This window comes from Leptodactylus fuscus, chromosome 7, assembly GCF_031893055.1.
Source record: "Leptodactylus fuscus isolate aLepFus1 chromosome 7, aLepFus1.hap2, whole genome shotgun sequence".
NCBI lineage: Eukaryota > Metazoa > Chordata > Amphibia > Anura > Leptodactylidae > Leptodactylus > Leptodactylus fuscus.
In genome coordinates this window covers 49,196,023-49,259,764 of record NC_134271.1, presented here as the reverse complement: position 1 = coordinate 49,259,764, position 63,742 = coordinate 49,196,023, and the positions used below count along the sequence as shown (strand labels likewise).

Below are 63,742 nucleotides of genomic sequence, written 5' to 3'. Positions count from 1 at the left end.
CGGCCCTGGCAACACCACTCCTATTCAGGCAATAGGAACAGCACTGCAATTTCCCAGAACTACCACTATACAATGTTATGGCACTGCAGTGCCAGTCCTATTACTTGAATAGTAGTGGTACTGCATCCTGTCCAGCTATAAGCACCCGGAGGCTGCTAGAATAATCTGACCCGACAGATCATATATCCTGTGCATAGGTCATCAGCATCAAAAATCAGTTTGCATGTGAAAAATCCTTTAAATTAGTTACAAAAAAATTGCCTGGGCACATGCGCAGTAGCATGCGGCTTCTACTACGGCTACTGCGCAGGCGCCCAGGCCATTTTTTTATATCAGTGTCCGCTCGCGAGCGCCGGAGGAGGACGGGACCGGAGGACATCGGAGGAAGAAGAGGCGTGGATGAAGAAGACGGCGCACCCTGAATGCCCACCCAGCGTGCACGATGCATAAGTAGATCACATTCTTTTTTAGGGTATTATTTTAAAACGGGAAGGGGGGGGGTAGTTTAATATAACTTTTACGGTGCCTGAATAGCCTTTTTAAAGGCTATTCACTAGAGATGAGCGAACACTAAAATGTTCGAGGTTCGAAATTCGAATCGAACAGCCGCTCACTGTTCGTGTGTTCGAACGGGTTTCGAACCCCATTATAGTCTATGGGGAACATATACTCGTTAAGGGGGAAACCCAAATCCGTGTCTGGAGGGTCACCAAGTCCACTATGACACCACAGGGAATGATGCCAACACCTCTGGAATGACACTGGGACAGCAGGGGAAGCATGTCTGGGGGCATCTAACACACCAAAGACCCTCTATTACCCCAACATCACAGCCTAACAACTACACACTTTACACACTCAATACCACCTCTCTGACAGTAGGAAAACACCTTGAAACGTGTATTTGGCACTTGCAGTGAGGAGAGCTTGTCACCAGCAGTGAATTTGGCCCTTGTAGTAAGTTGAGGTTGGCACCAACATTTGTTTTGAAAATCAGGGTGGATTGAGCCTCTAACCAGCAGAGTTTGGGCAAATTCATGGTGGAGGGAGCCTCTAAAAACCCCAGTTTGGACCAATTCATGGTGGAGGGAGCCTCTAAAAACCCCAGTTTGGACCAATTCATGGTGGAGGGAGCCTCTAAAAAACCCAGTTTGGACCAATTCATGGTGGAGGGAGCCTCTAAACAGCCCAGTTTGGACCAATTCATGGTGGAGAGAGCCTCTAAACAGCCCAGTTTGGGCAAATTCATGGTGGAGGGAGCCTCTAACCAGCCCAGTTTGGGCAAATTCATGGTGGAGGGAGCCTCTAAAAACCCCCGTTTGGACCAATTCATGGTGGAGGGAGCCTCTAAACAGCCCAGTTTGGGCAAATTCATGGTGGAGGGAGCCTCTAACCAGCCCAGTTTGGACCAATTCATGGTGGAGGGAGCCTCTAAAAACCCCAGTTTGGACCAATTCATGGTGGAGGGAGCCTCTAAAAACCCCAGTTTGGACCAATTCATGGTGGAGGGAGCCTCTAAAAACCCCAGTTTGGACCAATTCATGCTGGAGGGAGCCTCTAAACAGCCCAGTTTGGGCAAATTCATGGTGGAGGGAGCCTCTAAAAACCCCAGTTTGGACCAATTCATGGTGGAGGGAGCCTCTAAAAACCCCAATTTGGACCAATTCATGGTGGAGGGAGCCTCTAAACAGCCCAGTTTGGGCAAATTCATGGTGGAGGGAGCCTCTAAAAACCCCAGTTTGGACCAATTCATGGTGGAGGGAGCCTCTAAAAACCCCAGTTTGGACCAATTCATGGTGGAGGGAGCCTCTAAAAAACCCAGTTTGGACCAATTCATGGTGGAGGGAGCCTCTAAACAGCCCAGTTTGGGCAAATTCATGGTGGAGGGAGCCTCTAAAAACCCCAGTTTGGACCAATTCATGGTGGAGGGAGCCTCTAAAAACCCCAGTTTGGACCAATTCATGGTGGAGGGAGCCTCTAAAAACCCCAGTTTGGACCAATTCATGGTGGAGGGAGCCTCTAAAAAACCCAGTTTGGACCAATTCATGGTGGAGGGAGCCTCTAACCAGCCCAGTTTGGACCAATTCATGGTGGAGGGAGCCTCTAAAAACCCCAGTTTGGACCAATTCATGGTGGAGGGAGCCTCTAAAACCCCCAGTTTGGACCAATTCATGCTGGAGGGAGCCTCTAAACAGCCCAGTTTGGGTAAATTCATGGTGGAGGGAGCCTCTAAAAACCCCAGTTTGGACCAATTCATGGTGGAGGGAGCCTCTAAAAACCCCAATTTGGACCAATTCATGGTGGAGGGAGCCTCTAAACAGCCCAGTTTGGGCAAATTCATGGTGGAGGGAGCCTCTAAAAACCCCAGTTTGGACCAATTCATGGTGGAGGGAGCCTCTAAAAACCCCAGTTTGGACCAATTCATGGTGGAGGGAGCCTCTAAAACCCCCAGTTTGGACCAATTCATGCTGGAGGGAGCCTCTAAACAGCCCAGTTTGGGTAAATTCATGGTGGAGGGAGCCTCTAAAAACCCCAGTTTGGACCAATTCATGGTGGAGGGAGCCTCTAAAAACCCCAATTTGGACCAATTCATGGTGGAGGGAGCCTCTAAACAGCCCAGTTTGGGCAAATTCATGGTGGAGGGAGCCTCTAAAAACCCCAGTTTGGACCAATTCATGGTGGAGGGAGCCTCTAAAAACCCCAGTTTGGACCAATTCATGGTGGAGGGAGCCTCTAAAAAACCCAGTTTGGACCAATTCATGGTGGAGGGAGCCTCTAAACAGCCCAGTTTGGGCAAATTCATGGTGGAGGGAGCCTCTAAAAACCCCAGTTTGGACCAATTCATGGTGGAGGGAGCCTCTAAAAACCCCAGTTTGGACCAATTCATGCTGGAGGGAGCCTCTAAACAGCCCAGTTTGGGCAAATTCATGGTGGAGGGAGCCTCTAAAACCCCCAGTTTGGACCAATTCATGGTGGAGGGAGCCTCTAAAAACCCCAATTTGGACCAATTCATGGTGGAGGGAGCCTCTAAACAGCCCAGTTTGGGCAAATTCATGGTGGAGGGAGCCTCTAAAAACCCCAGTTTGGACCAATTCATGGTGGAGGGAGCCTCTAAAAACCCCAGTTTGGACCAATTCATGGTGGAGGGAGCCTCTAAAAAACCCAGTTTGGACCAATTCATGGTGGAGGGAGCCTCTAAACAGCCCAGTTTGGGCAAATTCATGGTGGAGGGAGCCTCTAAAAACCCCAGTTTGGACCAATTCATGGTGGAGGGAGCCTCTAAAAACCCCAGTTTGGACCAATTCATGGTGGAGGGAGCCTCTAAACAGCCCAGTTTGGACCAATTCATGGTGGAGGGAGCCTCTAAAAACCCCAATTTGGACCAATTCATGGTGGAGGGAGCCTCTAACCAGCCCAGTTTGGACCAATTCATGGTGGAGGGAGCCTCTAACCAGCCCAGTTTGGGCAAATTCATGGTGGAGGGAGCCTCTAAAAACCCCAATTTGGACCAATTCATGGTGGAGGGAGCCTCTAAACAGCCCAGTTTTGGCAAATTCATGGTGGAGGGAGCCTCTAAAAACCCCAGTTTGGACCAATTCATGGTGGAGGGAGCCTCTAACCAGCCCAGTTTGGGCAAATTCATGGTGGAGGGAGCCTCTAACCAGCAGAGTTGTGGGAAAGCAGGGTGGAGGGAGCCTCTAACCAGCAGAGTTGGTGGAAATCAGGGTGGAGGGAGCCTCTAACCAGCAGAGTTGGGGGAAATCATGTTGGAGGGAGCCTAGTATTAGCAGAATTGTGCAACGCTTATGGTGGATGAGTATGAGGATGCGGAGGAATTGGAGAGGTTGAGTACAGACATGGAGTTTCATGTTGGGGTGCTTTACACAGGTGGGCACAAAAATGAAGGCTCTATCCAGTGGTGGTTCATTTTTATCAAAGTGAGCCGGTCGGCACTCTCAGCTGACAGACGGGTGCGCTTGTCAGTGATGATGCCACCGGCTGCACTGAACACCCTCTCAGATAGGACGCTGGCGGCAGGACAGGACAGCACCTCCAAGGCATATAGGGCAAGTTCAAGCCACAGGTCCAACTTCGACACCCAATACGTGTAGGGCGCAGAGGGGTCGGAGAGGACAGGGCTGTGGTCGGAAAGGTATTCCCGCAACATGCGCCTATACTTCTCACGCCTGGTGACACTAGGACCCTCTGTGGCGGCACTTTGGCGAGGGGGTGCCATCAAGGTGTCCCAGACCTTAGACAGTGTGCCCCTCGTTTGTGTGGACCGGTGAGAACTTGGTCGCCTACTGGAGGAACTGTCCTCCCTGCCGCCAACGTCACATGCTGGAAACATCTCCATCATATTCTGCACCAATTGCCTGTGGCAAGCATTGATGCGATTGGCCCTCCCCTCTACCGGAATAAAAGACGAGATGTTGTTTTTATACCGGGGTCAAGGATAGCAAAGATCCAGTACTGGTTGTCCTCCATGATTTTGACAATACGCTTGTCGGTTGTAAAGCACCCCAACATGAACTCAGCCATGTCTGCCACAGTGTTAGTTGGCATGACTCCTCTGGCCCCACCGGAAAGTTCAATCTCCATTTCCTCCTCATCCTCCATGTCTACCCATCCGCGCTGCAACAATGGGACGATTCGAAGTTGCCCGGAAGCCTCCTGTATCACCATCACATCATCGGACAACTCTTCTTCCTCCTCCTCCTCCTCCTCCTCCATTAAACGCGATGAAGCGGACAGATGTGTGGACCTACTCTCCAGCTGTGACGGATCGGATGCTATCCCTGACTCCTCTGTGTGATCTGAGTTATCCCTGATGTCAATCAGGGATTCTCTCAGAACACACAAGAGCGGGATTGTAAGGCTCACCATCGCATCCTCAGAGCTCACCCTCCTTGTGGACTCCTCAAACACCCGTAGGATGTCACAAAGGTCTCTCATCCATGGCCACTCATGGATGAGAAACTGAGGCAGCTGACTTTGTGGCACCCTAGGGTTTTGTAGCTGGTATTCCATCAAAGGTCTCTGCTGCTCAACCACTCTATTCAACATCTGAAACGTTGAGTTCCAGCGTGTGGGGACGTCGCACAAAAGCCGGTGTTGTGGCACATGCAGGCGTTGCTGGAGAGATTTTAAGCTAGCAGCGGCTACTGTCGACTTGCGAAAGTGGGCGCACATGCGCCGCACTTTCACCAGTAGCTCTGGAACATTGGGGTAGCTCTTTAGGAAACGTTGCACCACTAGGTTGAAGACGTGGGCCAGGCATGGAACATGTTGGAGTCCGGCAAGCTCCAGAGCTGCTACCAGGTTCCGGCCGTTATCACAAACGACCATGCCTGGGCCCAGGTGCAGCGGCTCAAACCATATTGCCGTCTCATCGAGGAGGGCATCCCTCACCTCGGAGGCAGTGTGCTGTCTGTCCCCCAAGCTGATCAGCTTCAGCACAGCCTGCTGACGTCTACCAACGCCAGTGCTGCAACGTTTCCAACTCGTAGCTGGGGTCAATCTAACAGCGGAGGAGGAGGCGGTGGCGGAGGAGGAGGCGGTGGCGTAGGAGGAGGCGGTAGAGGAGGAGGAGGAGGAGGGGGGTGTTCTTCTCGTGTCCCTGCCAGGAATGTTAGGCGGGGAGACGAGGTACACCGGGCCAGTTTGGGAAGCAGTCCCAGCCTCAACTACATTCACCCAGTGTGCCGTCAGTGAAATGTAGCGTCCCTGTCCGCATGCACTTGTCCACGCGTCGGTGGTCAAGTGGACCTTTGTGCAAAGCGCGGAACTAAGGGCCCGCCTGATGTTGAGTGACACGTGCTGGTGCAAGGTGGGGACGGCACACCGGGAGAAGTAGTGACGGCTAGGGACGGCATAGCGAGGTGCCGCAGTTGCCATCAGGTCCAGGAAGGCGGGAGTTTCAACAAGCCGGAACGCCAACATCTCCTGGGCCAGCAGTTTAGCGATGTTGGCGTTCAAGGCTTGCGCGTGTGGGTGGTTAGCAGTGTATTTCTGCCGCCGCTCCAATGTCTGAGAGATGGTGGGTTGTTGTAAAGAAGCGCCTGATGGTGCCTTTGATGGTGCAGGAGAAGGAGATAAGACAGGAACAGGGGAGGATGAGGGAGAAGTCAACAAAGTGGCGGAGGCAGATGAAGTGGTGTCCTGGCTCGTCCTCTGGAGTGCATCGCCAGCACAGTCAGCAGTGGCAGTGGCAGAGGCAGAGGCAGTGGCAGAGGCAGTGGCAGTGGCGTGAACGGCAGGCGGCCTTTGTCCTGCCGTTGCTGCCTGCCACTGATTCCAGTGCTTGGATTCCAAATGACGGCGCATTGAAGTGGTGGACAGGTTGCTCTTCTCAGAGCCCCTAATCAATTTCGAGAGGCAAATTGTGCAGACAACACTATATCTGTCCTCGGCGCATTCCTTGAAAAAACTCCACACCTTCGAGAAACGTGCCCTCGAGGTGGGAGTTTTTCGGGGCTGGGTACGAACTGGAACATCTTGGGAGATTCCGGGTGTGGCCTGGCTTCGCCTAAGCTGCTGACCTCTGCCTCTGCCTCTAGCTACCCTTTTTGGTGCTGCACTTGCCTCAACATCCACACTACTTTCCCCGCTTGACATCCCCCCTGTCCAGGTCGGGTCAGTGTCCTCATCATCCACCACTTCCTCTTCCAACTCCTGTCTCATCTCCTCCTCCCGCACAATGCGCCGGTCAACTGGATGCCCTGACGGCAACTGCGTCACATCATCGTCGATGAGGGTGGGTTGCTGGTCATCCACCACCAAATCGAACGGAGATAGAGGAGACTCTAGTGTTTGAGCATCTGGACACAGATGCTCCTCTGTTAGGTTCGTGGAATCGTGACGTGGAGAGGCAGGTTGAGGGACAATGAAAGGAGCGGAGAACAGCTCTGGGGAGCAGGGACAGTTGGGGTTATTGTTCTGTGAAGCTTGGGAATTTTGGGAGGAAGGAGGACAAGACTGTTGGGTAATAGGAGGAGAGGAGGCAGAGTCTGACTGGCTGCTGGACAATGTGCTGTAAGCGTTCTCTGACAGCCATTGCAAGACCTGTTCCTGGTTCTCGGGCCTACTAAGGTTTGTACCCTGCAGTTTAGTTAATGTGGCAAGCAACCCTGGCACTGTGGAGTGGCGCAATGCTTGCTGCCCCACAGGAGTAGGCATGGGACGCCCTGTGGCTTCACTGCTACCTTGCTCCCCAGAACCATTCCCCCGACCTCGCCCACGGCCTCGTCCACGTCCCTTTCCGGGAGCCTTGCGCATTTTGAATTCCCAGTTAGAAATTGGCACTATATACCAGTAGCAAAAATTGTGGGTGCACGTAACCCCAATATATTCTTTGAATTCCCAGTCAGACAATGGCACTATATACCAGTAGCAAGAAATGAGGGTATTTATAACCCCAATATATTCTTTGAATTACCAGTCAGAAACTGGCACTATATGGCAGTAGCAAGAAATGAGGGTATTTATAACCCCAATATATTCTTTGAATTCCCAGTCAGACAATGGCACTGTATACCAGTAGTAAAAATTGTGGGTGCACGTAACCCCAATATATTCTTTGAATTACCAGTCAGAAACTGGCACTATATGGCAGTAGCAAGAAATGAGGGTATTTGTAACCCCAATATATTCTTTGAATTCCCAGTCAGAAACTGGCACTGTATACCAGTAGTAAAAATTGTGGGTGCACGTAACCCCAATATATTCTTTGAATTCCGAGTCAGACAATGGCACTATATACCAGTAGCAAGAAATGAGGGTATTTATAACCCCAATATATTCTTTGAATTCCCAGTCAGAAACTGGCACTATATGGCAGTAGCAAGAAATGAGGGTATTTATAACCCCAATATATTCTTTGAATTCCCAGTCAGACAATGGCACTGTATACCAGTAGTAAAAATTGTGGGTGCACGTAACCCCAATATATTCTTTGAATTCCCAGTCAGAAACTGGCACTGTATACCAGTAGTAAAAATTGTGGGTGCACGTAACCCCAATATATTCTTTGAATTACCAGTCAGAAACTGGCACTATATGGCAGTAGCAAGAAATGAGGGTATTTGTAACCCCAATATATTCTTTGAATTCCCAGTCAGAAACTGGCACTGTATACCAGTAGTAAAAATTGTGGGTGCACGTAACCCCAATATATTCTTTGAATTCCCAGTCAGACAATAGAACTATATACCAGTAGCAAGAAATGAGGGTATTTATAACCCCAATATATTCTTTGAATTACCAGTCAGAAACTGGCACTATATGGCAGTAGCAAGAAATGAGGGTATTTGTAACCCCAATATATTCTTTGAATTCCCAGTCAGAAACTGGCACTGTATACCAGTAGTAAAAATTGTGGGTGCACGTAACCCCAATATATTCTTTGAATTACCAGTCAGAAACTGGCACTATATGGCAGTAGCAAGAAATGAGGGTATTTGTAACCCCAATATATTCTTTGAATTCCCAGTCAGAAACTGGCACTGTATACCAGTAGTAAAAATTGTGGGTGCACGTAACCCCAATATATTCTTTGAATTCCCAGTCAGACAATGGCACTATATACCAGTAGCAAGAAATGAGGGTATTTATAACCCCAATATATTCTTTGAATTCCCAGTCAGACAATGGCACTGTATACCAGTAGTAAAAATTGTGGGTGCACGTAACCCCAATATATTCTTTGAATTCCCAGTCAGAAACTGGCACTATATGGCAGTAGCAAGAAATGAGGGTATTTATAACCCCAATATATTCTTTGAATTCCCAGTCAGACAATGGCACTGTATACCAGTAGTAAAAATTGTGGGTGCACGTAACCCCAATATATTCTTTGAATTACCAGTCAGAAACTGGCACTATATGGCAGTAGCAAGAAATGAGGGTATTTGTAACCCCAATATATTCTTTGAATTCCCAGTCAGAAACTGGCACTGTATACCAGTAGTAAAAATTGTGGGTGCACGTAACCCCAATATATTCTTTGAATTCCCAGTCAGACAATGGCACTATATACCAGTAGCAAGAAATGAGGGTATTTATAACCCCAATATATTCTTTGAATTCCCAGTCAGAAACTGGCACTATATGGCAGTAGCAAGAAATGAGGGTATTTATAACCCCAATATATTCTTTGAATTCCCAGTCAGACAATGGCACTGTATACCAGTAGTAAAAATTGTGGGTGCACGTAACCCCAATATATTCTTTGAATTACCAGTCAGAAACTGGCACTATATGGCAGTAGCAAGAAATGAGGGTATTTGTAACCCCAATATATTCTTTGAATTCCCAGTCAGAAACTGGCACTATATGGCAGTAGCAAGAAATGAGGGTATTTATAACCCCAATATATTCTTTGAATTCCCAGTCAGACAATGGCACTGTATACCAGTAGTAAAAATTGTGGGTGCACGTAACCCCAATATATTCTTTGAATTACCAGTCAGAAACTGGCACTATATGGCAGTAGCAAGAAATGAGGGTATTTGTAACCCCAATATATTCTTTGAATTCCCAGTCAGAAACTGGCACTGTATACCAGTAGTAAAAATTGTGGGTGCACGTAACCCCAATATATTCTTTGAATTCCCAGTCAGACAATGGCACTATATACCAGTAGCAAGAAATGAGGGTATTTATAACCCCAATATATTCTTTGAATTACCAGTCAGAAACTGGCACTATATGGCAGTAGCAAGAAATGAGGGTATTTGTAACCCCAATATATTCTTTGAATTCCCAGTCAGAAACTGGCACTGTATACCAGTAGTAAAAATTGTGGGTGCACGTAACCCCAATATATTCTTTGAATTCCCAGTCAGACAATGGCACTATATACCAGTAGCAAGAAATGAGGGTATTTATAACCCCAATATATTCTTTGAATTCCCAGTCAGAAACTGGCACTATATGGCAGTAGCAAGAAATGAGGGTATTTATAACCCCAATATATTCTTTGAATTCCCAGTCAGACAATGGCACTGTATACCAGTAGTAAAAATTGTGGGTGCACGTAACCCCAATATATTCTTTGAATTACCAGTCAGAAACTGGCACTATATGGCAGTAGCAAGAAATGAGGGTATTTGTAACCCCAATATATTCTTTGAATTCCCAGTCAGAAACTGGCACTATATGGCAGTAGCAAGAAATGAGGGTATTTATAACCCCAATATATTCTTTGAATTCCCAGTCAGACAATGGCACTGTATACCAGTAGTAAAAATTGTGGGTGCACGTAACCCCAATATATTCTTTGAATTACCAGTCAGAAACTGGCACTATATGGCAGTAGCAAGAAATGAGGGTATTTGTAACCCCAATATATTCTTTGAATTCCCAGTCAGAAACTGGCACTGTATACCAGTAGTAAAAATTGTGGGTGCACGTAACCCCAATATATTCTTTGAATTCCCAGTCAGACAATGGCACTATATACCAGTAGCAAGAAATGAGGGTATTTATAACCCCAATATATTCTTTGAATTACCAGTCAGAAACTGGCACTATATGGCAGTAGCAAGAAATGAGGGTATTTGTAACCCCAATATATTCTTTGAATTCCCAGTCAGAAACTGGCACTGTATACCAGTAGTAAAAATTGTGGGTGCACGTAACCCCAATATATTCTTTGAATTACCAGTCAGAAACTGGCACTATATGGCAGTAGCAAGAAATGAGGGTATTTGTAACCCCAATATATTCTTTGAATTCCCAGTCAGAAACTGGCACTGTATACCAGTAGTAAAAATTGTGGGTGCACGTAACCCCAATATATTCTTTGAATTCCCAGTCAGACAATGGCACTATATACCAGTAGCAAGAAATGAGGGTATTTATAACCCCAATATATTCTTTGAATTCCCAGTCAGACAATGGCACTGTATACCAGTAGTAAAAATTGTGGGTGCACGTAACCCCAATATATTCTTTGAATTCCCAGTCAGAAACTGGCACTATATGGCAGTAGCAAGAAATGAGGGTATTTATAACCCCAATATATTCTTTGAATTCCCAGTCAGACAATGGCACTGTATACCAGTAGTAAAAATTGTGGGTGCACGTAACCCCAATATATTCTTTGAATTACCAGTCAGAAACTGGCACTATATGGCAGTAGCAAGAAATGAGGGTATTTGTAACCCCAATATATTCTTTGAATTCCCAGTCAGAAACTGGCACTGTATACCAGTAGTAAAAATTGTGGGTGCACGTAACCCCAATATATTCTTTGAATTCCCAGTCAGACAATGGCACTATATACCAGTAGCAAGAAATGAGGGTATTTATAACCCCAATATATTCTTTGAATTACCAGTCAGAAACTGGCACTATATGGCAGTAGCAAGAAATGAGGGTATTTATAACCCCAATATATTCTTTGAATTCCCAGTCAGAAACTGGCACTGTATACCAGTAGTAAAAATTGTGGGTGCACGTAACCCCAATATATTCTTTGAATTCCCAGTCAGACAATGGCACTATATGGCAGTAGCAAAAATAGTGGGTGTATATAGCCCCAATTCTATTGCTAGGGGACTTGCAGGGTATTTCTGGGGTGAAGGTGGGGGGGCACACCGTTGGAACGGGTATCGGGGGTATATATCGGGTATACGGGAATACACTGACAGTGTATTCCATTCAGGATCCTGGGAAAGCTGGGTTGCGGCGATTGAGCCCGTCAGTGCCACGTTACACTGACAAGCTTCTCCCTGGAATTTAGCTCTTACAAGAGCTGTTGTGGTTGTCTTCTCCTTCCTATCCTAGCCTGTCCCTGCCTACCCAGAATCTAAGCCCTAGCTAGCTGGACGGAAACCTCCGTCCTCGGTGAATTGCAAGCTCAGAATGACGCGAACCTGGGCGGCGCTGTTCTTTTAAATTAGAGGTCACATGTTTTCGGCAGCCAATGGGTTTTGCCTACTTTTCTCAACGTCACCGGTGTCGTAGTTCCTGTCCCACCTACCCTGCGCTGTTATTGGAGCAAAAAAGGCGCCAGGGAAGGTGGGAGGGGAATCGAGTAATGGCGCACTTTACCACGCGGTGTTCGATTCGATTCGAACATGCCGAACAGCCTAATATCCGATCGAACATGAGTTCGATAGAACACTGTTCGCTCATCTCTACTATTCACGCATATGTGGGGCTCTATCAGCATGATTTTGCTGATAGAGCCCCTTTAATTCTAGCCTTTTACATGAGAAAATGATTCCTCTCATGGTACACATCTAGAAGTTTTTAGAATTCTACATCTTTGATTGCAATATGAAGAAGAAGAACAGGAAACAGGATTTAAAGAAAGAACAAGGACATTAAGGAGTTGCCTGGGTTTTTTGTGGGAATTTTCTGTGTTTAGTGTTTCTTTTAACATAACTGAAAATGTGCAGATATTTGTGTATCATCACAAAGGAAATGTCAGAGCGTTTTGGAAAGTATGCATGAAGAGTGTTGACATTCTACCATGTCTAAAGAATTTTTTATGTGACTTTTCCTTCTGTAAAAATGACAGATGACAATAAATGACAGGTATGATAAGATTTTGCTTGATAAAAGACAATTAGAGATGAGCGAGTAGTGAAATATTTGAGATTCAATATTCATTTCGAGTTGAGCCTCAATATTCGACTACTCGATCGAATATCGAATCCCATTACAGTCTATGGGAAAAAAATGCTCATTTCAGGGGAAACCACTATTCAACTAAAGGAGAGTCACCAAGTCCACGAGTAGCAGGAGGAGAGTGTTTAGGAGGAGCGCTGTGCAGTTAAAGCACACGGATCCCATACACTATAATAGGTCCGTGCGCTTTAACTGCACAGCGCTTGCAGTTGCGCTGATATTCCGTTGGGGGGGTCCTCCTGCAGACTCCTTCCGGATGGAAGGCAAGCATTAAAGGGGCTCTATCAGCAAAATCATGCTGATAGAGCCCCACATATGCGTGAATAGCCTTTAAAGAGGCTATTCAGGCACCGTAAATGTTATATTAAACTACCCCCCTGTTTTAAAATAATACCCTAAAAAAGAATGTGATCTACTTCGTGCACGCTGGGCGGGCATTCAGGGTGTGCCGTCTTCTTCATCCACGCCTCTTCTTCCTCCGATGCGCATGCGCTCAGGCCATTTTTTTTTATCAATGTCAGTTCGCGAGCGCTGGAGGAGGACGGGACCCGAGGACATCGGAGGAAGAGGAGGCGTGGATGAAGAAGAAGACACTCCCTGAATGCCCGCCCAGTGTGCATGATGCGTAAGTAGATCACATTCTTTTTTAGGGTTTTATTTTAAAATGGGGGGGTAGTTTAATATAACATTTACGGTGAACTTACCCTTTAATGTGAACTTACTCGTCCTGCAGAACCAGCATTGATTGGCCGAATGCTATACAGTGTATAGCATTCGGCCAATCAATGCTGGTTCTGCAACAGGCTCTTCTTTGGTAGTCGGGAGAGCTGGCAGCTTTTGGTTATGCGGGAGCTGATTTTTTCAAATAGGAATGCATTGACCAGCGTTGATTGGCCAAATGCTATATAGTGTACAGCATTCGGCCAATCAACGCTGGTTTTGCTGGAGGATCGTCTGTGACAAGGCGGAGTCTAAGATCGGACCACAGCAGTCCTCATTGTGGTCCGATCTTAGACTCCGCTTCATCACAGACGAGCCTCCAGCAGAACCAGCATTGATTGGCCGAATGCTGTACACTGTATAGCATTTGGCCAATCAACGCTGGTCAATGCATTCCTATGAGAAAAAGTAAGCTCCCGCATAACTGAAAGCTGCCAGCTCTCCCGACTAGCAAAGAAGAGCCTGCTGCAGAACCAGCGTTGATTTGCCGAATGCTATACACTGTATAGCATTCGGCCAACCGAATGCTATACACTGTATAGCATTCAGCCAATCAATGCTGGTTCTGAATCAAATCTTTACTGCGAATAGGAGTAGTATTCGAATGAGTACGAGTATTTCTAATACCGTAGTATTCTATCGAACACCTACTCAATCGAATACTACTCGCTCATCTCTAAAGACAATGAAATGTTTTCACAGCATATCTACAGATTTAAGAGGGGACTTTTTGAAGTTTACTCTTTATCCTCTATACAGTAGTTCCATCACAGGCCATACATTAAACTTCAGCACACTGCATACAGTCTGTACTTGCCCTACATATAGTCCATCGTATTTTTATTTTCTTATGTCCGTTCCAGGCCCCTGTACTTTGGACAGAACATCAGTTTTATTTATAGCATAAAAAGGCAATGGCAAAATTGTTCTTTTTCTATTCCTTCTCAGAAAGAGTTAATACAAATTGAAGTAATAAAAATACACCATCAAGCACTGCCACTCATGCAGTTACAGTGATGGGACAAAAAAAAAAAGGCTATAGGGCATAGTATGTGATGACAGAAAAACGTAAGAAATGTTTTGGTCATTAAGGCATAAAACAGGCCGGTCACGAAAGGGTTGAACACCATTAATTCATATTATTTATACCAATGTAATGTTGGAAAATTCATAAACTATAAGTTCCTTATTTAATAAAGTCTTAAATCTTCTACAGAATGGGACTTATACCAAAGGAAAAAATTGCTAAAAATACACTATTCTCTCAACCTTGGTTTGTTTAAGCTGTTATGCCTTTACACCTGGATGTTCATGTCGATACCCTCTGCAGCATTCATGAATGATTTTACCTACTGAAGAAAGAATAAAGCACAGGTGGAGCGCTATACAGCAAAATCATAGACAAAAGAACTCAATGTCTACAGTATATGAATCTGACAGAAAAACTGGGTATGCCTCTTTATGAATTCAATAGTGTCTGTGGCTCTCCTGTAATTGACCCATTTGTGTTTAGCAACAAAGCATCTTTTTTGGCCCTAATTTCAAATGGGTCAATCACAGGAGAGCTGCTGCTATTAAATAGTGGCAGTGGCTCTTCTGTGAGAGCATCTATTTACCGCAACCATTTTAATTTGTCTGAAATGAATAACAAATTGGTTTCGTTAAAATCCAAACAATTTGGAAATTTGGTAGAATCCAGTTTGTTAAGAATTGGTTCATCTATTTCTACCCATGAGACCTGTTTGAATGTGCTTGTCAGCACTGGACTGCCTGTTCTACTCTAGGGGTACTGGAAACCCAACACACAAGTGGGAAGTATGAAGTTGTATGGACAATGTGTATTTGTGGTAAACATCTGTGAAGAAGAAGTCCTTTCTCTAATTTGCTTAGCATAAATGTAGTGTGCAAAAGCTAGGGTGAAATGCTGGAAATCTCTTTCCACAGCCTCACTATCCTGCCAGAAGGTGATCCAGGGAACCATCCATATTCTGTCTGCTCAGCAGAAGTTTGCCAATGGAAAAAGGGAAGCTAGTCAAGCCTGCTTCCATGATTATTCTCCAACCAGGGTCTGAGACTGCTGGCGGCCGGCCGGCGTCACAGGTGCTTCCATTCATTTCTATGGGTGCGTGCTGTTCGGATCGGCTGATCCGAACAGTGTTTGCTCATCTCTAGTGCCAACACTTACAGCCATGACTGTACACTTTGCATGGAGGGTGTTTCTGCACTTCAGTAGATATTCAGTAGATATAGTGAAACAAACACTGTGTGTACGTCATATCATGCGATGTCTGTCCACTCAGTGGGACTTTTCTTTAACTCAATTTTATACACATGCTTCAGTAAAGACAATACAAACATCATTGTGTCTGTGTATACAGTAGTTATAAGGAAAAATTTCTGTCAAATGAGTTTTTACAATGACCAACAAGAATTTTCCCACAAGGAAGTGAAACAGGTAACATTACACAAAAAAATATCAGCAACATGCACTGAAACGAAATAGGAGTGGTGGCATAGATAAACATAATGGTAAATGTGAGCGTAAACCAACAAATGTCTACAGATATGAAGAGGCCTTAAAAATACATACAAGAAAAGTCCTCAAACTGGTTATACCATCCATTCATCAGCTATTGTACTACACAGGTAGGATTTGTAAACTTCCTACATATGATGAAAATACATTTTTTGTACAAATGTTCTATGTTTCACACTCCATTTTTATTGTTACGATGGGCCGGGACCTCCGCTGTGCTGCACGGAGGCTCCGGGCCCGCTCTGTGTCCAGTGCCGAAATGGCGCGCCTGGTCCAGGGTCGGAGCTTCCACTTGAGCTGTCACCAAACAAGAAGCTGTCACCAAACAAGAGGAAGATGAGACTCCACGGACTGTAAGGGCCCCTTCACATGGCTGATACGCTGGCTGCTTTAGAACGTGTAAACATTCCGAAGCAGCGGCGTCTAAAGCAGATCGCATTGTTTTCTATGGGAGCTGGCATACGCGCGCTCGCCATAGAAATGAATGGGCTGCTTTTTCCATTCATTTCTATGGGGAGCGCACGTATGCCGGCTCCCATAGAAAACAATGGGAACTGCTTTAGATGCCGCTGCTTCGGAACGTTTACACGTTCTAAAGCAGCCAGCGTATCAGCCATGTAAAGGGGCCCTTATATTTATCTCAATACACCCGTCCCACCCCACCCCACCTCCCCATATAGCGGTCACCAACGAAGAGGAAGATGAGACTCCATGGACTGTTATACCCCAAACCACCCCCCCACCCCCCCATACCCACCACTCACCCACCCGAATCCAACTCCCCCCCACTTTACTAGCTTTGGCAATGCCAAATATCTATTCGGACCTGCCAATAAAGCTTTTTTGATTTGATTTGATTTGAGTCTGCAGAAGTTCCCGTTTCCCTCTAGTGACAGGACCAGTACTTTCGGGGTCAGGGAGGCCGGAGGCTATTTAGGCCTCATTCTGGCCCTGACCTGCCGCTGGTTATTCGTTTTTAGTGGCATCAGCTCCCTAGTGACTTTTCCCTGCCTTTTGTCTCCTGTCCCTGGTATTCCTAATCGCCTCTGTACGTGTATGACCCCGGCTTGCTTTACAGACATCTCCTTCTAGATCTCATGATTTTGCATCTTCCTGACCTCCTGTGCATGACCTTTGTTTTTCTCCTGACCTCCCCTATCTGGATTTTGTTTTGGCTACTCCACAAACCTCTGCTACCTCTTGTGTCACCCCCTCTACCTAATAGATTTTAAGCTCTTGCGAGCAGGGCCCTCAGTCCCATTGTGTGAAAGGACTTTCTTTGTAATGTATCTTTCTGTCTGTATTTGAACCCTACAAATTGTACAGTGCTGTGTAATATGTTGGCGCCATATAAATAATATTTATTATTATTATTATTATAAACCTCCCGTGAATGACCCAGCGCTCTTGACTATGCATCTGCCTCTTCCTTCTGCTACCATGTGACTTCCTGTGAACCGACTCGGCTTGATTGACTACGCTTTGGCTTCTTCTGGAACCTGCTTTGACCTCTGGATTACCAACTTGCCCTGTACGTCTTCTCTCCGTGCTGATCTGATCTCCTGAACTACATTCACTGAGGTTAGTGTCTGGGTTTTTCTGGGTCCTCTTTACTTGGGGTTCGCTGGGTGTGCGGCGCTCTCTGGGCAGCTGCGGTTCTGAGTCCCGGATTTTACCATGTACAACTCCACCATCAGGAGCTCTGGTGAAGAACTCTAGGGCCTTGTTCCGTTCCGTTAGGAGAGCGTAGTACACTCAGGACTGTTTTTGCCTCGGGGCCTGGGGATTCTAGTTGCCCAAGACTTACAGTGATTATTGTTGCATCAGGTTCCTAATGTTTATGTTTTGTTCTTTTGACTCAGAGTACTGAGAGGATCACCGATATAAACTGAACATTTTCCATGCTTACATTCTATGCTTTTTCATCTGACTAAAAACATGAAAGCTGATGGAAGGAGCCTTCCTCTTTTTAACATTGTCTCAGGAGGCTGAGGGCCTTTGGAGTCTAGGGGGCACTTCTTAGGGCTTTTTCAACTCTGTGGTAGCATCAACCATATTCTTTGGTGTGGCCGGCTGGGGGAGCAGTATATCAACCAGGGACAGAAATAGACTTGACAGGCTGATTAGAAGGGCCAGCTCTGTCCTGGGGAGCCCCTTGGACCCGGTAAGGTGGTGGGTGACAGAAGGATACTGTCCATGGTGAGCTCCATGCTGGAGAATAACTCCCATCCCATGTATGAGACCGTGACAGCACTGGGCAGTACTGTCAGTTACCGACTGCTTCACCCCAAATGTGAGAAGGACTCCACAATGAGAATTAAATGATTCTGAGTCTTTTTTTTTCTTTTTAGTTGCTATGACTCCTAATATTTTCTATCTGCTATGAGCTTGTATGTGTTATTTCTTGTAATATATTACTGTATTATCATGCTGCTGTAAAACACTGAATTTCCCCTAGGTGGGACTATTTAAGGATTATCTTATTTTATCTTATCGCTTAAAGCTGAAACATGAGCCTAGTCTAAGCCAATATGATCTTACATTACTTTGTGGATTCAAACAATAGGAAAATGCATTTGATGCAGTTCCCTAGTATACAGTATCAACATCAAAGTGGTTTTCCCTCCTCAGCAATTTATCCTTTAGCCACAGCATAGGGGATGAATTGCAGATTAGCGGAGGACTGATAGGGTCCCCTTCCCAGTCTAAATGGAGATAGGAGATACCTAGTTGAGGTGGGAAAAGCATAGTGGCAGCTGACCTTCTTGCAACTTATCCAGTGTTTGGTGGAATGGGATTCCTTTGGAAAGGGAAGGGAATGATTCTAAGCCTCAAATACGATGACAGAAAAACACGTGCATGTCTACTTTTTATTTCTATTTTATTTACTATTTATTACATACAAAAGAGATTTATAAACAATTGTTGTTAAAACCCTTAGCCCGCCCCCTACCCAAACAGTAGAGAAGAAGAATAAATTAGATAAGACAGAGACAGAAGAAACAATTAGTAAAGAACTAGACAAACCTTCGTTAACCATCTTACAAAAACTAACACTAAGCCATTCAATGATACCAGAGACCAGTACACTGAAATATTGAAAGCTATTGCTTAGCTATAATGCGAGAATACAGTAGGTATGCTTAAATTGATGTTATTTTGTTAAAGATGCATTAAGCAGTTTATATACAATATACAATTTACTATATAATGGACAGATCACTGAATAGGCAGATGCTAAATATAACTGTCCTTGTACTATGTTATTGTAACTAAATAATTGAAATTCTAAAATGTAGGACATCTAACATTGTAAATAGTATAGTTACCCACATTATACCATCATTCGGGTGACTACTGGTACCTCCATAGACACTTCTGTATCTTACCTGTGCCATCTGAATAGTTACATGATTAATGATGGAATGGATAACTACTGTATTCACATATCAGATGGGTAATGTGTTAAAAACTTTTTGAAATTAGTAAAAGTTATATTTTAGAGTCTGCCTTTTCAGTGATTATACTGAACATAACAGAATTAGCATTTTTTTTCCTCCATGGTTCTTGATTTTTTGATGATCCCTCAATACAACAGCTTATCATATTAAAGGAAAATGTTATTGAATGAGAACACTCATGTCCAAATTATAGTATTTTTGCCCCCCATTCAAAGTTTTTTTTCAAAGAGGGCCAATAAGTATTGGGAGACGGTGTCATTGCAATCTTGTCCCCTTTGTAAGAGAGAACAGAGATCTTCCCATATCTTTACATCTATATTAATAGTGAAATTGGTCTATATACTTATCTACTAATATGGGTCCTGGTTTTAACAGCACTAAAATCTTGGCTTTCTGCATTGATTGAAAACACATCTACTTTTATTTGCAGTGTAAACTTATACACTCAAGGCGTATGATATTATCCATAAGGTCTTCTTGGTTACTTGTGAATCAACTCATAGGAAATGGACCCTTGTGATTGACTTCTAATAGGATTGTCTTATTTGGAAACTTTGGGTCTCATTATCACATTAACGCCTGGGCCTATAGACTATCTCTGGTGGGAATGTCTGAGACTGACAGCAACATCAACAAACCTATGTCCTTACCCTCAGGGCAAGCATGAAAACTTTGATTTCCCTTCGACTGGGCAAGTTTGCTAATCCTATTAATATTTGTGAGTTTGGATGTTTGTGGGTTTGTGTGTTTGGATGTTTGGATGTTTGTTCCTCAATCACGCAAAACTCGCTCAACCGATTTGGCTGAAATTTTCCACAAACATAGTTACTACACTCGACTGAGTAATAGGCTACTTTTCGTCACAATAGCGCACATACGTTTTTCCCAGGACCCCCACAAAACCCAAACTCACATCACTATCTCTGCAATCTCACACACTTTGGACCATAGCAAGCCACAAAATTCATATTACCCTCTACAGCAGAGGTCAGCAACCCCTGGCACACGTGCAAGAGTGGCACTCCTGCCATATTTCACTGGCACGCCAGCAGCACAGGACCTGCAAGAGTTAAATGAAGTCCGAGTCTCTTCAGTGCTCTGCTAGAGCTGAGGCATAAGAACACTCCCCTTTGAGAGGGGTGCAGGAAACCCAGGAGGTGGAGCTTAATCGCTCAGGTCTCTGCCTGCTATAGTGGTCTGCATCCTGCAAACATTCCCCGAGGAGGAGAGGAAGCTGCTAGCAAAGTGAAACTGAAAAACACACAGGTACATAGGATTACTGTTCTCATTAATGTCAGGAATTTGGGGTTATTAGTTTAGTGTTAGTAACTCCATGTGCCTCACATTAATAGGAATAAACCCCATCATGTCCCTCATATTAACCCCTGTGTGCCCCATGTAAAGGTTACTAATATGTGAGACATATGGAGGTACTAATAAAGGACCTCAATAATGAAGATACTTAATTATTACCTCCAAGTCTCTCACATATCAGTAACTCTTACACAAGGGTTAATGTGAGGGACATGATGGGGTTAATTGCTATTAATAAGAGGCACATGGAGTTACTAAACTGTCATGCACAGGGCCAGACGTTATGTGGCTTGCTCAAGAGTATCCTGTGCCCAAAATGTACGTGTACTGGCAGAAAATAACACATCATACAATGTCGTATATCCAAGTATATTCACTTGAAATACCTCTGTCCCAAAGACACTATGTGCAGTATATAACAACACCGTATAGCAGCTGAAATACAAATTACATTCATCACAAAAGTCTCATGTGCTCTCAGAATTACAGAAAAAACAAGATACAAAGTTACATTTCATATCCCATACCTTATACACAGTACGAAAACCTTACCCGCGCCTGTTTACCCACTTCTACAATCACCGCAGACGAAGTCGCGGGTACCAGCTAGTGGCATACATAATTCTGATATGTAATCAACTGTACACATATGTTACAAACTAGAGGTACACTTTAAGGCTAAATTATGTAGGTAATAATTGTTGGTGGCAGATACTGTTTTTGGGTCTATATTCTACGTATGTGTATACCAGATAGTAATCACTACAGCAAATAGAATTACAAAGATAAAGAGGTATATTATAAGGACAAGGCGGTCCACTACAATGGCTGCAGCATGCCATTCTGTCTTCAAATCCTCCATTTTTATAGACTCAACAATTCCCTTGTGGATCTTCCCGACCTCATTCAGCAGCATCTTCAACAACTTTACTTCCAAATTGTTAGTCTTGGTTTTTTGCAGCTTCCTTTTATTATCCGCTCTTTTTTCTTCTAGCGTCTTCATATTAACATCTAAGAACAAATACGAAGGCTCTTGGAATCCATACAGTAATTTATTATTGCTCCCATTCTCCACATTTAACTACTTACATGTTTCTGATTTTTGGAGGTTGATCCCATATTTCATAAAAGACCTTCCTTTAACACAGAGGACACGGGCCAGGTACCCCAAGATCCAGGACTTTATCCAGGATGGTACCGTTTCTTGAGATTCAGATATCATCAACATGTAGGAGATAGTAACACATCCCAGTATACTGATCACCATAACAGCCATACACACACAGCAGAATATGCCTGGTAAAAAAGAAAAAGAGGAAATGCAATAATTTTACTCAAATGTAGATAAATGTTCTACTATTAAATGTTTTAAGTATTTTCCCATCCATGGACAGACTACATGGAAATAAAGGTTCCATGATCAATAACTGAGAATACAAGGGATTCTTATCCTGAGCTAACAATCCACCAGCTTTAGTAACCACTAGAGATGAGTGAGTACTGTTCGGATCAGCCGAATAGCTCCATAGAAATGAATGGATGCACCTGGTACTTCCGCTTTGACGGCAGCCGGCCGCTTAACCCCCCGCGTAACGGCTACGTCCATTCATTTCTATGCGAGCGTGCTGTTCGGATCGGCTGATCCGAACAGTACTCGCTCATCTCTAGTAACCACATACTAACCTTTCATAGACTGGTATGGACAACAAGGAAACTTTTATTATGAAGTCCATAGTGCCTTCAGTCCTAGAGACAAATATAGTAGGGTCCAGTAAATTCCTACAGACAATGGGGCAGATTTACAAATGAAAATGCACGAGAATTCTTTTGCAATATGTGCCAAAAAACTGGTGTACATGCATTAAATCTCATTTATTAAGTGCTTTAGAAGCGTTCCTACATATTTAGAAATCTCTGCAATCTAAACTTCTATAACACTCTGTGATGTTTTGATCAAATGTGGCCTTCAATAGTCAAAATGACATATTGGGAGAACAAGTGGAGACTGACGCAGTGTGAAACAACAGCTGGCCTTATTAATGTTAAGCACATCATACTACCTGTCTTTAATGCAATGATAATGATGACCAGATCTTCTGCCAGCAATGTCATCCTATATCATTACTAGGAGAAAGAGCAAAAAGAAATGGCCTATTTTTGAAACTACTGTTTAAGCACCTGAAATGTAAGCCTCAACAAATGACCTGGGTGGCCCTGGATAATTTGTGTAACCATACCCTAAGTTTACCAAGTTCATGGAGGGGTGGACAATGGCCCACTTTGAATCCAAAACACATACATATTCCTATTCTTGACAAAGTATTAAAAAGAAGCATACCTAAAACTGGAGGCTCTTGAGAGTTTGGGAGCATGGTGTTCAGAATTAGAAGGAGCACAGAGAAGCCTAATACAATGGTTATTTTGAAACTAAGTCTTTCCCCAGACTCCATCTGTATAAACATACTGATAATATCCAATAAGACCATAAAGCATGCTGGAACAATAAGTGTAATGACGTAGACTAAAGGTTCTCTCTTAATAGTTATCTAAAAAACAAAAAGGAAAATTCAAAATTAGTAAGGGACAGAGCTAAGTTGTCTTTCATCCATGACAATAATTCAATGTCTTGCCCTTTCCCCACAAAATAGCGGGTAAAATGAGTACTGAACACGCCACCAATTTTCTAAGTAAATATATTTTTAAAGGTGCTATTGATATGAAATGCTGACCAGATGTTGGTAACAACCTATACAAACCACACAGGCAAAGAGATCACACCATAGATGTCCATAAATTACCTTACGTGTAATAAAGAAAAATGACACAGGGAAAAGTATTGAACACACTTATTAAAATTATTTAATACTTTGTACAAAAGCCTTTGTTGGTGTTGACAGCTTCAAGCATTGCTCAGGTGTGATTTTGGCTCATACTTTCACACAAACACTCTTTAAATCCTGAAGGTTTGGTGAACTCCTATGGACTCCTATGGAGCTTTAGTTCCTTCCATAGATTTTCTATTGGAAAATGAATACTGAACACATCACCAATTTTGGCCTGGCTATTCTAGCAGCTTTATTTTCTGTCTCTGAAACCAATTGAGAGTTACTTTGGCTGTGAGTTTAGTATAGTTGTGTTGCTGTCAACAATCGTTTTATCTTCATTATCATAGGAATTAGCAGCAGATTTTTATCAAGAATGTCTCAATACATTTGCTCATTCATCCTTCCTTTAATTATACGAAGTACTGCATGCTGAAAAATAGCCCCCACCATGATGTTCCCATCTCCAATCTTCACTGTTGGTATGGTGTTTTGGGGGTGATATGCAGTGCCTTATGGCCTCCCAACATAGTTTGTATGATAGCATCCAAAGAGTTCAATTTTGGTGTCATCTGGCAAGACTATAGATTTTTCACAGAATTGTCTAAAGCAGGGGTAGGGAACGTACGGCTCTCCAGCTGTTGCAAAACTACAACTCCCAGAATGCATACTTGCTTTGTTGTTCCAGGAACTCCCATGGAAGTGAATGGGGCATGTTGGGAGTTGTAGTTTCACAGCAGCTGGAGAGCCGAAGGTTCCCTACCCCTGGTCTAAAGTAAACTGAGTAAACTTGAAACTTGCTTTAGCATTCTTTTTGTTCAGCAATGGAGTTTTTCGTGGTGAGTAAGGTGATGAAGGTTGAGGGCATTACTCTTTGTTTTCTTTGAAACAATTGTACCTGTTGATTCCAGGTCTTTCTGTGTCTCCACAGGTGGTCCTTGGCTCTTGGACAGCTCTTCTGATAATTCTTTTAACTCCTCGGTCTGAAATCTTGCTAGGAGAACCTGGTTGTGGATGGTTTATGGTGCAATGATGTTCTTTCCACTTCTAAATTATGGCCCCAACAGTGCTCACTGAAACCTTCATTAGCCTAGAAACTCTTTAGTAACCGATGCCATCAGTAGGTTTTTTAACATTAAGGTTGTAAAGGTCTTCAGACAGCTCACTTGTTTTTACGCATCATGAGATGTATTTTATGTGGCACCTTAGTAATGAGACATCTTTTTACAGGCCATCAGTTGAATCAGCAGATATTATATGTCACTAAGTTGCAGGATTGCTTTCTAGTTATTGATAGATTTCATCTGGTGTCAGGACTTTCTATGACATTTTGCTCCTCTCCTTCATGTGTTCAATGCATTTTCCTTGTGTCATTGCTCATTATTACACATAACTTAAAGGGATTATACCATTGAAAGGAATTTTTTTTGGCGATCACACGCCGGAATAGCCTTTAGAAAGGCTATTCTTCTCTTACCTTTAGATGTGGTCTCTGCTGCGCCATTCCTAAGAAATACCGTTTTTTACCGGTATGCAAATTAGTTCTCTCGCAGCCATGGGGGCGGACCCCAGCGCTGAAAATGCGATGGGGGTGTCCCCACTGCTGCTAGAAAACATGCTCCAGTGACCCCTCTATCTTTGGCTGGCTCCTCCCCTTCATCATCTTCCTTTGCGTCACCTCCGACACCTGCGCAGTTGGCTCTGCCAGTGAGACACCAGCAGAGCCGAGTGCGCATACCAGCCGGCGGCCATTTTTGGGAGGCTGCTCTTGCTCTTGTAGTTCAATACAGGAGCGCCCTCCTAAAAATGGCCGCCGGCCGACATGCGCACTCGGCTCTGCTGGTGTCTCACTGGAAGAGCCAACTATGCAGGCATCGGAGGTGATGCAAAGGAAGATGACGAAAGAAGGGGAGGATCCAGCCGAAGATAGAGGCGTCACTGGAGCGTGTTTTTGAGCAGCAGTGGGGGCGCCCCCATCGCATTTTCAGCACTGGGGCCCGCCGGAAAAAACGGTATTTCTAAGGAAGGGCGCAGCGGAGACCACGTCTAAAGGTAAGAGAAGAATAGCCTTTCTAAAGGCTATTCCAACAAGTGATCGCCAAAAAAATTCATTTCAATGATAGAATCCCTTTAATTTAAATATTGTACAGTTGCAAAGTGTTTACCCTTCATAATTTCATGGGACCAGGTTAGGGCCATCTAAAGTTTCCCAGAAGACAGCAAATGCTGTTACCTTTAAAGTTAGATAGGTTAAGTTAAAGTAAAGATAGGTTTGTTGTAGATACTTTAGAGGAGGAGTATTTATTTGGGTAAATAATGGAAATTTCCTCCCTAATATTTTAATGTCAGGTGGAATTTTGGTCCACTCCTCTTTGGAGATAATCTCTAAATCATTAATATTTTGACATGTTGCTTGGCAACAAAGAGTTTCCTCCATAAATTTATTATGGGATTAAGGTGAGAGACTAGCCAGGACATTCTATGACCTTAATGTGCTTCTTTTTAAGCCACTCCTTTGTTGCCTTGGCTGTATGTTTTGGGTCATTGTCCTGCTGGAAGACCCAGCCATGACCCATTTTTAATGTCCTGGTGGTGGGAAGGAGGTTGTCACTCAGGAATTTACAATTTACAGAAATTTACAAAATCAGCAAAGGATCAATTATTTATTTAGAATTTAAGAATGAATTATGTGGGAGATCAGCAAAACCCGTAGAGTTATCATAATACAAGAATTACACAGCAAACTAAAATGATACAGTTGTTCTGTCTCTTACCATGTAGGTCACTTTACTGTAATTTTCTCCCTTAACTTCTAAAATACCATTTAATACTTTAATATCTATCAGGTTCCAGTCTCCCTTGCCTTTAAAGATTTTATGGGTCTCATTCAGAACCGTAGAGGAATCCACATCCGTCACCATTATAATGTCTTCAACTGTAATGTAGAAATAACATTTTCAGAATACTAGTAGTGGTCTCAGCTTTGAATGTGAAAAAAAGAATAATGTATACCAAAACCTGCAAATATGACACCACTAAATATAACCTCACCAATATGGAGTTACTATTACTTACAGGATCATTATTATAACTTGGCAGAGTTTGACATTTTGTGTAGTTGGTCAAAATTCTGTACATGTGAAAAGAAAAAAGAGAGTGTTTCCTAAGAGTCCGTTCACACAATGTAACACGCCATTCATTCTGACACGTAAACTCGTGTCAGAGTCAGTGCTGTAAAACAGAATCCCATTGACTTCAAAGGGTTCCGTTTAACGCACGTAACACATTGAAATCAATGGGTTAAAAAGCGTGCCATTGATTTCAATGTGTTACGCGCGCTAAACGGAACCCATTGAAGTCAATGGGATTGTTTTGCAGCACTGATTCTGACACGTGTTTATGTGTCAGAATCAACGGCGCGTTACATCATGTGAAAGGAGCCTAAGGGAAATACCTTAGGAGAATGGGAATCAATGAACTCATCTATAAGTGTTTGCTGATGGGCACAACTTCTCTGTGTGGCTTACAACAACTCCACTGTTTGCGATCACGCACAAAATTTGATGGTAGAAGAATGCATTGTTGAAAGAGAAGACAGAGATTCTTGCTAATGTCACTTGCAATTCCAGGTATCATCTGGATAATTTAACAATATGCCATTTTAAGCAGGCATACATTTTTGCTATAGTTTGTGCTATTTTCTGTCTATACAAATAAATATGTCAGAAACTCGCTTGCTATGCCTCTCTCTACAAATTTTAGAGCAAATACAGTGTGTGCGAACATTTGCAATTTTTCAATGCAAAATAAAAGTAATGCAAAGCTGTTACTAAATTCCACCTCAATATATAACTCTTTCCTTTTGATAGTCCATCATTTTCATTTCATATCATTGGTCACATAAGTAATAGGGCACCATGAAGGTGGCTGAAATATACCATTTTCATGATACAGGTGTTTTTATGGACTAATAAAGGCTTCAATGCTAAGAAAGTAATAAAATCTTTGGGAGAGCTTATCGGGAAAGCTCCTACTACTTGGCAGTGTATTTCAATTTTAGGTTTGTGTAAGTAATCCTATAGAGTTTGTATTACTTATCGTCCTCATGGGCTTAATTCAATATGTATATATAAGTATGAAACCTGTCAAAATTACTTTTGCTTCTCGGGCCACAGGGTGGCTCAGTGGTTACCAAGGAGTCTGTATGTTCTCCCCATGTTTGCATGGATTTCCATCCCATATACCAAAAGACATACTGATAGGGAAAACAAATGTACATTGTGAGCTCTATATGGGGCTCACAATCTACAAAAAAAAAAATTACTTTTGCTTCTCAAAATGGCTGGAGATTACACTCCGATTAACACAAATTTTGGGACAGTGGGAGCAGTAGGTTCCATTAAAGAGGACCTTTCACCATTTTGCCCATAGGCAGTTCTATATACTGCTGACAGTGCGCTGTTGGCTTTCCCGATCTGGGCCCGGTGTGAAGAGCTTATGGTCCGGTACTGTAGCTCTTCTATGGTCAGAAGGGCGTTTCTGATACTCAGTCAGAGACGTCCTTCTTCCCAGCACAGCCAATCGTGCTGTGCTGTGAGAGCTGGGAGGAACTCCCCCCTCCCTCCCTGATAATGCTCGTCTATGGACGAGTACTGCGAGCAGATGGAGGGGGCGTTCCTCCCGGCTCTCACAGCACAGCGCGATTGGCTGTGCTGTGAAGAAGGACATCTCTGACTGAGTGTCAGAAACGCCCTTCTGACCATAGAAGAGCTACGGTACCGGCACCGTAAGCTCTTCACACCGGGCCCACATCGGGAAAGCCGACAGTGCGCTGAATTCAGCGCACTGTCAGCTTTCCAGCAGTATATAGAACTGCCTGTGGGCAAAATGGTGAAAGGTCCTCTTTAAGGAGTTTTGTTTTCTGCGGGCTTCCCTTCTATTACCATCACATCATTATTTTTCGCCTGCCATGTTAAAGAGGTTGTCACTTGATGGGTCATGCAGCACCAAAGGGTACATTCCATGGCCAAAGCTTCTCTATTAGTGATGTTGATCTGGCCTTTTTCTAAAGGGCATTTGCCACAAGACAAGATCAGGCAATCCTTATCCCTAGCTGCACATTCAACCTGACCAGAGCCAGGGTGTATGTGGGTTTGACTGATGGTAGACTGAGGTGCCATTTACGTCAATAGGAGCACTGTACTTCAGTTATCTCTGATGCTCTTATTGAAGTGAGAGGCAGCGCTGTCCACCACCTACATTCAGCCTGGCTGAATGCACAGTGGGGACAAAGAATTGTCTAGTCTAGTTGGTGGGAGTCTCAGATTTCAGACCCACAAAATCAGAAAACTCATCCCCTCTGTTATAGATAGAGGATAAATACTTTTTGTGGCATAACCCCTTTAAGGCAGGTCTTCAGGTTGTCCTTAAATTACTTCCCCTGACTAGCCACAGCCTAGAGTACTTGTCTGTGCAGATAAGAGTTGTGCATTCTGGTCTGTCTAGCACAGTTGCTTCCACAGGATCATTGCTTTGATACTGGTTACATTTACTTCATCTACATCCAAGTTGATGCAAAGTATCTTTCAGAAATAGCAATAATGTAAACTCTCAAGAGACTTCAGGCAACAGTGGTAGAAAACTTAGGTCATGCTGCTATACAGGATAGTATTGGCAAAATCAGGCTCAAAAATCTTTAGTATAATTACGTTTGTAACACTGTAGTTTCTTGTAGGAAACACATCTCATGTTTTGCTGAACTTCCTATTTAATGGTTGCATTTTGGGATAACTTAGAGAAAGCTATCATTAACCAATACCTTAGTTTCCCCACCATTGGTGACTGCTGGGAGCTCATATACCAGACAAGAGATACCATCTTAATTTTGTACTATAATTAGAGATGAGCAAACACCCAAATGTTCGAAGTTCGAAATCCGATTCAAACAGCCGCTCACTGTTCGACTGTTCGAATGGGTTTTGAACCCCATTATAGTCTATGGGGAACATATACTCGTTAAGGGGGAAACCCAAATCCATCTCAGGAGGGTCACCAAGTCCACTATGACACCCCAGGAAATGATGCCAACACACTGGAATGACACTGGGACAGCAGGGGAAGCATGTCTGGGGGCATAAAAGTCACTTTATTACATGGAAATCCCTGTCAGCTTGCGATTTTCGCAAGCTAACTTTTTCCCATAGGAATGCATTGACCAGCGTTGATTGGCCAGTCTCCAGAATTCGGCCAATCAGCGCTGGCTCTGCCGGAGGAGGCGGAGTCTAAGGTCGGACCTGAATGGAGACTGGTGTACAGCGATCTTAGACTCCGCCTCCTCCGGCAGAGCCAGCGCTGATTGGCCGAATTCTGGAGACTGGCCAATCAACGCTGGCCAATGCATTCCTATGGGAAAAAGTTTATCTCACAAAAATCACAATTACACACCCGATAGAGCCCCAAAAAGTTATTTTTAATAACATTCCATCCTAAATAAAGGTTATCCCTAGCTATCCCTGCCTGTACAGCTATCCCTGTCTCTTAGTCACAAAGTTCACATTCTCATATGACCTGGATTTGAAATCCACTATTCGTCTAAAATGGAGGTCACCTGATTTCGGCAGCCAATTACTTTTTCCGATTTTTTTCAATGCCCTCGTTGTCGTAGTTCCTGTCCCACCTCCCCTGCGCTGTTATTGGTGCAAAAAAAGCGCCAGGGAAGGTGGGAGGGGAATCAATTTTTTTTTAGAGTTTTCCACGTGGTGTTCGATTCTAATCGAACAGAGCGAACAGCGTGATGTCCGATCGAACATGTGTTCGATAGAACGCTGTTCGCTTATCTCTAACTATAATCACCCCCAACAGTCCTCAACACTTGTAAGACTTTGAGAAGAGGATGAGAGTCACTTTTTTCTGGCCCTTGCGATGTTGTAGGTTGAAAAGCCTACCATCATGGCGATCTCAATACTAGATCAGTAACAGAATAAAATTAAGTTAGATGATAAAAGAAGATATATACAGTATATACAGGTGCGGCGCTGTACACAGTATACTGTGATCCTTTATGACATAATCCACAGTTCTAAATAAACATACCTGTGTGAATATATGAACCAAATGTCAAATTGCACTTTTGTGTGTCAAAAGGAAACCCAACGATATCTAGTTTACAGGTACTAACAATCCGCAATGGTATAGCGATTTCCATTTCTCCTTTGTAGTCAAGTGAATAGAATGAAACAAGTGGACTATTACTGCCATCATCTATCCTGGAAAATACAGAACATATATACAATTTTACTATTCCCTTCACAATACTATATCTTACCACTGTGGTATACAGAGAAGAGCAGATATCATTTTTATTAGAGATGAGCGAACACTAAAATGTTCGAGGTTCGAAATTCGATTCGAACAGCCGCTCACTGTTCGAGTGTTCGAATGGGTTTCGAACCCCATTATAGTCTATGGGGAACATAAACTCGTTAAGGGGGAAACCCAAATTCGTGTCTGGAGGGTCACCAAGTCCACTATGACACCCCAGGAAATGATACCAACACCCTGGAATGACACTGGGACAGCAGGGGAAGCATGTCTGGGGGCATAAAAGTCACTTTATTTCATGGAAATCCCTGTCAGTTTGCGATTTTCGCAAGCTAACTTTTCCCCATAGAAATGCATTGGCCAGTGCTGATTGGCCAGAGTACGGAACTCGACCAATCAGCGCTGGCTCTGCTGGAGGAGGCGGAGTCTAAGATCGCTCCACACCAGTCTCCATTCAGGTCCGACCTTAGACTCCGCCTCCTCCGGCAGAGCCAGCGCTGATTGGCCGAAGGCTGGCCAATGCATTCCTATGCGAATGCAGAGACTTAGCAGTGCTGAGTCAGTTTTGCTCAACTACACATCTGATGCACACTCGGCACTGCTACATCAGATGTAGCAATCTGATGTAGCAGAGCCGAGGGTGCACTAGAACCCCTGTGCAAACTCAGTTCACGCTAATAGAATGCATTGGCCAGCGCTGATTGGCCAATGCATTCTATTAGCCCGATGAAGTAGAGCTGAATGTGTGTGCTAAGCACACACATTCAGCACTGCTTCATCAAGCCAATACAATGCATTAGCCAGTGCTGATTGGCCAGAGTACGGAATTCGGCCAATCAGCGCTGGCTCTGCTGGAGGAGGCGGAGTCTAAGGTCGGACCTGAATGGAGACTGGTGTGGAGCGATCTTAGACTCCGCCTCCTCCAGCAGAGCCAGCGCTGATTGGCCGAATTCCGTACTCTGGCCAATCAGCGCTGGCCAATGCATTCTATTAGCCCGATGAAGTAGAGCTGAATGTGTGTGCTAAGCACACACATTCAGCACTGCTTCATCAAGCCAATACAATGCATTAGCCAGTGCTGATTGGCCAGAGTACGGAATTCGGCCAATCAGCGCTGGCTCTGCTGGAGGAGGCGGAGTCTAAGGTCGGACCTGAATGGAGACTGGTGTGGAGCGATCTTAGACTCCGCCTCCTCCAGCAGAGCCAGCGCTGATTGGCCGAATTCCGTACTCTGGCCAATCAGCGCTGGCCAATGCATTCTATTAGCCCGATGAAGTAGAGCTGAATGTGTGTGCTAAGCACACACATTCAGCACTGCTTCATCATGCCAATACAATGCATTAGCCAGTGCTGATTGGCCAGAGTACGGAATTCGGCCAATCAGCGCTGGCTCTGCTGGAGGAGGCGGAGTCTAAGGTCGGACCTGAATGGAGACTGGTGTGGAGCGATCTTAGACTCCGCCTCCTCCAGCAGAGCCAGCGCTGATTGGCCGAATTCCGTACTCTGGCCAATCAGCGCTGGCCAATGCATTCTATTAGCCCGATGAAGTAGAGCTGAATGTGTGTGCTTAGCACACACATTCAGCTCTACTTCATCGGGCTAATAGAATGCATTGGCCAATCAGCGCTGGCCAATGCATTCTATTAGCTTGATGAAGCAGAGTGTGCACAAGGGTTCAAGCGCACCCTCGGCTCTGATGTAGCAGAGCCGAGGGTGCACAAGGGTTCAAGTGCACCCTCGGCTTTCCTACATCAGAGCCGAGGGTGCGCTTGAACCCTTGTGCAGCCTCAGCTCTGCTACATCAGAGCCGAGGGTGCGCTTGAACCCTTGTGCACACTCTGCTTCATCAAGCTAATAGAATGCATTGGCCAGCACTGATTGGCCAGAGTACGGAATTCGGCCAATCAGCGCTGGCCAATGCATCCCTATGGGAAAAAGTTTATCTCACAAAAATCACAATTACACACCCGATAGAGCCCCAAAAAGTTATTTTTAATAACATTCCCCCCTAAATAAAGGTTATCCCTAGCTATCCCTGCCTGTACAGCTATCCCTGTCTCATAGTCACAAAGTTCACATTCTCATATGACCCGGATTTGAAATCCACTATTCGTCTAAAATGGAGGTCACCTGATTTCGGCAGCCAATGACTTTTTCCAATTTTTTCCAATGCCCCCAGTGTCGTAGTTCCTGTCCCACCTCCCCTGCGCTGTTATTGGTGCAAAAAAGGCGCCAGGGAAGGTGGGAGGGGAATCGAATTTTGGCGCACTTTACCACGCGGTGTTCGATTCGATTCGAACATGGCGAACACCCTGATATCCGATCGAACATGTGTTCGATAGAACACTGTTCGCTCATCTCTAATTTTTATCAATACCCTTTTCATGGCTCTCTTTGTCAACAATGCAATATACCTAGGGGTGGAAATCATGGGGATGGGAATCCATTAGTTATGGGTTGGGACCAACCTGGCCTGGACCTCTTTTTTCCGAGGGACCCAATGTCTATACATAACTATCCTAAATACATTTTCTAGATGTTATGGCTCCAGTCATTTACAGACAGAATTAGATGGCCTCGGGGTTAGGTTGAACTCTCAGTGCTCCTTTCCTATATCATGCAATTCACTAGTTTCATATGGTAAATTCACATATTAAAGGCTAAATCAGATTTGTTGGCTTGGGCATCATATACTGTATGAGATGAAATTATGCATTGCATTGAGCAGTCTTTCTTGGTTAAACCCCTTTTCCCACCGTAATGGAACTGCATTCATGCATTTTCATGTTGATAACCAGGAATATCCCTCGTCTTATCAAATCAGTTTAATCAACAATCGATGAGACAGAATTGGTATATCTAAGAGATACATATTTAGGTTACCGGCAATGTATGAAAAGCGGGCATTTTATAGAATGCCTAGGCATTCTACATAATGCCCGACGTTTTTAGGCAATGTATGCAGGGTCGGACTGGGGTGTCTAGGGCCCACCAGTGGAATTGTTTCTAGGGGCCCACCGTCAAGACCCTGCAGATCAGCGGTACCGAGATATAACAGCTAAAAGTAATAACATGTCGGGAGCCATTCTGCTCACCCACTATACCATGTGCACTACCTAAACCTACTGCTTGTATGGCAAGTGAACAGCATGGCTCCTAGAAATGTTACCATTACTTGCAGCTGCTCTGTCCTGGAAAAATGATCTGCAGAGGTCCTGGCTGTTGTATCATCACAGATGTAATATTGAAAGCCTATCCTAAAGACAGGCCACCAATATTAGAAACATGGATAAATCCTTTAAAGTGGTTGTCCAGGAACTGGAGCAACTCATGTGCTGGGCGGTAGGTGTAAAATAAAAAAACAAATAAATAAAAAAAGAATACCCATCTGTCCCCAGCGCTCCGTTGTGCCCCACCAGTGTCCATTTGGTTTCGTGCTGGCACCTTCTTGCTGGCAGTCCTGCACCTCATGTGACCACTGAGACCAATTAGGTACAGGATTTCCAGAAATGAAGCCATGAGACTGAACAGACATATGTGGGGGACAACGGGGCGCTGAGGACAGGTGAGTATACTCTTTTATTTTTATTTTTACACCTCCCTGGTGGCCAGCACAGTGGCTACTCCAGTTTATAGACAACCTCTTTTAAGGGGTTGTCTGGGCCAAGTTTTTTATGGCCACTTCACTGGTCCCCCCATACAGTGGCCTCTTCACTGGTCCCCCATAATGTATGGGGAACAGTGACAGGGCCATTATATTGTATGGGAGCAGTGATGGGGCTAACACCCTGGGCAGAAGAGGGACGTTAAACTGTGTGGGGCATATTAAAGAGGTTGTCCGGGGTTAATCTTTTTTATGGCCTATGCTCAGGATATATCTGTCTTTGGCTACTACAGAAAAAAAAAATTATGTGTTTTACAGAATCAGCAAAGTGAATGAAATTTAATCAGTTTTACCTCATCCGCACATTGCAGGAAAAAAAGATGTGGAACAGCCACAAACTCTAAAATGCAAGCGCTTCTAAAAACATGACCTGGTTCTATTGGGAGGGTTTTTTGGAGGCTGATTTTGAGGCGGATTCCTGACCAAATAACTCCATGTGAACTCAGCCTTAGGCTAAAGCCCCATGTAGCAAGCAGTAGCAAAAAGCGAGCAGGAAAATCCCTGGCGGCAACACATCAGTTTTTCCTGCAGTGCTAATTACAGAAACTCCACAGAGATTTTATCTGAGGACTTTCTGTTTCCTTTAGGGTAAGTTTAGGGTAAGTTCACACATCTGTCTACAAAAAGATGGGTCCCATTGAAATCAATGGGAGTAGGTCAGTTCTTTTTTTCAGGAGTCGGTTTGTTCCATCTCCCAGAAAAAAATGCGAGATACTCATTCTTCAGGTCGTTTTGCCTCTCGATTCGGCCTGAATACACTCCCTCCTCCCGACTAGGCCCATTCATTGGGCCTAATCTGGAGCGGATTGTGCGACTGGATGCCGGTGCACTGCACCAGCATTCAGTCGCGGCTACCCAATTTTTGGTCAGGAACCTGAGGTGGTATATTCGGTTCGGCTTATACTCGAGTATATACAGTAGTTTTGGTTACGAAAATACTGTTTTTTGCAGCATTAACTGCACAGTTCATTGTCAACTGGACAATTCATTGTCAAATTGTTGTTTCATGTCCTTCTCCAACACTACAGCTTGCTCCTACATTTTCATGGACACTCACAAACAAACCAATTCTAAGCCTGAGGCAACCATATCGCAGAATGAAAGTCACGTGCCATGCCACGTGATATTCCAAATGAATCAATGTATTTCATACTATGCCGGTTTCTCATTTGGCATTCTATAGAATGCCTAGGACATGTGTGAAATGATGACTCGCTTCATACATTGCTGGCTAGTTTTTGGCATTACTATATATACAATGCCTAGGCATTCTAGAGAATGCCAGATTTCAAACCCTGCCGGTAACATTTGTACTGAAAACCAGGCTATTAACCATTATTTTATAATGATGTATTATGGTATTCTGCATATTTTAGACCTACCTCTGATAGATATACATATCTGGATTCCAATATGACTTATTAGTTAGCATTACTCTCCGAATGTCACAATATTGCTTTGGATCCCATTTTATGAATTCATTTTCCCATTTCTGCAACAGAAAATTAGTTGTACATGACATTGTATATTTCACTTCCCCCTTTTTATACTGATCACATTTCATTCTTCAATATTAAGGACATGTTTACATAACTCAATTTTCACACTGATTCTGATGTGTTTTCAATCCGCTAGCTTTCTTCCCCTTATTGTTTCCTATGGGAAACTACTCCATAGTTCATACGTCACAGACTTTGCCCTTTGGAAATAAAATGAACACAGTATTTGAATTCCTGCTGTAGTTTCAGTTCAGAAACTGTGCAGGACACATAACAAGTGGCTGAAATGCAGACTGGTCCTATTTGTCAGGTGTGAATGAAGCCTGAGAAAAATTTTTAATTTAATTTTAATTTCATTTTTAATTTTAATGTTTCATTTTAATTTTTAATTTAATTAATTAGTAATAATAATTAATAATTTTCAGAACACGGTAAACAACATCATGTAGGGATTTACAAGTTAAAAAATAAAAAAAAGAACTAAAAATTTAAACAACCCCTTTCCCTAGAACACATATAAACTAAGCAAATAAAGTAAAACACATACACAAAAGATGTCTGTGTCTGAAAACATCTGGTCTGAAAACTTATAAAAATATGAATTCCATAGAAGTAAAAAAAAATCTAAAGAACTCCATTTTTTGCTGTTTCACCTCTTTGAATTTAAATAAAAAGGCGACAAAAAAATCAGACATTCCTCCAAAATAGCAGATATTCCCAGTGGTGGAGATATCGGTGCCATCACTCCATCCATTCTACAGTATGATTTCTATCTCTAATCTGTCTGTAATTGATTAAATCTGACTAAACTCCCCTGTTCCTAAGTTTCTCTGGTGTTATTGCAATTTGTAAGCTTTTCAGCACTCAGTGCTCTGTATCATCCTGTGATTTGAATTACAGGCCCATCCCTACATTCACCATCACCAAGCCAGATTCGACCCAAATATTCAAAATTGTTTAGTCTTTTGCAAAACCGAACAAATGGAGATTCCTTTTGTACAAACTAAAATGGCCACTGCATTATATTCTGGGGTCTCCTTAGACCCCACAAAACGAATCTTGAGATGTTCGCCCATCTCTAAAGTTAGCAACCCATCAGGTGTTTTACTGAGATAAGACTTTTCTGGTCAAACAGTGGTCAAATGTACAGCATATGACATGGTGGCTATAAACTGAGTGTTATAGCACATGATTTTATTTTCAGTTTATTTTAGATTATTTAGTGGCATCTCATGGTCTAGGGAGCAAAAAACTAGACCTTGCAACCAAGTTACTCATCTAAAAGCTAAATGTCTACATTTCTTACCATGTTGAACCAAACCAAGGTAGTTAAAGTTTGCAGGCTTGTGTCCTAAAAACAGAAACAAGGTAAATTGAAATGATTTTGTTCATAAATGAGTTTGTGAAGTATCGCGTAATGTAATTGAGTAATATACTGATAATTAATGTCATACCAAGTAATATTAAGGCTAAGACCCCCACGTAGCAGAACACAATAAAAAAAAGATGCAGAAAAAAACATATTATTGGTTTACTCACCCCTCCATAATACACTGCTGCTCTGGTCCAGACTCCCTGAGTCCCTGCTGAGCTCCATTGCCTGCTGTATTCTGATGCCACATGTCTGTCCAGTCAATCACTGGCCATGATGGTAATCTGCCTCTGCCAGTGACTGGCTGGATGGTTATCTCATACTGTTGCCTGTGTTGTCAGTAGACAGTAGGAATTGAAGCTAAGTAGTCACCAGTGGCGTAACTACCGTGGTAGCAGCAGTAGCAGCTGCCACAGGGCCCGGGCCATTAGGGGGCCCGGTGACAGCCGCTACCGCTGCGTTTGTTTTTCAATAGGCAGTTACGGGCCCTATTCACTTGCCGATCCTGGCTGGGCCGGGATCGGCAAGTGACACCGCGGGCCCCACAAGGGCTATCATTATACTCGGGGGTCTTTGCAGACCCCCGAGTATAATGATCGGCGGACCGGAGAGGTAAGGGAACATAAAAAACTGTTACTTACCTCTCCGCGATCCTGCCAGGCCTCCGTCCTACTGCTGTCTGACGTCTCTGACGTCACATGAACCCGGCATGCTTCCCGGGTCATGTGACGTCCGACGTCATTAACGAAGGACGCGAGAGGAGGACAGCACCGCACAGGAGCCGGGGAACAGGTAAGAAGCAACAGTGGTTTTTTTTTGTTTTTTTTATGTTTTTATTTCCCGGGTCTCTGATTATTATACTCTGGGGTCTGAAAAGACCCCAGAGTATAATAATTGTTTATGGGTGTCCACAGAGGAACGTAATACTGTGTACAGGGGACACTATTGGGGTTAATACTGTGTGCAGGGGCCACTATTGGGGTTAATACTGTGTGCAAGGGACACTATTGGGGTTAATACTGTGTGTGCAGGGGACACTATTGGGGTTAATACTGTGTGTGCAGGGGACACTATTGGGGTTAATACTGTGTGCAAGGGACACTATTGGGGTTAATACTGTGTGTGCAGGGGACACTATTGGGGTTAATACTGTGTGTGCAGGGGACACTATTGGGGTTAATACTGTGTGCAGGGGCAAGTAAGGGACATAATAGAGTGCGGAGGAGGGGGTCGGTCGAGGTCTTCGGCGTCAGTTGGGATGGGGGGGGGCCCCATGTCAAAAGTTCGCCACGGGGCCCCGCCATTCCTAGTTACGCCACTGGTAGTCACCCATCCAGCCTGAGATCATGGAGGGTTTGCTTTGGGTTACCTTTGCTTATTTTAGCTTATCTTTGCTATACATAGGCAAGTTAACCCTTTAAAGAAACCCCTTTTAGGCTGAAACCCCACGTTACAGAAACACAGTTTTTTTGCTGCAGATTTTGCTGTGTTTTTTCGAGCCAAAGCCAAGAATGTGTACAAAAGGAAAGGAAAATATATAATTAGCTCTTGTACTTTTCCCTTCCGCTCAATCATCTCCTGGCTTTGGCTCAACAAAACCCACAGCAAAATCTGCAACAAAAAAAACCCTGCGTTTTCACAACATATAGCACCTCACAGCACGTAGAATATTGTATGTAAGTAGATGGACATATAGTATGTAAAGGTATAATTTTGAAAAATCATCACAAGTAACATGAAGGAGTAGTACCACTGCACACATGTCATGTGATAGACAGAGGTCAACTGGTTATTAGAGATGAGCGAACAGTGCAATGTTCGAAGTTCGATTCGAGTAACCGCTCAATACTCGACTGTTCGATCGAACATCGAACCTCATTACAGTCTATGGGGAATAAATACTCGTTTAGGGGGAAACCACTGTTCGACTCAGGAGGGTCACCAAGTCCTCTATGACACCCCAGTAAATGATGCCAACACATCTGGAATGCAACTGGGACAGCAGGGGAAGCATGTCTGGGGACATCTAACATGCCCAAGTCACTGTATTACGTTGGGATCCCTGTCAGCTTGCGATATGCAGCAGCTGACTTTTTCCCATAAGAATGCATTGATTGACAGGGATCCCGACCAGATAGAGCCCCAAAGAGCTGTGTGGGTAACATTCCCACCTAAATAAAGGTAATCCATTGCTAACCCTGCCTGTACATCTATCCCTGTCTCACAGTCACATAGTTCAGAGTCTCATATGAACCGGATATTAAATCCACTGTTCATATAAATTGGAGGTCACCTGAATTAGCTAGCCAATTACTTTTTCTGTTGCCTCCGTTGTCATAGTTCCTGTCCCACCTCCCCTGTGCAGTTATTGGTGCAAAAAAAGCGCCAGGGAAGGAAATAGAATTTTTAGTGAGTTTGCCACCTGGTTTTTGACTCGAATCGAACATCTCGAACAGTCTGATATCCGATCGAACATGTACTCGATCGGAACGCTGTTCTCTCATCTCTACTGGATATACTTCCTTGGTTTCCATGGTTGTTTTTGGTTGATCTCTAAGATGTTACAAGTATAAGTTGGTACCCAAATTCTGACACCCATCAATTTAATATTGATGACCTAACTTTATTATACGTCATTAATATTTTTAGCATAGAAAATATGTTTTTATGCACTTCATCCTTCAATATGTTTCACTCGAATTTCATAATGTTTTTCGTGGTTAAATTTGGTTGATCTCTAAAATGCTGCAGATTCCAGAAGCAATTCTGAAAGTGTATGCTCCCACCTGCAGAGTACACCCTGTTATTAGCGAACAGGCTCACACAATTGTATTAAAATGTGATCTAAGAAACATAAAACTACTACAGTATATACAGAAAATACATTGTCATAAGCCAAAGTATGTGATGTGTGAGTGTCTGACTATGTGTAGTAGCAGAATGCTGTGTATGTTGTGTTAGTTTGCTTTTGTATTTAAGCTATGATAACAAGCACCTGTATATTTACTTTGTATTGCTTGGAGATGTTGGTCTAAAACTACATTTATTTTTGTAGATTTCCTCCTCACCAGCACTTATTATTATTATTTATTGCTGTCCTACATTCCAATTCTCTGTCAATGTCTGGAACTATACAGTATATTAGCATATGATTTTTTGTGTCAAATTCACATGTGCCAAGTTCGCCTTCTTATATAGCAAATAAAACTCTGATATTTTATTATAATAAAATTGAGTTAAAGCAGTTATACAGGGAGAAATAAAGCTTACCAGCGCATTCCCTGCACTGGATAAGCTTTTATATCTAACATAAAAACTGGTGCCCAGGGGCCCCAGTGATAGCAGAGTACAGTGGGGTGCCAGAAGTCTCATTCCTCTCCCTATCCTGCTGCCACACTGGCTCTCTATGATATCATCAACTCAACTTTACTCCTGCTGTAAGTTCACAGAGTGGATGAGAACAAGTCATGTGACCCAGAGTCAGAGAGACAGCACAGGAAGCAGAAGAAAGAGATTTCCAACCTCCCCAGTTTGCTGCAAGGTAATCAATGGGGCTTTGGGGCATCTGAAGTAAAAAAAAGTAATAACACCAACAATACTGAGGTCTCCCTGTTCCATTTTAACTGCTTATTCCCCTATTTGGATGAGAATGCACCACAAAGCTGCTAAAGAACAGCAAAGCATTATCAGAATTAGCAGTATTAGGCTGCTTTCACACGGAGTAAACACTCTGCTCATTCTGACACGCAGGGCCGGCGTTAAGGGGTGAAAAAACTGGGCAATTGCCCAGGGCCCCAGCACTTGCAGGGGCCCCCTGGCGGTGGAATACTTTCCCTATTAATATAGGGAAAGTATATGTCGGAAGGATGTCACGTGTGCCTGCAACAACGGCTATCATATAGCAGCCAGTGCGGTAAAAAGAACACATATAAAAGTAGTTAAATACTGTGAAACACATACATGTTAGGTATTCCTGTGTCCGAAATCGCCCGCTCTACAAATCTATAAAAATATTTTTCCTGTTTGGTAAACGCCGTAGCGGGAAAAATAGTCAAAAGTGCCAAACCGCCGTTTTTTCACTGTTTTGATTCTGATAAAAAAATTGAATAAAAAGTGCTCAAAGCAATAGCATTTCCCAAAAATGGTATAAATAAAAAGTACACGCGGCCCCGCAAAAAAAGACGCCCTATGCATCCTTGTACATGGACGTATAAAAAAGTTACGGCCGTCGGAATATGGCGACTTTTGGAAAAAACATTTTTTAACACAGATTTGGATTTTTTTAAGGGGTCAAAATGTAAATAAAACCATATAAATTTGGTATCCCTGGAATCGTACCGAAACACAGAATACAGGGGATATGTCATTTTGGCTGCACAGTGAACGCCGTAAAACCGAAGCCCATAAGAAAGTCGCAGAAATGCATTTTTTCTTCAAATTCACCCTATTCTGAATTTTTTTCCAGCTTCCCAGTACATTATATAGAATAATCAATGGTGGCAACATGAAGAAAAATTTGTCCTGCAAAGATTAAGACCTCATATGGCTCTGGGAGTGGAGAAATAAAAAAGTTATGGGGTTTAGAAGGAGGGGAGTCAAAAACGAAAATCAAAAAATGCCATCGGCGGGAAGGGGTTGAATACACATCATCTGCATCAGTTCACTGGTTGTCCAGGACCATTGCCCATCTTGCAGAGGCAGTGGCATGCCCCCTCCCCAACCGACACCGACGTCGAAGACCTCGACCGGCCCCCTCCTCCACACCCTATTGTGCCCCATAGTGGCCCCTGCACACAGTATTAGGTCTCTTACTGGCCCCTGCACACAGTATTATCCCCCATAGTGGCCCCTGCACACAGTATTATGCCCCATAGTGGCCCCTGCACACAGTATTATCCCCCATAGTGACCCCTGCACACAGTATTATGCCCCATAGTGGCCCCTGCACACAGTATTATGCCCCATAGTGGCCCCTGCACACAGTATTATGCCCCATAGTGGCCCCTGCACACAGTATTATCCCCCATAGTGGCCCTTGCACACAGTATTATGTCCCATAGTGGCCCCTGCACACAGTATTATACCCCATAGTGGCCCCTGCACACAGTATTATGCCCCATAGTGGCCCCTGCACACAGTATTATCCGCCATAGTGGCCCCTGCACACAGTATTATGTCCCATAGTGGCCCCTGCACACCGTATTATACCCCATAGTGGCCCCTGCACACAGTATTATGTCCCATAGTGGCCCCTGCACACAGTATTATGTCCCATAGTGGCCCCTGCACACAGTATTATCCCCAATAGTGGCCCCTGCACACAGTATTATCCCCCATAGTGGCCCCTGCACACAGTATTATACTCCATAGTGGCCTCTGCACACAGTATTATAGCCCATAGTGGACACCCATAAACAATTATTATACTCTGGGGTCTTTTCAGACCCCAGAGTATAATAATCGGAGACCCGGGTGAATAAAAACATAAAAAATTACTGTTTCTTACCTGTCCCCGGCTCCTACGCTGTCTTCTCCGCTGTCTTCTGAAATGACGTCAGACGTCACATGACCCGGGACGCAGGCCGGGTTCATGTCACGTCAGAGACGTCAGAAAGGACGTCTGGACGGAGGACTGGCAGGATCGTGGAGAGGTAAGTAACAGTGTTTTTTTTTTTTTTTACCTCTCCCGATCCGCCAATCATTATACTCGGGAGTCTGCAAAGACCCCCGAGTATAATGATAGTATTTGTGGGGCCCGGCGGTTCACTTACCGATCCCGGCCCAGCCAGGATCGGCAAGTGAATAGGGCCCGTAACGGCCAATTAAAAAAAAAACAAAAAAAAACACAGCGGTAGCGGCTGTCACCGGGCCCCCTAATGGCCCTGGCCCTGTGGCAGCCGCCTCCGCTGCCTCTATGGTAGTTACGCCCCTGTGCAGAGGTGCTGTGTATGTCATTGCAAGCTGTCAGCACTCACAAGTGAGTAGTACATGGCTCCTACGAAGAACCTGCTTACTGCAGCTTACTATTACAGTGCAGGGCAGGAAGAGGGTAATTGCTGGCTGAGGAGGCATCTGGTTATGGGGTCTGGTTATGTTCTTCATATGGGAAATGGAGGAAACTGATAGTTGTGAAGTGTTTGGTGCTGTGAGGGGAACATTATACAGTAAAAACAGCTATATGTGGGTTGTATTATGAGGGCAGAGGAGAATCTGGTAGTAAGTGTCCGACATGACAATATTGAGTCTTGGTATAGCGGTCAGCAGGTGATGTGACAGTATGTAGTCCTGGTATAGCGGTCAGTGGCTGATGTAACAGTATTTAGTCCTAGTATAGCGGTAAGCGGGTGACAAGACAGCGTTTAGTCCTGGTATAGTTGTCAGCGGGTGACATGACAGTATTTAGTCCTAGTATAGCCGTCAGCGGGTGACATGACAGTAATTAGTCCTAGTATAGCGGTCAGTGGCTGATGTGACAGCATTTAGTCCTGGTATAGCGATCAGCAGGTGAAATGACAGAATCTAGTCCTGGTATAGCGGTCATTGGGTGACATTACAGTAGTCTTGGTATAGCTGTCAGTGGGTGACGTGACAGTATTCAGTCCTCATTTAGCGGTCAGTGGCTGATATGACAGTATTTAGCCCTGGTATAGCGGTCAGTGAGTGATGTGACAGTATTTAGCCCTGGTATAGCGGTCAGCGAGTGACGTGACAGTATTTAGTCCTGGTATAGCGGTCAGTGGCTAATGTGACAGTATTTTTTTTTTAATGTAGATTGTGAGCCCCATATAGGGATCACAATGTACATTTTTTTTTCCCTATCAGTAGGTCTTTTGTAGAATGGGAGGACATCCACGCAAACACAGGAAGAACATACAAACTCCTTGCAGATGTTGTTTATGGCGGGATTCAAACCCAGGACTCCAGTGCTGCAAGGCTGCAGAGTTAACCACTGAGCCACCGTGTCGCCCCAAATGTGACAGTATTTAGTCCTGGTATAGTGGTCAGCGGTTGATGTGACAGTATTTAGTCCTGGTATAGCGGTCAGCGGTTGATGTGACAGTATTTAGTCCTGGTAAAGAGGTCAGTGGCTGAGGTGACAGTATTTAGTCCTGGTATAGCAGTCAGTGGCTGAGGTGACATTATTTAGTCCTGGTAAAGCGGTCAGCGGTTGATGTGACAGTATTTAGTCCTGGTAAAGCGGTCAGTGGCTGAGGTGACAGTATTTAGTCCTGGTATAGCAGTCAGTGGCTGAGGTGACAGTATTTAGTCCTGGTATAGCGGTCAGTGGCTGAGGTAACAGTATTTAGTCCTGGTATAGCAGTCAGTGGCTGAGGTGACAGTATTTAGTCCTGGTAAAGCGGTCAGTGGCTAAGGTGACAGTATTTAGTCCTGGTATAGCAGTCAGTGGCTGAGGTGACAGTATTTAGTCCTGGTAAAGCGGTCAGTGGCTGAGGTGACAGTATTTAGTCCTGGTATAGCAGTCAGTGGCTGAGGTGACAGTATTTAGTCCTGGTATAGCAGTCAGTGGCTGAGGTGACAGTATTTAGTCCTGGTATAGTGGTCAGTGGCTAAGGTGACAGTATTTAGTCCTGGTATAGCAGTCAGTGGCTGAGGTGACAGTATTTAGTCCTGGTAAAGCGGTCAGTGGCTACGGTGACAGTATTTCATCCTGATATAGCGGTCATATTTGATAACTGTATGTATATAAATGTTTTTTAGTGTGGGGAAGGGAATTTACCTTGTTGCTTCTGCACCTGATCTTTAAAGATAAGGCTCACAAGCAACTAGTTTGCCAAGGCAAAAAACCCTTACAAATTTACAATCACTTAAAAGACATTAAGAACACCCCTTTAAGTACCAGTGATAGGCACTGCGGCACATTGAATTATCAGAATGTGACTATGTTGTATGCACAAGTGGGGCCCCACTTTTAATTTTGCTCAGGGCCCCATTTTGTCTAAAACCGGCCCTGCTGACACGTAAACACTTGTCAGAGTGCGCAATGTAAAACAGAATCCCATTGACTTCAATGGGTTTGGTCTTACGCGCGCTACCCATTGAAATCAACGGGAGGCTTTTTTACCTATTGCTTTCAACGTGATACGTCACGTGCAGAGTACAGATGCGGGGGAGGCAGAACAGGAGGTCAGTGAGAAACAGTTTTAGCCAATACTGTAGTTGTAGAGTTCATAGTCATGTAGGAGAATGCATTATTACGACAACTTCTTCTGTAAATGTACACGTGGTATGAAGACATTTTGTTAATTTTTGTAGTTTTACAGAGATTCTATACCCACCAAACTAGAATAATGCAAAACCTGCTCATCCTGAATATGTAAATGTCATCTTTATACTCTCTGACTCGCGTGTCTGCCCATAAAGGACAAAACTATGCATCACATGGACAGTTTGCAAGCTCACAGCGGTAAACAGGACCTTGTCTCCTACTCAATACAATATAAACATAGTTTAGAAGAAAAAAATGCCAACATGAGATTACCAAATCAACAATTGTGTACAGCTTCATTCCAATAGTTATTTCAGTTGCTTTTGTCCAGTTTTTCACTGGTCGAATACTTGGATTTGGGAAGGTCAAATCCTTAAGGAGATTATTGAAGCTGCAGTCAATCTGGCAGTGATTTACACCTAGGAAATAGAGAAAGGAGAAATGAGTAGCAGAAAAGGCAATAAATAAAGACAGCGTTCTCATGTGCCCTGTGCCGCTGGGGCTGTGATGCAAGGCCAATTACTGTCTGGCAGCACCATGCATGTACAGTATTACTAAGAATTTCCATAGTTTTGCAAAGTACTGTAGTTTTTCACCAAGCCTTTTACAGCTGAAACAACTTGAATGCATTTATTTCACGATTTGGTTTGCCATGTGGTATGCAGTATATGGCATGTGAGAAAGCAAGCATATCGTCACTAGCTACGTGACAAAATAACTAAAGATAAGATTATTAAAAATTTATTAAAAAGTACCAATCAGAATATGGATTCAGCAGGTAGGAGTACCTTGAAGCTACGGGCCCCCTAGTACAAAATCTGTAGAACAGTTCCTTCCCCATTTATAATATTGGTGTCTTCCTATGTTGCAGACTCTACTCATTATCAACTACTGTATATTCCCTCCACAAGAGCGACAACTCTAAGTCCCCATGTAACACATCACAGCTAATAAACTCCAAAAATGCGCAGCATTTTTTTTTTCACATTTTGTTTTTGCTGTGTTTTTCTCTGCTTTTTTTCTTCCCCTATTCAAAATATAGGCAGAACGCTTGCAATTCCACAGCTAAAACTGACATGCGGTAGTTTTCAAAAAGCAGGTTTTCCACAACCAGATTAATGAAATTTCATTCACTTTACTGGTATCGTAAAACGCAGTGTTTTTTTTCCGCTGAGTTTCCACAGCAGCCAAAAATTCTGCGTTTCCGCTATATGGGGCCTTAGTCTAAGTGTTTTTCCCTGCTGCAGAAGCGCAGTGGAAAAAAAACAATTTGTGTTACAATACCAGCACAGTGAATGAGATATGCTTCAGTGCTTTTTTGTAACCTTTTGAAGGTAGACAGCAAATAAATAACACAGCATATAAGAAAAACTGCTGTAGGGAACTGGAAGTCAAGATACGATAAGAGTAACAATAATATTAGAGGGCAACTGTATCACATAATAACATGTTAAATATTTTGATTAGTGGAAGCCGAGTCCTGGCCCCTGAGACCCTCACCCATTAATGAAACAAAGGGGCACAGTTTCTTTAACTGTAAATGACTGTACTCAGCTCTCTCTCACAAGTAACGTGTTTACCCATCTTTCTATAGAGCTGTACAATTATCTCCTTGCATTTCTGAGAAGATCTTAGCAAGCCTATAACTCATCTTCTCTCTCATTATAAGGCCCACTTTACTATTGATTGAGTAAGCTTGGTAGGGAGGTGACCTCTGTGATCCCTACTAATCACTCTTTACACAGGTACATCCTTGTAGAAAATATTTACTAGTAGTGAAAGGGAGTCTGTCAGCAGTAAATAGGTATAAGGGTTGGTCCACACTAGCGCTTGTATTCCGTCCTTAAGGAGTCCGCATGGAGACCCCCCCCGGACGGAATGCAATCGCAATTGCAAGCGATGTGGTTGCAAAGCACATGGAGACCATAGACTATAATGGGCTCCGTGTGCTTGCCGCGCACTGCTCACATGAATGAATTGTGCAGGTAGTGCATGGCAAGCACACGGAGCCCAATATAGTCTATGGGCTCCGTGTGCTTAACTGCACAGCGCTTGCATTAGCGTTGGTATTCCATCCGGGGGGGTCTTCATGCGGACTCCTTGTGGACGGAATACAAGCGCTAGTGTGAACCAACCCTTACCCTAATCACACCACCTTGTAGAGGGGATTCTACATTTTCATATGTAAATATGGGGGGATATGTTTTGGAGGTGTGCCTTAACTTGTCCAGGCATTGGTTTCAGCCCTAGATCCCTGTGCAAAGGATTTAAGTATTCATTTAGCATTAAATATATCTACAATATCAATGAGCACATTATGGGGGAGATTTACTAAACATCATTACACCAAAAAATGCACTGAATAGTCTAGTCTATGTCTAGGGATCTGTTTTTAGCAACTCCTAAATACATGCACCCCATGTACTATTGGTAAATCACTCCAATGTCTACTTGCGCACATCTTAGGTCTATAGAGCTGCTTGTACATATAAGCAACATATGCTGTGAATAGCCAACCCTCCCGATAAGCATGGTGTAGACAAATGTGTTTTTAAAGATGAGTCTTGCACAAAGTTAATACTGGAGTTAGAGTTTCTGTTCTTTGCGTTTACTTAGTAACTTGAAAAATGGAAACCTGCGGACCTTATAAACTAAAATGGGGTCTTTTGGATTTCTGCCTGGTTTCCTCCTGAAATAGGTGGAGAGAAAATTCCTTCTTTCAGGATTTTTCAAGTGGAATCAGGGATGGAATCTCTGAACAGTTACCCAACGCAGGTGTGACCGAAGCCTTAGTTTTTACCACATCCCAAATCACCATGTACTCTGTTACTTGAGGCATATCTATATTAAACTTGAGAATTAAATTCCCCATACCCAGATAGACCATTGTTTAATTACATACAATAATGCAAATAGTATTATTTTACTTTGTAGTTAAATAAAGTGACTATGCACTAGAAATCTAAGTCACTAGTTACATTCAGAATACTGTAGATATATCCATTATATATGTATATATTACTATAAATATAAAACATAGACAAACCTACCAAGCAAGGTGCATACAAGCAGCAGTGTCAAGCTGTATGGAGACATTGTGAGACTAAAGGAAATACACAATCTGCTGCCAGTAAGACTACTTCTATATATGGGAGGAGTTATTCTGCTTTTTCCTTGAAATTCACAAGATGTAAAAAGTTGATCGGCTTGTTTAAATCGTGTTTACTTTGAGTAAATCACATTTACTGAAGGTATCGTGCAAGCAGATCGAATAGTAATAATATAGGATATAAAAATCTACAAAATGTATAAAGATAAAGTCATACCGACATGTCAAACAGCCATAAAAATAATACATTTTAATATATTAAAGAATGTACAAGGCCCCCTTTGGGCAACTCTGGAATAAATAAAATATTCTGTCTTTGGCTATAAAGGAGAGCTCACTGCTAAAAGGGGTTCTCTAAGAACAAAAAATTTAGCTAAGAGTAAGGGATCTTTTAAAATAAAAATAAAAAGTTTACTCACCTGTCCAATAATCCTCCTCCATTCCAGCACCACTGTTCCAGTGATTTACTGAAATGATCATATGGGAAACCAGCACAGATGTGACAGTGTTAGAAATGCAAGGGAATTAAAGGGGTTATGCCAATTTAGACTCTTATGCCGTATCCACTGGGCTGGGTATAAGTGTCTGATCACTGGGAGCCAAAGCGCCAGTTCCCTAATGATCAGGAGGATGGAAGACAAAAAAATCACCCAAAAAACCACCTTCTGAATGGAGCACTAGTGTGCTTGACAAAATGCCTAAAAGATTAGGTGCGCTGCATATAGGCTACTTTAGTCACCCAAAGTAAGGCTTAGTGTAAAAAATTTAATTGAAGTCAATGGGAGTGTAATTTTTACACGTGTATTCTATACACGTGTATTATGCTAAAATGCGCATGCGTTAACTCCTTGTGCACGGGCCCGGAGTCTTATTTTTACACGTGTATTTTGCCAAAATACAGTACATGCGCATTTACTCCGTGTGAACGGGCCCTAAGGGTACCCATTTTGATCTTTGCTATGCGACCCCCTCTTTCTTATATACACCACCGATAGAACATTGTGTGGTAGTCTGTTGTTATATATCCTTCACTTAGAGGCAGGGCCGCCGATAGGCCAGTACTACTGCTACTGGCGTCAGGGGCCCGGCCAAATTGAAAAATGGGGGGGGCCCGGTTTTGGCCCGCCACCATGTGCCGGCCCCCCTGGTGCCCGTAGAAGTCATTGTGTATGTCCTATTGCAACTCAGATCTGCATCCAGAGGACGCAGATCTGAGTTGAAGACATACGCGGCTGAAGCAAGGAGCTGACACAGGTCAGCTCCTCGCTTCGCCGCTGCCGCCTCTCTTGCTGACACATATGTGATCACATCGCGTCTACAAGCCAGTAGCCGGCGGCAGCGGCGAAGCGAGGAGCTGACACAGGTCAGCTCCTCGCTTCAGCCATCGCGTGTACAAGCCAGTAGCCGGCGGCAGCGGCGAAGCGAGGAGCTAACACAGGTCAGCTCCTCGCTTCGCCGCTGCGCGCCTCTCTCACTGACACATATGCGGCTGAAGTGAGGAGCTGATCTGTGTCAGCTCCTCGCTTCGCCGCCGCCTCTGCTACTGGCTTGTAGACGCGATGTGATGACGTCACATCGCGTCTACAACTGTGCGCCAGTGAGAGAGAGGTGCGCAGAGAGCTGCGAGGGAACGAAGGAGAAGGTAAGTGTAATGTCGTGTACGCTGAGGTGGAAACCGTGAAACTGGGGGCAGATGAAGGAGAGGACGGCATGACACTGGGGGCAGAGATGGAGAGGACGGCATGACACTGGGGGCAGAGATGGAGAGGACGGCATGACACTGGAGGCAGAGATGGAGAGGACGGCATGACACTGGGGGCAGAGATGGAGAGGACGGCATGACACTGGGGGCAGAGATGGAGAGGACGGCATGACACTGGGGGCAGAGATGGAGAGGACTGCATGACACTGGGGGCAGAGATGGAGAGGATGGCATGACACTGGGGGCAGAGATGGAGAGGATGGCATGACACTGGGGGCAGAGATGGAGAGAACGACATGACACTGGGGGCAGAGATGGGGGGACATGACACTGGGGGCAGAGATGTGGGGACATGAATCTGGGGGCAGAGATGTGGGGACATTAATCTGGGGGCAGAGATGGGGGGACATGACACTGGGGGCAGAGATGGAGGGACATGAATATGGGGGCAGAGATGGAGGGGACATGAATATGGGGGCAGAGATGGAGGGGACATGAATATGGGGGCAGAGATGGAGGGGACATGAATATGGGGGCAGAGATGGAGGGGACATGAATATGGGGGCAGAGATGGAGGGGACATGAATATGGGGGCAGAGATGGAGGGGACATGAATATGGGGCAGAGATGGAGGGGACATGAATATGGGGGCAGAGATGGAGGGGACATGAATATGGGGGCAGAGATGGAGGGGACATGAATCTGGGGGCAGAGATGGAGGGGGAGACATGAAACTGGGGGCATATGTATATGAAGCTGAGGGAGAGATAGAGGAGGACATATAATTTACGGGTGACTGTAGGAGGATTATACTGTGTGCGGGCACATGAAAAATTAATGAGAATGGGCGGAGTCAACATAACAGTGGGTGGGGCTAAAGTTGCTGCGACGTGCAAAGCGCGGGATACGTTGGTAACCAGTCACAATCAGCTACCCACTTATCCCTGCACGGAGAACTGCAGGCCCACCTTTTTTTTAATGGCCAGTTCTTCGTGCAGGGATAAGTTGACAGCTGATTCTGACTGGTTACCAATGTATCCCGGCAAGGGAGGCCAAAAACGCAATGTGAAAAAGCCCTGAGGATTTATTAAGAGGGCTCTTATAGATGGTGTTGGCTCTCTATAGGCGCTGTCACACGCACGTAGCAGATTTTACCTGCAAACCTGCAAATAGAATCTGATTAAGCCTTGTAATGCTGCTAAATAAAGGGGAATTTAATACATAATGGTTATGTCGCAAAAAAAGGTAGTTTTAAAATGGGGGGGGGGCAGACACTTAGGCTGTATGGGGCCCCAAAATTCCTGATGGCGGCCCTGCTTAGAGGTTTGACGTGCCGCATACTGCTTGCTGGAATTTATGGTTTTTTCAGTTAGCATTTTCTTCCTGAACCAGTTCTGCCATTCTTCCCAACTCACTGGTTTTCTGTTGAAAAACTGCTGTCTTTGTTGTTATTCGCTCACAATTCTTAGAATTTTTTCCACAAACATTACAGTAAATCGACTTTGACTTCTAACAATGATTTTATGATCAAAGTCACTGAGATTTTTTCCCCCCATTTTGATGATTTCAATAAAGAAAACGTGAGGAGGATCAATGGTGAATCTTATAAGCTGTCCTGTTCATCTCTTTGGGTAGGTTGTCACAATGGGTGGTGGAGTCACACCTGGTGCCAATACAACCTCAACCAACTGTTGTTTGCCAGTAGGCCAATTCATTGCTGACATTCTGTTATTTGCAGGTACTATTTTGTAAATCATAAAAAGATTATTGATGTATTTGCAGTAAAAAAGAAATATATAGTCTTGAGGTGCCACTGTGCTATATAGAGGGACTGGGACACTGAGAGCATCACAATGTTTAATTGGGACATCGCAGTGGGGCACTGAGGCACAGGAGGCACTGAGACATTGCAATGGGGCATTGTGACATTACATGGGCACTGAGACATCATAATGACTATGACATCAAAACAGCACACTGTGACATCACAATAGAGCTTGGTGACATCACAGTGGGGCTTTCTGACAACACAAAAATAACAAAGTGACACCACAAGAGGGCACTGTGACAGCACAATGTTATACTGGGATATCACAATGGGACACTGAGACATCAAAATGGGGCATAGTGACATCACAATGGTGCACTGTGATATGATCTGTATTTGGGGTTTCTACCTCCCAAACCATGTAGTACATTCCACTTCATATAAAAATCTTTTTGTAGTCTAATAAAAGCTTCCATATCGATTCAGCACTCTGTTTTAGATGGTTATCTACAGCTTGATTCTCATCCACTGTTGGCCTCCCCAGGTGGGAGATATTATCCTCAGATTGAGTGTCCGATTATATGCTGGCCTGTAACTGGCCTGAGAATACTGTTAAGAATAGTAGCTCATGAATCGTAGAACCATAGTGCATTTCCTCTGAAAATATTGCAATAGGGGAGCACTTTTCATTTTGTAGAAATCAAATAGGCCATTGTGATATTACAATAGTGTATTTTGGCATCACAGTGGTTAACTGTGTCATCACAATGGGGTATTACTGCAAAAACAATGGAACAAGAGGCAAAAACAACAGAACAAGAGTTGCTGTCTGGTGCAGATTGTAGTACAATAAACATGCAAGTCACTCACGATACGTTAGGTCTCACCTAAAGTCAGTTGTGTTTCGGCAGGTGCTACACTGGAACAGCATAACATATCTCCTTCTGTCCAGTAGTTTATTAAAACCCCATGAGTTTGTGCTATAATCAGTGTTTGAGAAATGGATTTCCCCATCAGATCTTGTTGCATAGTTCTACATCCCATTGTACTAAGTGTTTGTTTTTATTGTATTTATTGCCAATATAGCAATTATATTTAACAATAAAGTCACATTTGGTGACTTATTTTCATGTATTTTTATATCCGGTAGAAATTAGCGGTAATGCTCTTGGTGCTAAGTAGAGTTCTGTTGCAACTTTTTGTGTTTTTTACAGCCATGACAAACTGTCACCTGAATTTTTTATTAACATCATTTGTGTGTTTATTACAATAGAACATTGAGACATCAGAATGGTTAACTGTGACGTCACTACGGGTGGCAACTGTAACATCACAATGGGTTATTGTGATATAACAATAGAGCACCGTGATAAAACATCACAATGGGGACATTAACATGTTTCTTCATCTCTCTTTCTCAGCAATTTACTTGCTGTCTCTTCTATTCACTTCCTGTATTCTTCAACAAGTTGGTGGGTGGCTGTTTTATGGGCAGGACAATATGAAGTACCTCAGTAGATATAGATATTGCCCTTACCATGAGAGATTATTTATTATGAGCACTAGAAATCTAATATCAATGCAGATCAAATATAAACAGCAAATTTATGTTACATTACACAGGGTTGGAGAAAATTAAATGTCTGAGAAGAGAGAACAGACTTGCAGTAAACTCATCCCTCAGGAGACCGCAACCTCCTCAGGAGCATGCCCAGGCGTTGTAGGGAGGTCATACAGGCAAGTGGAGGCCACACACACTACTGAGCCTCATTTTGACATGTTTTAAGGACATTACATCAAAGTTGGATCAGTCTGTAGTGTGTTATTCCACTTTAATTTTGGGTGTGACTCCAAATCCAGGCCTCCATTGGTTAATAAATTTGTGAGCTGGGTGGCTGCATAAGCTGGCCAGCTCTTGACTGGGCGTGGTGACGTGCTCCCTTCCTCTTCTCCCCCTCCCGACGGCTGACGTTTGCCGTTGGAGGGGGCGGGGTAGGGGCGGAGCGTCATCCCTCCCTATATAGTCCTTGGCAATGGACGGGGACTTCCTCTTGGATCCCTGCCAGCGCCAACGGCTCACCGTGTTCCCACCCTCCCTCTCTTATCTGTGCCTTTCTATTTGCTCTGATTTAGTTTTTTTCTTTGTTATTGTTTACGTAGTGTTATATTTGTGGTTATTTATTGTTCTTTTGGTTCTCCCTAGGTGTCACAGCTGGCAAGTTGGCAGGACCTTGTCTCCTCCCCCTTTCAGCAGTCAGAGAGAAGAGGAGAGGCCTTGTATTTCATCATGGGGGGTAGTAGGGTTCTGTTGACATGTTTTACAATTCATTAAAGCTGTGGCCGCCCCCCACTATTTACCCAAGTTGATTATCTTGTGTTTTTTTCATAGGTAAACATGTTCGGGTGTTGAGAGAGGGAGCTGGAGTTATAGTGTGTTATGTTAGTACGCCTAGTCTGATTTCCATTGATGATTTTTGTGTGACTTTGTCATCACATTCAAATTTGTACAGAGCAAAGTATCTAGGATGTGTTATTTGAGTGTACCCTTTATTTTTTTGAGCAGTGTATACTGTATAGCTATCAATCTGTTTAGGAGGGCATGGGAGTCGCCACTTATGAATGTACATGGGGATGAAGAAGGTATGCTGAACATTTCCTTCCTCCAGTTTATCCCCTTTTTCAGGTAGGATAGGTCTTGCTATTGTGACAGTAGTGCTTCAGTAATAACAATGAGCAGCATTACTGTGTGATGCTGCCACCTACTGTAAAACTGAAGAGAGGTTGGAACTAGAGATGAGCGAAGTTTTAGAAAATAACATTCGGCCGCTTCTCCGGATTTCACAAAAAGATTTGATTCTTTCTGAATTGATTTGCAGCAAATTGCGTTACAAAAACAGCTATTTCTTGGCTGCAGAGAGCCTGTACAGTAGTGTAGAACACTGTGCCTTGCAGTAACACACATGTGGAGTCTGCTGTGTTAGTCAAACAATACAGTCAGTGAGTATGACACGCACATGACAGGCTTCGCTCTTAGAATCGCTGCACACTTCACTTATTTGGACACAGTGGCAGAGTATGGAGGTTGCAGCAGCCTTATGAGTCTATACAGTGACCAAGTGGCAGAGTGGGGTGGTGGCAGTAGCATGAGGAGGTGGCAGTAGCGTGAGGAGGACATACAGGGACCCAGTGTAAGAATGTTGAGGTTTCATCAGCCTTATGAGGCCATACCGTGACCCAGCAGCAGAGTGGGGAGGTGGCAGTAGCCGTATAAGGCCATACAGTGGGCCAGTGGCAGAATGTGGAGGTTGCAATAGCCTTATGAGGCCATACAGTGACCCAGAGGCACAGTGGAGTGGCATCAGTAGCGTGAGGAGGCCATACAGTGGGCCAGTGGCAGAGAGTGGAGGTTGCAATAGCCTTATGAGGCCATACAGTGACCTAGAGGTAGAGTGGGGAGGTGGAAGTAGCGTGAGGTGGCCATACAGTGAGCCAGTGGCAAAGTGAGGATGTGGCAGCATCCCATACAGTGACCCAGTGGCTGAGTGTTGAGACTGCATCAGCCTTATGAGACTATACAGTGACCCGTTGACAGAGTGTGGTGAGGCAGCATGGATCCTTTAATCTGCTGCATCAGGCATTGGTAGGTACAAATATTAACTCTGTAACCTAAAACGTTACAACTCCTATGTATGGCAAAGAGAAGGACCATTTGCCATGGTGCCCATAGCACATTACACATTTTGTCCCTCTTTCTGTCCTTTGAAAGTTGGGAAGTATGGCTCAGTCTCTGCTGGATTTGACTTTGGAAAAGGTTACTAAGGGCTAGTTCTCACGTGAAAAAAGGGGTGGATTTTGACAGCGGATTTCGCTTCAAAATCCGCCCCTTTACAATAGTGGTCTATGTAGATTGCATTTTTTTTTCTGCTAGCAGAAAAAAAGAAGCGACATGACCTTTCTTCAGGCGGAAGCCGCGACGCGCTGAGCCGCGGCTTCCGCCTAGCGGCAGCACCGTCCATTATCGGCTCATTCATTTTATCCAGCTACGGAGGGGAAAGCCGCGACGGTTGTGGCAGGCGGGTTTTGACCCGAGAGTGACGCGGCTCCCGCGTCTCTCTCTGTGTCAAAATCCGCCCCCACCGCCCCCGTGTGAACGAGCCCTAAAGAAGTGGATTTGGGGAGCATGGCTGGTCCATTTCATCAGCCCCTGCTTCATAATTTACATGTATCATTTTGAGTCTTGTGCCCAAGAAGGAAACCGGGGAAGTTTTGCCTCATCCACCACCTATCGTGGAAGAAGTGGCTGTGTCATACTTCCTTTGACCGTGCAGTTTTGCTCATTTGGAAGGTGGTTCCTAAGGCCCTGTTGGCCTTAGGAAATCGGATTTTGAATAAGTGTTTAGGTTGTTGACGGTTAATTCGGATTGCTTTCATTTGTTGGGTTGAGTTGTGTCATCTTTGTTGACATGTGCTTGCCCAGGTGATGTTTCATTTCGTGAGTTGAGTAGCTCCTTTCTGGAATGGCCACTATGTTTCGAAAGAGGCATCTCATCGGTATTGCAGTGTTTGGATAACTTTTTTTCCTCAGCCCAGGTGATTCTACTGTCTGTGCTTTGCTTCATACTTTTTAAATGTCTAATGGCCCAGTAGTGTGTTCCATTGTCAAGTAAAAAGACGGAAGATCTGTCTATCTATAGAGATAGATACAAAAGAGATTGTGGAAAAATGTGGTTGTTTGCGCTTTGTCTAGGTGACCAATTTGTTGCTGTTAAAAAAGTGATATTGCATCAGATGCAGTGTCTTTTGGGTTTATTGAATTTTTTTGTAGGGTTTTACTGATGGCTCGGGCACTTTGTTGTTGGTTGTCAAAGGGCATTTTGAGGTCTCATCATTTCATTCACATTACATGCCCTTTCTATGATGTCCTGTTGGATGGGCAGGCCTTTTTGCATACATTTAATGGTTGAGCTTTGTGCCAGAGGCAGGAGGTGCCTAAAGTGGATTTATGCTTGTTTACCGATGTCGGTGGGGACAGGTTGGCGGTGGTATTTGGGTGTGTGTGGTGCAGGGGTTCATGGCCCGTTCATGGGTTGAGTTGAGATTGGTCAGAAGCATTGTCTTGTTGGAGTTTTTCCTTATAGTAGCGGCGGTAGAGTGGGGTGATATGATGGCGGATAGGAGGATATGTTTCTGCTGTGATAATTTGTCCGTGGTGCAAATTATTAATGGACAGTCTTATTCAACTCTACCGATTTTGGCTTTGCTTAGGCGACTGCTTTTGCACTGTTTTGAGTATAACATTTGGTTTAAAGCAAAGCATGTCCTAGGGGTTGAGAAAAGGGTTACTGATGCCTTGTTTACATTCAAATTTTCAGGTGTTTCACGCTTTTCTTCTGTCAGTGGCCATGGATGGTTGGAGTTTCCCAGATACATTATGGAGCCTGATTAGAACTTTTAGAGCTTATTTGCAGTTTGGTGTCTGAGGCTACGTGAAATGGGGGGGTCGCAGTTCTTGGATGGAATGGCTGGCCATTTCTGGTGGATTGATACCCGCAGATGGCAACAGCTTATTGGATATATCCTTGGGAGTTTTGTCTGTGTTACACAATAAAGGGGTTTCATATAATGTAGTCCAACAGAAGTTGGCCGGTGTGGCCTTGATATTAAAGTTGAAAAAAACTATGCCAAAAAGGTGGAAACCACAAAGTAATATACATAAAATAGGAAATTTTATTGAAAAATATTAAGAAAATATTCCATACAGGAATATTAAAATAGGAACGATGAATTCACAATACTTCAACACATTTAGGGAATATAAATTGAAACCAAAAGTACAAAAAATAGAGCCAAAAAGACTAACATGTCACAAATGGAAAGCTGTTCTGTGCAGAAAGCCAGACATCACAGCGCCAATGATACCAAAGAATACATAATAATGACCCAAAAGGGTATAAACAATCATATAGTATACTCAGGTGCAAGAAAGCATTAATACAATATTATAAAGAAATAAACAATTTGACTCTAAGACTGCATGTACTAGGTGTTGCTAAGGAAATACCTTAACATTTGCCCCTCTATATTGAAGTTTGGAAAATGTGACATTACCAAGCATTTTGTTATTAGACAGGCGTTAAAATGTCGGTAAGCTTATTGCGTTGATTAATTTTGGTTTTGGAAGTGGTTTGCAGGGGATCTTTAGAGGTGCTCTTGTTCAGGACTGCTTTCTCCCTTGCATTTTTTGGTGCATTATGGGTGGGTGAATTGCTTGGTTGCAGTAGAGTTCAGTTGGGGGTTTGGCGGCTGGCGATGTGGTGGTGTCGGAATCAGAGGTTAAAATTTATTTGATAGAGGTTTTTGGTTGACTATTAGGCAACTTGTTTCCCTTTCCTGTCCAATAAAATTTATATGGGATTTTGTGGCACGGCAACTGGAAAGTGGTGTATTTTTGGTCCATGGGGATGGGTTGACACTCTTTGAATTCCAGTCTGTTTTTCACTCCTATTTGGTGGAATTGCATTTGGATCCAAGAGATTTTGGCACAAATTCATTTTGAAATGGGGCAGCTACGATGGCAGATGCTTGCGACATGGGTGATGACAAGGTAAAACAGTTGGGTAAATGGAAATCTGTCTGTTACAAATTGTATATCCGCCCTAACCTGCTGACTTCATGATAAATGTCTGTCCTAGTTGAGCTTCAATACTGACAGGTTAGTTACTTGGTTTTTCATTGGTCTTTTCATATGTTTTCAGGTCTTCCCCCGGCTTCAGTATGGATTATAGGCCAATTGTTTGTATATTGGGCAAAACAGAGAAATGGGGATCATCTGGGTGGCTTCTCTCTTGGACTTAGGTCTGAAAAGACCCCAGAGTATAATAATTGTTTATGGGTGTCCACAGTGGGACATAGTACTGTGTGCAGGGGACACGATGGGGGATAATACTGTGTGCAGGGGACACTATTGGGGATAATACTGTGTGCAGGGGCCACTAAGGGACTTAATACTGTGTGCAGGGCTTACTAAGGGACATAATAGAGTGCGGAGCAGGGGGTCGGTCGAGGTCTTCGGCATTGGTGTCGGTTGGGGTGGGGGGCCCCATGTCAAGAGTTCGCCACAGGGCCCCGCCATTCCTAGTTACGCCACTGAAGGGAATATATAAGCTGTGCGAACGTATATCAGAGGACACCCCAGATTTAGAGTTTACAAGGGAAAAGACACCAGAAGTGACCCCCAAAGCGACTCCCTCAATCATAGAAGCTACTGGGACATAGTAGGGAATTTGGTGTTTGCAATGTAATGATATCCTATTGAAAAATGCAGACAGGAGGACATAACTTAGACAAGATGAGGAAATCATAAAGGAAAATGACTGCTTGCCACGTGGCATTTGTATTTTAATTGTGATCTCTCCAAAAATCCATGTAAAATCTGCAGCAAAGTCTGCAAACTTAGTAGGTAAATCCACTATATATTATCTGTGCAAATCAGAAGCTATAGTAAATTCAGAAGTGGAAAATTCTAAGGGATTAAGATAATGGCTGTTACCACCCTTATCCGTCTGAGGAGACCTGTAGTAACAAGATTATGAAATTATAATATAACAAGAACAGCAATTAACGTAAATGACAGCTATAAATCACTGATATTCTCATGCCAGGTAACTAACATGTAAGATAACCAGTAGTTTATGTAAATCTCTGATCTATTCCTGCCAGGTAGTAAACTACTGAATATATTAGATGTTAATGTGCCTCACTGATATATTCTTGCCAGATAGACTATTGAATATATTAAATGTCTTGGATTCTCATATTTTCTATGTACTGATTAGTATTAGAGATGATGTTCGATTCGATATGAACACTGTGTGGCAAATGCACTTAGAGTTCGATTCCCCTCCCACCTTCCCTGGCACTTTTTCTGCACCAATAACAGCGCAGGGGAGGTGGGACAGGAGCTACGACAACGGAGGCATTGAAAAACTAGGAAAAAGCCATTGGCTGCCGAGGACATGTGACCTCTGATTCAAACGAACAGGCGGCATCATCTCCGATTCATTTGCGGCTTGCACTTAGTTAGAGAGAGACATCTGCTGAGGGATAGATAGGTATTAGATTTTGCTAGGCAGGAATAGCAAAGAAGAAGAACCACAACAGCTCTATTTAGAGCTACACTAAATGGAGAAGCTGAAACAAGCTTGGCACAGTGGGATTCACAGCAATTAAGCCAGGCTGTATCTGCGCAACCCAGCTTTCCGCGGTGGGGATTAAGCTAAGTGGGATACACTGAAATTGTATGCCCATATACCCTATATACGCTTAATCCGGAGATCAACAGTGTGTCCCCCCCCCCCCTCCCCTGAAACTAAGGGGTATATACTGAAATTCTCAGCCCATAAACACTATATATGATTCATCCAGGTTGTCACGGTGTGTACTCACAAAAAATCAGTGGGATATACATTCTAATTCTCAGGCTATAGACGCTTCATCCAGGTTGTCACGGTGTGTACCCACAAAAATCAGTGGGATATACATTTTAATTCTCAAGCTATAGACGCTTCATCCAGGTTGTCACGGTGTGTACCCACAAAAATCAGTGGGATATACATTTTAATTCTCAGGCTATAGACGCTTCATCCAGGTTGTCACGGTGTGTACCCACCAAGCCATCAAAACCATCTAAAAATGCGCAAGGCTACCGGTAAGGGATGTGGATGAGGTCGAGGGCATGGGAATACTGCTGGGGAGCAAGGTCGCGGTGAAGCCACAGCACATTCCGTACCTACTTCTCAGGGTCAGCAAGCATTGTGCTTCTCCACAGTCCCCGGCTTGCTGGCCACATTAAGTAGGGTGCAGGGCACAAACCTATCGAGCACCAGGAACATGTGTTACAATGGCTGGCAGATAATGCTTCTGCCACATTATCCACCAGCCAGTCAGCCTCTACCTCAACTCCTCCACCTACACAACATTCTGGTCAGCCTTCCTCCCAAAATGCCCAATCTTCCCAGCAGAGTAATCCCAACTTTCCCTGCTCCCAGGAGCTGTTCTCTTGTCCTTTAACTGTCCCTCTCCCTGTCCCTCCATTTCCACGGAGCTACCAGACGACTTTCTGTGTCCAGATGCCCAAACACTGGAGTCTCCTCCATCTCCTGTTGATTTTGTGGTGGTTGACCAGCAACCCACCCACAGTGACGATGACAAGACACAGTTGCCATCAGGGCAGCCTGTTGCCATGTGCGGTGTGCAGGAGGAGGAGGTGAGAGAAGAATTGGCAGAGGAGGTGGTGGACGACGAGGACACTGACCTGACCTGGACAGGGGGGATGTCAAGTGGGGAAAGCAGTGTCGATGTTGAGGGAGGTGCATCACCAAAGAGTGTAGCTAGAGGCAGAGGCATGTCGACAGGCAGAGGTCAGCTGCTTCGCCGAAGCCAAGCCACACCTAGAATGGCCCAAGATGTTCCCTATCATAGCCAGCCCAGAAAAACTCCCCCATCGAAGGCACGTTCCTCTATGGTGTGGAGATTTTTCAAGGAATGCGCAGAGGACAAATATAGTGCGGTTTACACAATTTGCCAGTCAAAAATGAGCTCTTAAAAGAGCAATGTTTCGACCATTTCCATGCGCCGTCATTTGGAATCCAAGCACTGGGCTCAGTGGGAGAGAGCAAACACAGGACAATCGTCGTCCGGCGTTGCCGCCACTGCCTCTCCCACTGTTGCCAGTGCAGGTGCTGCCGTCCAGAGCACCAGCCAGGACACCACAACATCTGGCTCCGCCACTTTGGGCACTTCTCCCTCATCCTCCCTTGTTTTTGTCTCAGCTCCTTCTCCTGCACCATCATGCGCCTCCTCCCAGCAACCCACCATCTCTCAGACATTTCAGTGCAGGCAAAAATACAGCGCTAACCACCCACATGTGTAAGCCTTGAACGCTCACATCTCCAAACTCCCGGCCCAGGAGATGTTGGCGTTCTGGCTTGTGGAAACTCCGGCCTTCCGGGACCTGATGGCAAGTACGGCATCTCGCTATGCCATCCCTAGCAGTCACTACTTCTCCCGATGTGCCATCTCTGCCTTGCACCAGCATGTGTCACTCAACATTAGGCGGGCCCTAAGTTCCGTGCATTGCACAAAGGTCCACAGGGATGCTACATTTCACTGACGGCACACTGGGTGAATGTAGTTGAGGCTGGGACTGGGTCACAAAATGGGCCGGTGTACCTCGTCTCCCCGCCTATCATTCCTGGCAGGGGCTCTGAAACAACACCCTCCTCCTCCGCTAAATTGACTCCAGCTACGAGCTGGAAACGTTGCAGCACTGGCGTGGGTAGACGTCAGCAGGCCATGCTGAAGCTCATCAGCTTGGGGGACAGACAGCACACTGCCTCCGAGGTGAGGGATGCCCTCCTTCGATGAGACAGCAATATGGTTTGAGCTGCTGCACCTGGGCCCAGGCATAGTCATGTCTGATAATGGCAGGAACCTGGTAGCAGCTCTGGAGCTTGCCAGCCTCCAACATGTTCTATGCCTGGCCCACATCTTTAATAGAGATGAGCGAGTACTATTTGGATCAGCCGATCCGAACAGCACACTCGCATAGAAATGAATGGACGTAGCCGGAACGCGGGGGGTTAAGCGGCCGGCCGCCGTCAAAGCGGAAGTACCAGGTGCATCCATTCATTTCTATGGAGCGTGCTGTTCGGATCGGCTGATCCGAACAGTACTCGCTCATCTCTAATCTTTAATCTAGTGGTGCAACGTTTTTTAAAGACATACCCAAATGTGCACGAGCTACTGGTGAAAGTGCGGCGCTTGTGAGCCCACTTTCGCAAGTCAACAGTAGCCGCTGCTAGCCTAAAAAAGCTCCAGCAACGCCTACATCTCTCCGAACACCGGCTGTTGTGTGACGTCCCCACACTCTGGAACTCAACATATCATATGTTGAGCAGAGTGGTTGAGCAGCAGAGACCTTTGATGGAGTACCATCTCCAAAACCCTAGGATGCCACAAAGTCAGCTCCCTCAGTTTCTCAACCATGAGTGGCCATGGATGGGAGACCTATGTGAAATCCTACGGGTGTTTGAGGAGTCCACCAAGAGGGTCAGCTGTGACGACGCACTAGTGAGCGTAACAATCCCGCTCTTGTGTGTGATGCGAGAATCCCTCATTGCCATCAGGGATAATGCAGATCACACTGAGGAGTCAGCGATAGCAGCAGAACCGTCACAGCAGGAGAGTAGTTCCACACACCTGTCCGCTTCACAGCGTTTAATGACGGAGGAGGAGGAGGAGGATGAAGACGTGGCAGATGATATGATTGTGACACAGGAGGCTACCGGGGAAGTTCAATGCGTCCCATTTTTGCAACGTGGATGGGGCGAAAGGGAGGAGGAAGAGGAGAAAATGGAGAGTGACCTTTCCGGTGGGGGCAGCGAAGTCATGCCAAGTAACACTCTGGCACACATGGCTGACTTCATGTTGGGGTGCTTTTCAAGAGACAAGCATGTAGTCAAAATAATGGAGAGCAACTAATACTGGATATTTGCAATCCTTGACCCCCGGTATAAAAATAACATCTCA

The 63,742-nt window shown here is 44.2% G+C and overlaps 1 protein-coding gene across 1 annotated transcript; it reads right to left on the bottom strand.

Moving 5' to 3' along the window:
* Window positions 1-21,403: 21,403 nt before the first annotated feature.
* LOC142214449 (5-hydroxytryptamine receptor 3A-like) lies at window positions 21,404-48,670 on the bottom strand. The gene is made up of 9 exons (XM_075283396.1): window positions 48,625-48,670; window positions 45,848-45,993; window positions 37,282-37,326; window positions 35,859-35,968; window positions 30,585-30,757; window positions 26,267-26,427; window positions 23,009-23,216; window positions 21,760-21,966; window positions 21,404-21,681 (listed from the first exon to the last, which is right to left on the bottom strand). The coding sequence occupies exons 1-9, from the start codon at window positions 48,668-48,670 to the stop codon at window positions 21,404-21,406; spliced, it is 1,374 nt and encodes a 457-aa protein (XP_075139497.1).
* Between the last annotated feature and the right edge of the window lie 15,072 nt (window positions 48,671-63,742).

Excerpts from the sequence above, each read along its gene's own strand:
- LOC142214449 (XM_075283396.1), bottom strand. The coding sequence starts at position 48,670 with ATGTCTCCATACAGCTTGACACTGCTGCTTGTATGCACCTTGCTTG. Across the intron at positions 45,994-48,624 it reads GCTTGTATGCACCTTGCTTG|GTGTAAATCACTGCCAGATT; the intron begins GTAGGTTTGTCT and ends TCTATTTCCTAG. Across the intron at positions 21,682-21,759 it reads CCTCCAAAAATCAGAAACAT|ATGTTAATATGAAGACGCTA; the intron begins GTAAGTAGTTAA and ends ATTTGTTCTTAG.